Genomic DNA, 65,169 nt, shown 5'->3' with positions numbered 1-65,169 from the left:
CGCACCACGTGGATGAATTGTTGGGGTTCACTGGAGGAGGGCAGAACGTGGGAATGTGACCACAGATGACATTTCAAGGCGTTTTGGTGCCCAGGGAAGCAACAGAACGGGGCTGGGCTGAAGGTGGCGGGGGTAAGAGAGAGCTTTCTTTTGGGGTGGAAACTCCTCCCGCCTGCGTGGCGCAAATGGGCGACCTGGTGTCTCGGGGGGGCGGGGAGAGGGTCACCACGCTGGAGAGGAATGAGGGGTGCCTGCTCGTGGGTCCAGGCGGGGCGGCCGACCCTTTGCCTTTCGGGGTCGGGGGAGGTAGGAGGCCCGAGGGTGGATGTCAGGACAGTGATCCAGGAAGGTGGGGACCCAGCTTGCACTGCAGGTGAAGCTGCAGTCCAGAATTCATTCCAGGCCCGGGTCCCTCGCAGACCCGACGTCTAGGATGCCAGCTGCTCTCCTACGTGACCTCTTCTCGCCAGCAATACCCCAGGCCTCGACCCCGAACCCCAGGCTCCTGTGTCCTGCCGCTCAGCCACATTTCTGTTGGGATGTCTTTAGGGGGCTCCTGGTCCCTGGAAATCTGCTGTCCGTCACAGCCCCTGCCCCCGTCTGCCAGTAGGCAGACCAGGACCCTGGGTTCTCCTGGCCTTCCTCTCATGCCCAAGCAGCTCAGCTGACTCATCAGAATCCGTCGGTCACACCTCCCAACCTTCACCCTGGTCCAAACCATCATCTCTCTCTGGGTTTTCCAATAGCCTCCAAACTGGTTTCCCTGCTTCTTTCCCCGGGCCCTGAGTCTATTTTCAACACAAAATAGTGACTCTCATAAAGCATTATTCAGGGCATGTCCCTCCTCTGCTCAAAATCCTCCAGGGGCTTCACTCACAGCCAAAGCCTGAGAGTGGGGAGGTCACAGAGGCCCAGAGAAGCCTGGCATGTTGGAAATAAGTGCTGTCTTGGTGTAAGTTCACAGGTGTATGCATGTGTCCAAACTCAGCAAAGTGCACACTTCATATATGTGTACTTACACCTCAGTGAAGCTGATCCATTTTTCTGTAAACCTAAAATTGTGCTAAAAAATATACTTTTTTTAAAAAGCAAATTACTAAATGTAACAAAAGAGTACAAAACTAATATTCTAAAAATTATGAAACATCGTTGAAAGAGATTAAAGTGGACCTAAATAAATGGAAAGACACACCACGTTCATGGATGCAAAGACAATATTGTTAAGATGTCAATACTCCCTAAGCTGATCACTCAACGCAATTCATATCAAAGTTGGCATTTTTACAGAAGTTGACAAGCAGATCCTAAAATTCATATGGAAATTCAAGGTACCCAGAATAGCCAAAACAATCTTAAAAAGAGCAAAGTTGGCAGATTTCCATTTCTTGATTTCAGAACTTACTACAAAGCTACAGTAACCAAGACAGTGTGATACTGGCATAAAGGACAAAAATTGACAGAATAGAATTGAGAAATTTCAATCCTAGGTATGGAACCTAGAGAAATGAAAGCAAACATGCATACAAAAACTGGTACACATTGATAGTTGAAATATTCATAATAGCCCCAGAGTGGAAATAACCCAAATGTCAACTAGCAGATGAATGAATAAATAAAAGGTAGTATATCCATAAAATAAAATATCATTTGGCAATAAAAAGGAAGTATTGGTTAATAGATGTTATGTACAACATAGATATACCTTGAAAACATGATGCTATGTGAAGGAAGCCAGTCACAAAAGACCATATATTAGTATTACATGATTCTATTTATATGAAATGTCCATAATAGGCCAATCCATAGATTTAGAAATCAACTTAGTAGTTGCCAGGGGTTGGGGGGTTGGAGGAAATTGGGAGAGACTGCTAATGAACATGGGGTTTCTTTTTTGGGGAGATGAAATGTTCTAAAATTGACTATAGTGAGATTGCACATATTTGTGAACATATTAAAATCTATTGACTTGTACACTTTAAGTGGGTGACTTGCATGGTTTGTGAATTACATCTCAATAAAGCCATTTAAAAAAGAAAATTACAGGCCAGGCTCAGTGGCTCACGCCTATAATCCTGGCACTCTGGGAGACTGAGGCAGGACGATCACTTGAGGTCAGGAGTTCAAGACCAGCCTGAGCAAAAGCGAGACCCTGTCTCTACTAAAAATAGAAAACATTAGCCAGGTGTGGTGGTGCACACCTGTAGTCTCAGCTATTCAGGAGGTTGAGGCAGGAGGATTGCTTGAGCTCAGTAGTTTGAGGTTGCTGTGAATTAGGCTGATGCCACTGCACTCTACCACAGTTACAGAGCGAGATGCTGTCTCAAAAAAAAAAAATTAAGAAACTATAAAATACTTAATGATTAAAAATGAAAGTGCTGTATGTTTATCCCCATGGGAAAAATATTATATAACCAACTCATACCGTAAATATACACATTAGATACACATAAATAACCATCTCACACCATGCACAAAACAGATATCCAACCTAAGGCATGAAACCTTAAAATTCTAGAATATGTTGGGAAGACCCTTTCAGACATCTGCCTAGGAAAAGAATTTTTGAAGAAGACCCCCAAAGCAATCACAGCAACAACAAAGGTAAATAAATGGAATCTGATAAAAATAAAAAGCTTTTGCCCAGCCAAGGAAACTCATTAGAGCGAATAGACAGCCTACAGAATGGGAGAAAATCGTTGCTCTCTACACATCCGATAAACAAGAATCTATCTGGAACTTAAAAAAATCAACAAGAAAAAATCAATCCCATCAATACATGGGCAAAGGAAATGAACAGAAACTTTTCAAAAGAAGACAGAATAATGGCCAGCAAACATATAAAAAATGTTCAACATCTCTAATCATTAGAAAAATGCAAATCTGGCCGGGCGCGGTGGCTCACGCCTGTAATCCTAGCACTCTGGGAGGCCGAGGTGGGCGGATCGTTTGAGCTCAGGAGTTCGAGACCAGCCTGAGCAAGAGCGAGACCCCACCTCTACTAAAAAAAATAGAAAGAAATTATATGGACAGCTAAAAAAAATATATATAGAAAAAATTAGCCGGGCATGGTGGCGCATGCCTGTAGTCCCAGCTCCTCGGGAGGCTGAGACAGGAGGATCGCTTGAGCTCAGGAGTTTGAGGTTGCTGTGAGCTAGGCTGACGCCACGGCACTCACTCTAGCCTGGGCAACAGAGTGAGACTCTGTCTCAAAAAAAAAAAAAAAAAAAAAGAAAAATGCAAATCAAAACCACAATGAGATATCACCTAACCCCAGTGAGATTGGCCTCTATCAAAAAATCCCAAAACAACAAATGCTGGCAAGGATGTGGAGAGAGAGAAACACTCTTACACTGCTGGTGGGACTGCAAATTAGTGCAACCTCTGTGGAAAAGAATTTGGCGGTACCTCAAAGAGCTGAAAATAGGAATCACCATTCAATTCAGCAATAGCATTATTAGGCATCTACTCAAAAGAGCAAAAGACATCCTATAATAAAGACATCTGGCAGAGTGCGGTGGCTCACGCCTGTAATCCTAGCACGCTGGGAGGCCGAGGGTGGATTGCTCGAGGTCAGGAGTTCGAGACCAGCCTGAGCAAGAGCGAGACCCCGTCTCTACTAAAAATAGAAAGAAATTATCTGGCCATCTAAAAATATGTATAGAAAAAATTAGCTGGGCATTGTGGCAAATGCCTGTAGTTCCAGCTACTCGGGAGGCTGAGACTGAAGGATCGCTTAAGCCCAGGAGTTTGAGGTTGCTGTGAGCTAGGCTGACGCCACGGCACTCACTCTAGCCCGGGCAACAAAGCGAGACTCTGTCTCAAAAAAGAAAAAAAGACATCTGCACCCAAATGTTTATGGCAGCACAATTCACTATTGCAAGGATGTGGAAACAACCTAAGTGCCTGTCAATTCATGAGTGGATTATTAAAATTGGTATATGTATACAATGGAATATTACTCAATAATAAGAAACGACAGTGACCTAGCACCTCTTACATTTTCGTGGATAGAGCGTGAGCCCATTATCTGAAGTGAGGTATCACAATATCGGAAGAATAGACTCCACATGTACTCGCCATCAAATTGGCACTGACTGATCAACACTATGGTGCTCACACAGTAGTAATATTCTCGAGGGATTAGGTGGTTGGGGGGGTAAACTCACAACTAATGGACGTGGTGAGCATTGTAGACGGGAAGGGCAAGCCTCTAAACCTCGCTTGGGTGAGGCAAAGACATAAAATGTAACCAAAATGTACCTTCATAATATCCTGAAATAAAAAAACAACCATATCCATCTCAAACACATATGTAAAAAATTGGATACCCTTTCCCCACCATATATACCAAAAAATGAAATGTGCATTTCATACTATATACAAAATATTAGACATCCAACTTATAGCACACATGCATACACATATAAAAATAGATACCCTTTCCCAATATATGCCAAAAAAATTGGGTAACTATTCTATAACATACACACAAAATAGTTATGCCACACAATGCACTAAAAATCAGATACCAATTTCACACCATTAGAGAAAAGAAATTAGACACCTATCTCACACCATACACACAGGCACACACAACCTATGTTCCACCTCAGAACATCCCACTAAAAGATACACCACATCATACCTAAATTAGTTAGATACCTATCTCAAAGTATTAAAACAAATTAGGCCCTACTGGGAGGCAGTTCTCCATTAATATGTTTCTGTATGGTACAGGTCCTCAGAGAAAAGTCATTTACGGCCAAGTTGAGGGTGTTTGTCTAGGAGACACTCTAGGATAGTGAAGCTTAAGAAGTCTCCTACCTTGGAGACATTGGAGTGTAGAAAGGAAAAAGCTGTCCTCCCCTCCCTGGAGAGGGTTTACTTGCATTCCAGGGTAGAGATCAAGTTTCTTTGGAAGGGAGGATGAAGAGGTCACCAGCAGACCTATATGAGACAAAACTTTCCTAACTTGAGGATTCTTCTTCTGAAATGCACCCCACCGCAGGTTCAGGTGTCACCCGCATCACCCCGTAGAGACGGGGCTGAGGAATCAAGACAAGACTGGTAGCTGCCAATCTGCTCCTTTTGCTAAGTGGTAAATGCTTTGTCTCTGAGCCAGGGGTCTTGTGTTTCCTGTGTACGTACACATGTGAACCCATGGCAGGCTAACGTATTAATTTGTGAGTAAAGAAAAACTGCAGACCCTTCACGCTTCTAATTTAATGCATACTCATTTTATGCCTCCACACCCATCTACTACATCTGCCTGTACACAAAAAAATTAGATGTCAATTTTATCCCGTATAGACACAAAAAAACCATTTCACACCATCTATACATACACACGAAAGACAAAGACCCATCTCACACCATTTATATTAATACAAAAAAATTAAATGTCCAACTCATACCACACACACCAAAGACTATATGGCCTTGTATAACACAGCATGAAGACACCGACCTCATACCAGACACATACACAAAACAGATGAACATTAGGCCCTACATAAAAAAATTAGATACCTACCACACAATATGCAAAATATTAGATAATTATTTAAACCCTATACACACAGAAAAACTAATCTCATACCACACACACACACACACACACACACACGATACTACCTCACACCATACACATACAAAAAATTGCTTATTTCACACTAGACACACACACAAATGAGAAAACAAGCTTTTTCGACCACTTAGACTGAATAGGTCCAAGGAGCAGAGACAGACTGGACCAGAGAGTCCTCGGGGGAGGGAGGGGGGAAGGCCAGCAGGTTGGGCTCCTGATACTTGCTGCCACAGCTTGGGCCTTATGTGAGCCCCGTGTGGGAAGGGGAGGTGAGGAGGCCGACACCCGAGGGCTCCCCTCTGGTGGGGCCCGCTGGCACAGGAAACAGTGGCCACAACCTTCCTTTGTTTAGGTAAACACACAGGCTCACATTCCAGGGCAGATCTATAAACTGGTGGACCTTCCCTGTCCATGAGGATGAAGTCACACCGTCATTTCTGAGGCAGCCTGAGAGTCCGGATCCTGGTCCCTGCTGTGGTATCCCGTGCGTGGGCTTTTAGCAGCTGGGACCTCAAGGGAAGTGCAAGGGACAGGTGTGAGTCATCATGTGGGAGAACAGGTGTGCTTCTGGGATCCGGACAAGCAGCCTCCGCACAGGATGCAAGTGATATAGGATGCACGTGAGATGTGGGCCACCTTGTGGAGGAACCCGTCTGGCAGGCCCAGGTGGCGGGGAAGGGCCATGGCAGAAAGGCCATGCGCTGCGTGAGGTTTCTATTTTCATCCAGACCTTGTGCTGGCCAGCCCTAACCTGGGGGGGCGGTATGGGCAGACAGGCTCCTGCCCCCACATCACTGATGCTCTCTGGGAGGAGCAGATAAAACCAAGTAAACGAAAAAACAGGGTGGGCCCTGACCTCTCATTGTAGAAGGTGAGATTTCCTCTCTGGTATCCTTAGAAAAGGTGCCCTGGCCTCACGTTCCAGTCTTGGCAAATCAATCTAGTGGCTTGATTTGAACAAGATACTGTTTAGGGAAGACACATTAGCTGAAAATGCCTCAGTTAATGTTAATTTGGGGTGCTGATAGAAGCCTACATTTGATTCAAAAAAGAGAGAGAAAGACACTGAAACATAGATTTAGCCATAACTGTATGTATAGAAAGTTATTTTACATGTCTTTGAAGATCATTTTCGGCCGGGCACGGTGGCTCACGCCTGTAATCCTAGCACTCTGGGAGGCTGAGGCAGAGGATCGCTTAAGCCCAGGAGTTTGAGGTTGCTGTGAGCTAGACTGACTCCACAGCACTCTAGCCCAGGCAACAGAGCTAGACTCTGTCTCAAAAATAAATAAATAAATAAATAAATAAAGGCCAGGCGTGGTGGCTCACGCCTGTAATCCTAGCACTCTGGGAGGCTGAGGCAGGTGGATCGCTTGAGGCCGGGAGTTCGAGACCAGCCTCAGCAAGAGCAAGACCCCGTCTCTACTAAAAATAGAATGAAATTATTTGGACAGCTAAAAATATGTATAGAAAAAATTAGCCGGGCATGGTGGCGCATGCCTGTGGTCCCAGCTACTCAGGAGGCTGAGGCAGTAGGATTGCTTGAGCCCAGGAGTTTGAGGTTGCTGTGGCTAGGCTGACACCATGGCACTCTAGCTTGGGCAACAGAGTGAGACTCTGTCTCAAAAAAAAAAAAAAAAAAAAAAAGTAAAAAATGAAGATCATTTTCGAAAGCAAGATGCTACGTCCCTTTGTGTGGAGATCACCAAAGGATGTCTTCAAGAGGTGACTGTCCCAAAGGTGGGAAGATGGATTCTGGGCTCAGGATGATTCTCCTGTGGACAGTATATACCTGGATTCAAAACTCAAGCAGCTTAGACGCTTATGTGGAAGATACTCTTGGAGAGTTAAACAAAACTGTTTCTTTAATGTGAGAAGGGAAAAGGTCATTGTTTCCAAAGAATGGACTTTCCATATTACATGACTTTTTAAAAATTAAACTTCTTACTTTGAGTTAATTGTAGATTCACATGTGGTTGTCAGAAATAATTCAGAGTGATCTTTGATCTTACCTCCCTCAAAGGTAACATCTTGCAGAACACAAATGTATTAATATCACATCCCTGGTACAGACATTGCTACAATCCTCCCAATCTCACTCAGGTTTCCTTTTGCTCACACCCATCATTTGTGTGTGTGCATAGCTTCATCCAAGTGTATCACACATGTATGCTTGTGTGTCCACCACCACAGCCAGGATGTGGGCTGTTCCCAGCACCGCAAGGGTCTCTCCTGGTGCCCCTTTCTGGCCACGCCCACCTCCCTGCAGCCCCACACCTGCCTAGTCCCTAAACCCTGGCCACCACTAATCTGTCCTGCGTTCCTGTGATGTTGTCTTTTCAAAGTTTTTACATAAATGGAATCATACAATTGTAGCCTTTTGGGATTGGCTTATTTTCACTCTGAATAACTCATCCAGGTTGTTGCATTAACAGTCCATTCCTGCTGAGTAATGTTCCATGGTGTGGATGTACTGCAGGGCTTGACCATTCCCCACTGAAGGACATCTGGGTTGTTTTCACTTTTTGGCTATCACAAGTAAAGCTGCTATGAACATCTGGGCACAGGTTTTTGGGTAAACATAAGTTTTTATGTCTCTGGGATAAATGCCCAGGAGTACAATTGCTGGGCCATATGATAACTGCATGTTTAGTTTTATAAGAAACTGCCAACCTTTTTTTCTGCAGTGGCTGTAACATTTTATATTCTTACAAGCAATTTCCAGTTACCCACAGCCTTCCCAGTATTTGGTGCTGTCACTGTTTTTTATTTTAGCCATTCTGAAAGGTGTATAGTGGTATCTCACTGTGGTTTTAATTTGCATTTTCCTAATGGCTAAAGACATTGGTCATTCATCATTATTTGCCATTTGTGTATCCTCTTCAGTGAAATGTCTCTTCATATTCTTTTGCCCATTTTCTAATTTTTTTTTTTCTTTTTTTGAGACAGAGTCTGGCTCTTTTGCCCAGGCTAGAGTGCTGTGGCATCAGCCTAGCTCACAGCAACCTCAAACTCCTGGGCTCAAGTAATCCTTCTGCCTCAGCCTCCCGAGTAACTGGGCTACAGGTATATGCCACCATGCCCGGCTAATTTTTTTCTATATGTATTTTTAGCTGTCCAGATAATTTCTTTGTATTTTTAGTAGAGACGGGGTCTCACTCTTTCTCAGGCTGGTCTTGAACTCCTGACCTCGAGTGATCCTCCCACCTCGGCCTCCCAGAGGTCTAGGATTACAGGCGTGAGCAACCGTGCCCGGCCATTTTCTAATTTTTTTAACTGTTGAGTTTTCAGAGCTCTTTATATAGTTTCAATACCAGGCCTTTCTTAGGTATATGGTTTACAAATATTTTTTCTCAATCTGTGTGTACAAAAACCTTTTGATAGGAATTGTAGTAAACCTATAGATCAATTTAGGGAGAACTGACATCCTTACTATGTTGAGTTTTCCAATCCATGAACATTGTATGCCTCTCCATTTATTTAAGTCTTCATTGATTTCTTTCATTAATGTTGTGTCATTTTTAGCATATAAGTCCTGTACATAGTTCACTAAGTTTATATCCCAGCATTTTAACTTTCTTTGAAGTAATTGTAAACCGTATTGTGTCTTCACTTTTGGTCCCCATGTGTTTCTTGTTGGTATATAGAAATGCAATTGATTGTTGTGTGCTGATCTTGCATCCTAAGCCCTCGCTGCAAATGCTGGAACCTCATGGTCAACTTGCTCACACTCAGGTGTGGATGACAGATGGGGCCTGTTGAAATAGATGAACATTTAAGACAAAACATAGGAACAATATTGTGCATGTCAGATAACAGGGATGTGTTTGAGGGACATGTCTCACTGGTGCCTCCACCCAGACAGCCTCCTTGGGTTTCCCCAGAGCAAGCCAGGCACAGCTGTGGGGTCAGGCTGTTCTTACAGATATGCTGGGACACCCCCTTCTCTCTGCCTGCCAGCCCACATGCCTCTCCATCCTAAGCAGAGGGACAGAAGACTGTGCCTACTCCTCTGCCCAGCTGTTTCCCCAGCTGCAAAATGCAGATAACAACCAGGAGAATGTGTTGTGGAGCTGTCTACGAGGCGGGGAGAGTGCGGAGGGCAGACAGGCTCTTCCTGGCCTCCCCTTCCTCCTCTTGGCCAGCAACGCTGACACCCCCCCCAGTCATGCTTCCCCACCCCCAAGTCTGATGACTAGTCTGGATGTGAGGCTCTCTGCAAATCCAGCCTCCTCTTACAGGCTGGCCTCTGCCTCTCCCTGTGGCTTGCTTGGACCTCAGGAATTTGGGGTCCAGAGCCCCTTTCAGGAGACGCAGACTTTTGCTCGGGCAAGTTACTTCAAGTCCCCGTTTCTTGCATCCTGCCCACATGGGCTTGTCCTGTGTGGCTGTGACTCGGCTGGCCCCTGCAAGGGGGAACTTTTGTCCCTGTTTTTGTAGCAGGGACTTCCATCCTAAGGCTGAAGGAGCAGGGTCCCACTTCACCGACGGGTCCTCTTTCCACCTGATGGGTGGGGACCTCCTCCCCCAGCTTTTCTGGGTGGGCGGGGACTGACCCAATTGCCCCACCTCCGCAGGCGGTCCTGGCGCACGCGGGCCACTCCTAAAGTCTGCACCTCGGGGACCGGTCGGTGACTGGTCAGGGCGCGGCGGGCGATGGAGGAGCCGGCTAGGGCCGGGCCAAGGGTGGCCGCGGACGGGCCCGAAGCCTCCAGGGACCGGACGGAGACAGCCGAGGGCGAGCCGGGGGCCGCCGAGACCCCGGCCCTGGGCGCACGGCCGGCCCACCGTGCCTACGCGCGCCGCTGGGTCTTCCTGCTGGTGGTCAGCCTGCTCAGCTGCTCCAACGCCATGGTACGGCCGGGACTGACTAGGGGGTGCTGGGACAGGGGAGCCCGCGACCCGAGCCAGCAGCTCTGTCCTCGGCCGCTCCCAGCCAGCTGGGTTTCGTTTTCATTCAGCTACAGCACAGCGCACAGGTCCGGTCCGAGGTGTGGGCCGCTGGGCAGCAAGGGCGCCCTCTCCAGGCTGAGGCCGGCGGCCTTGGAAAAAGGGGCAAATCAGGGCACGGAGCAGGGCCGGGTGCCTGGGGGGGGTCTGCCAGTCGCTGGGCCCCAGCCCCCCACCCACCTCCTCCCAGACCCTCCCCAGCCTCCCGTGGCTCCAGCCAGAGGTCTAGGATCCCTCTCCCCAACCCATCATACACAGGTGGGCTTGGAGAAGGAACCTTCCTCCATGCTCCCCAGCCCCAGGACAGGTCACCCAACTTGCCCCTGGACAGGCTTCTATAGGCACCAGAGTGGAGAGAGGGCTTGGAGCTGCCCTTGCTGCCCTGGGGCTCTTTGAGGGGCCTCCTGCTCTCTCACATCTTAGGCTGTTATGGCTCTGTCCTGCCACCCGAGCTTCCAGGCTGTGGCTGCCCCCACATCACTCCCAGGCGTGACTCTCCCTCCCTAATGTGTGTGCAGGAACCTGCCTGTGTTTTCTGGCCCTCCTAGGGAACCTCAGGAACTGGTTGGGCAGCATGGGCCACTATGCAATGGGAAGATGCAGTTGGCAGCAGGATTCACAGTGAGGGAGGTGCCATGTCGCTGTGGGACCATCAGGACGCCAGACCTGCTAACAGGGGTGGGGCACGCAGCGTAGGGGGCTTGGGAACTGTGGGCTCTTGCTCTTCTTTTGGAGCCCCTGCAGGCAGGTTCCTGGGGCCGGTTCTCTCCTTCCTTGCTGGGCAGGTGTGGAGAGCCAGCCCAGCTGACACCAGCTGCATCCGCAGCAGGGCCCTGGGCTCTGCTGGCCGCCCAGTGGCCAGGCCAAGCCCTCGCTCCTGCTGTGGGCTGGCTCCCTGGTCCCCTGTCTAGACACTGGGGAAGCCACAGCTGGCTCTGGGTGGTGGTGAGGGTGCAGAGGGTGCTCTTTGGACACTCAAGGGCACTCTACTGCAATTCTGCACCTTCTTATCTATAAGTCTTCATGGAGCAAACAAAACTCTGCCCCCACACTGAGAATTGCTGTGGTCACCACAGGGAGCAGACAGTATCATATTCCCCCAGCCATGTGCCCCTGAGAGCCACAGCTGCTGGTCTGCTGCCAGGGACCAGGGATCCCAAGTGCCGAGAGGGCAGGTGGAGCAGAGCTGGGGATGGCCCCGAGGAGGGATCCAGCACCCTGGATATGGGGGTGGCGAGGCCGGGAGCAGAGGAAGAGAGTTCTTACACATGATGAGTTAGATAGTCGTCCTCCCTCCATGTCTCTGCCCCGTATGGCTATGGCCTCAGCTCTGGGAAGGGACAAGAACTGAGCTGTGAGTGGGCAAGGGATGGGTTTGGCTTAGCAGGGCAGCTTTGTGAACAGACACCTGGCTTGTCTCACTGGGCAAGGCCAGGCAGGAGGGGGGAGGGCCTGGGCGGGGGCTCTTTCTGAGCCTGGAAAATCTGTCCCTTGCACTGTCCTGAGAAAAAAGGAAGAAAAGGCAGCTATTGCCCAAGCTCACTGTCACGTGAGGCTTAGCAGTCAGGCCTCCAGCGTCATTATGTGTGGGGAAGCCGGGGTCCCACTCCTCTGCCAGAGAGGGTGTGCCCTGGAGCGCCTCCATCCTCAGAGTTGGATTAATCATGACCTTTGGTGAGTAGCACATCCTTGCCACTGGTCCTCGGCTACTAGGCACCCCTATCATAAGGCCTGGCGACTCCCCCTTTGACCCTCCCTTCAGGGTGAGCTGATCACCTCCTCTGGGAAGCCCTCCCCACAGCCCCAAGTGTGCTAGTGCTGTTTGCTGTACATCTGTGGGGTGGAGTCGTCCTGGCACCTGATGATGTCGAAGGTCGGAGCGTTGTTGCTCTGGGGACAGTCTCACCTGCCCAAACACTGGGGTTTCCTACAGGGGAGGTTGGTTGGCCGTGGGCAGGGCCGGCATACACTGCAGGTGTTTCCACCTGAGACTCGGTCCTGAGTTTGCAGACAGGCTGGAGGTACCTTTGCCCATCCCCAGAGCAAAGGGCTCCGAGGTCCCTCCCGCCTCTGGACACTGGCGTCAGCTGCCCTGCATGGCTCTGGGCCCCCCACACCTCCGGCCCTTGTCCACCTGGGATCTGCCATGGTGTCTCCACCACCTTCTGGACCTCAAAGTCTCCCAGAATGTGCTCCCCTGCCCGGCCCATCTTGACACACTATGTGTCCTTGTGACCAGGCACCAGGGCCGTACCCTCCCTCACCCTGGCTTCTCCCCCTTCACTTTCCAAGCTCCAGGTCCACGTCCAGGTGACTTCACCCCTCTGATATTCTGGCCTTTCTGTGTCTCCCTGTCCCCAGCCTGTCACTCCCCCCCCTACTTTCCACATAGCACCTCCCGACGGTGCATGCTCCCCCGCCAGCAGTCATCACCTACCTCAGAGGGTCAGGTCGAGTCCTGGCAGGGCTCATAGTCCTGCAGGCTCTGGGCTGCCCCCCAGGCTGGTCCACAGTCAAGGTCCACGATCAGGGAATGGTCTTCAACCCTGCCACCAGTGGGGGTGTCCTTGGGCAGAAAGACCCCATGTCCGTGTTGGGCTGAGTCCCTACGGCCTTTACAGGCCTCCCTCAGGTTGGCCAGCAAAGCTGGGGGCAGCAGGGGGCTGGGGCCAGAGCCTGGTGGGCAGTGTCTGTGGCCCCTGAGGCTGACTCCTGCGTGCTCCCGCAGCTGTGGCTCAGCTTCGCACCTGTCGCCGACACCATCGCTGAGCACTTCTTCCTGTCCACGGAACAGATCAACTGGCTCTCACTGGTCTACCTTGTGGTGTCCATCCCGTTTGGTGTAGTGGCCATCTGGATGCTGGACTCTGTTGGGCTCCGCGGGGCTGTGAGTCAGACCCCACACCACGACTTGCTCTGTCTGAGATGGGGAAGGGTCCCCTGCATTTGGGTGGGAGAACTACTGCCTTCTCCCCAGACCAGGGTCCACCACCTCTACCAGCCAGGCCTCCCAGGCAGAGCAGTCGGGGTGGCAAGGAGGATGGTGGTCTGGGCGCTGGGAGGGCAGGCATCTAGGGACCCAGGGGGGTGCCTGTGCTGGTGGCAGCACTCCTGACCCCATCCCTACAGACCATCTTGGGCGCCTGGCTGAACTTCGCTGGGAGTGTGCTACGCACCCTGCCCTGCGTGGCCGTTGGGACCCTCCACCCATTCGCCTTCTTCATGGGTGGCCAGAGCCTCTGTGCCCTGGCCCAGACCCTGGTCATCTTCTCTCCAGCCAAGCTGGCTGCCTTGTGGTTCCCAGAGCACCAGCGAGCCACGGCCAACATGATCGCAACCATGTGTGAGTCCAGGGGTGAGGCCACCTGGGTCCCCTCTGGCTGTGTGCTCAGATCCTCTGCTGCCCTGGCTCTCAGCTAAGGCAAGGGACTAGCACCAAAAAGGCTCCTGTGGCCTGGACACAGCGAAGCTGATGTGTTTCTCTGTCCATCCAGCAAACCCCCTGGGCATCCTTGTGGCTAATGTGCTGTCACCTGCACTGGTCAAGAAGGGCGAGGACATTCCCATTATGGTGAGAGCTCATGTGGCACCTGTATGTGTATGTGTGTGAACACACAGGCATATTATATTGTGCATGTGTGCTCTGTGTGTGTAGCCATGGACGTGTGTGGTCTGAGCGTGTGTGTGCTGTGCATGTTCTGTGTGCATACACATGTATATGTGTGGTCCATGTGTGCTGTGTGTGGTGTGTATGCATACCTGTGCATGTATGGTATGTGCATGTGTGTGCTTGTGCATATGTATGGTGTGTGTGTGTGTGTCTCTGTGCAAGTGTGATACACATGCTTATGTATGGTACCTGTATAATATGTGTGCTGTGTGTCTGTGCATACCCGTGCATGTGTATGGTATGAGTGTGTGTGCTTGTGCATATGTGTGGTATGTGTGTCTGTGTGCACATACATGGTGGTGTGAGCATGTGTGTGCCTGTGCACATGTGGTGTGTGCATGTGTGTCTGTGTGCAGTGCATGCATACACATGCATATGCATGGTGCATTTGCGCTGTATGTGCATACATGTGCATGTGTGTAGTGCAAGCATGTGTGCACTGTGCATACCTATGCACATATGTGGTGTGTACATGTGTATGCTTGTGCATGTGTGCATGTGTGTGTATACCCATGCATGTGTGGAGTGTGTGTACATACATGCATACCTGTGCACCCACACCTGTCTGTGTGACCCACCTGTCTATGTTAAGATCTGCTTCTTATGTGGGTGTGCAGCAGGCAGTTAGATGCGGAGTCTGGTGCTCGGGGAGGTCGGGCTGACGTTTTCAAGGAGGGAGCCATCCTTGACGGTCTGCGAAAGCCAGGGCTCCTCATGATGCCCCGCAGCAGGTGTGGAGGAAGCAGAGCAGCTCTCACAGGCCCTGGGACCCAGTGGCCACCCCGAGAGTGGGCAGGAGCGACTGGGGAGAGTGTAGAGTGTGCTGCTGGCAGCCCAGAGCAGGGCCGGGGTGCCATGTGGGGCGTGTGTGTCCATGTGGCCTCCTGTGCACATGCATACCCTTTCCCCAGCTGGGCATCTGTGCTATCCCTGCTGGCCTCGCCTGCCTGCTGGCCACCACCTGCCTCTGGGAGAGTGTGCCCCCCACCCCACCCTCCGCCGGGGCTGCCAGCTCCACCTCGGAGAAGTTCCTGGACGGGCTCAAGCTGGTTGGTGCTGTGGGATGGGGCAGGGTGGACCTGGGGTGGGAGCAGGAGGCCGGGGAGGGGCGCCCCCACCCCCACCCCAGTCTGAGCAGCCCCTCCCCTCCAGCTCCTGCGGAACAAGGCCTACATCCTCCTGGCCGTGTGCTTCGGAGGGGGCACTGGGATCTTCTCCAGCCTCATGGCCCTCCTGGAGCAGATCTTCTGCGCGAGCGGCTACTCCAGTGTGAGCCCTGGGCCCTGCCCTAGAGGGGCTCTGCCTCCCACTGCCCGATATGGCTGTAGTGAGGTGGGGGTGGTGGCTCTGGGAGGGGGTGGGGGGTTGGATGGGAAGGTAGGGGCACCAGGATTCCGTGTGTGGACTCTGCGATGCCCCTTCCTATTAATAGCAAGGCCCCAACCCTGCAGGGCTCCAGGGAAGGGCCACCCTCAGTATTTAGGGATGCAGATGGGAGGCCTTGTTCTGCCCATACATCTCCAGGCTGTGCCCTCTGCCCTCTGGCATCAGTGCTGGGTGTGTCTGTATGTACCTGTGCACGTGTGTGGTATGTGTATGTGCATCTGTTTGTACATGTTTGGCTTCTGCCCTCTGCTTTCTGGCATCAGTGCTGGGTGTGGGGTTTAAGGGACATGTTTCTGCCTCTGCCAGGGGCTCAGAGGCATTAAGGACCCATGGGGTGGGGACAGGCCCTTCCCTTTAGCGATTGTTTTGATCCTAGGGCAGGGGGTGGCATGGCATAGGACACCCTCCCCCCGCCCCCCAGCAGGCAGCCAATAGTGCAGCTGTAGCCTGTGTTGTCATGCCTGGGCTTCAGGCACAGCACAGTGACCCTACTGTGAGCCCCTTGGTGACAGTGTTCTGCCTAAGGATGCTAGCCGCCTCTTGGGCCCTTAGCAGTTCCCTACCCCAGTAAATTGCCCCAGCCTCTCCTCTCCTCCTCCAGGAGTTTTCAGGCCTCTGTGGGGCTCTTTTCATCGTGTTTGGAATTCTGGGGGCGCTGGTTCTTGGCATCTACGTCGACCGGACCAAGTGCTTCACCGAGGCCACCAAGATTAGCTTCTGCCTGACCTCTCTGGCCTGCGTGGCCTTTGCCTTGGTGAGAGTGCCCTCAAGCTGGGACCACCGTGCAGGGGTGGGAGACGGTGCCCCAGGCAGAGGGGCTGGGTTGTGAGGCCTTGGACGGGGCAGTGGGCAGCTTGGCTGGAATAGATTTCTGGACCTCTCAGGCCCAGCCCCTGCCAGCTGGGGTGGCCCCTGGGTGGGGTGGGGCTTCCTCTCACCCATGCAACTGAGTCTGCTGCCTGCCCAGGGCCGGTGGATCTGACCAGGCCCCCATCCTCTGCCGTTTGCTGCCCTCAGGTGTCCCAGCTGCAGGGACAAACCTTTGCCCTGGCCGCCATCTGCTCACTGCTTGGGCTCTTTGGCTTCTCGGTAGCGCCCGTGGCCATGGAACTGGCAGTGGAGTGCTCCTTCCCTGTGGGGGAGGGTGCTGCCGCTGGCCTGGTCTTTGTGCTGGGGTGAGTGTCCATCTGCCCCTGCTGCACCCTGGGAGCCCAGAGACCCTCCTCTGTCCCACCTCAGGCTGCCCAGCCCAGGCCCCTTTTCTATGAATCAAGGGACCTGCCTGCTCCGGCAAGGGCTGAGTGATACTAAGCACCTGGGCCAGCCATGGGGGCCCATGCCAGCCAGAGCTGGGCACTGCCCTCGGAGGGACCAGTGGCACAGTGGGTGGCACAGGTGTTGGCCCCTTCTCAGGGTGGCGTCTGGCTCTGGTGGGTGGGCAGTGATGCTGGCAGGGGCTGAGGGCCATGTGTGTCCAGGCAGGTGGAGGGTGTGATTATCATGGTGGCGCTGATGGCGCTGACTGTGCGTCACCGAGAGCCATCATTCTCCACCTGCAAGCATGGCGAGGACCCCCTTGACTGGACAGGTAAGTGCCCCTTTGGGAGCCCCGGGGAGCAGAGGCCAGGCCAAGCCTGCTCAATTGGAATAGCCCTGGAGCCCCCACTCCGTGCCCCGCCTCTCAGCCCCATTGGCTCTCCTCAGTGGGTGGGTGCTGGTGGGGTCAGAGGTCAACAGGCAGAACCCCTGGGGTCAGCATGGTCCGTGAAGCCCAGAGCCCTGACAAATGCCAAATGCCAGTGTGAGTTGTTTTAAGCCAGGTAAAGAGAAAGAGAAACAGAGAGACATGGTGGCAGAGATCTGAGAGTGGAAAGGGCGGGAGAGGGGGGAGAGAGAGACAGAGATAGGGAGAGAGACAGGCAGACACAGAGAGACAGAGGGAAAGAGACAGAGAGATATGGTGGCAGAGATCTGAGAGTGGAAAGACGAGATGGAGGGAGACAGACAGAGAGGGAGACAGAGACAGAGAGGGGAGTAGGGCGGAGATCAGAGGTGGGGGTTGCACACCCATTTCCTGACCCCATGCTGGTGACCTCAGAGCTTACAGCTCTTGGAACCTGGGTCTGCAAACACCCCTTCACCCTTTGGGGTCTGCCGGAGGCTGGGAACAGGGTTTGTTTCCAGGGTTGCTCTGTGGTTTGGTTAGTGGGGTCTGCATGGGTCGGGATCATATCTGCCCATCTGTGGCCACTAGGCTTGGCTGTGCTCTCATGTGGGGAGCTCTGGCTGTGGTGACAGAGCTGTGTGCTGTGTCCCCAGGGTCCCTGCTGCTGCTGGCCGGCCTGTGCACCCTCTTCAGCTGTGTCTTGGTGCTCTTCTTCCACACCCCATACCGGCGCCTGAGGGCCGAGTCTGGCGTGTCCCCCTCTGCCCAGGACATGTGCCCAGGAGCTGAAGACCATGAGTCCAACCCTGAAATCACCCCTTGAGGCTCCCAGCACGGCACTCCAGTCGGTTCTTCTGGCTCTGTCTCCCTCCTTCAGGAGCGGCCAAGGTCTGAGAGACTCTGATCAGGGACATCTTGTGAAGGGGAGGCTGGAGGGGCAGGTGTGGGCCACCTTGGCTGTGCCAGCCACGCCTGAGAGCCCGTCACAGAAACTCAGGGGCTTTGGGGCACCCAGGACACGGCCAGGCAGGGCAGACCCTGTGGCTGCACGGAGAAGAGCTACTGCCCTGCGGACACTGACCGGGCAGGACACCCCAGCAGGCCAGACAGGCACACTGGAGGGCGGCGCAGCAGCCGCGCCGCAGTCGGCCTGGCACGGGAGTTCGGCTGAGGCGCAGCTCAAGGGTGGGGTCCCGGGGACCCCTCATGGCCGAGTCTGGAGTGGACAGGTGAAGGGAGCCCCCTCCGCTGCTAGCCTGGGAGGGCCAGTCCCAGCCCGCGGCCGCGCACACCCCGCACTGCAGGCGGACACTCGCGGGGCCCTCACTCCTTTTCCTCCCCGTGGGTGGTCACGCAGCTCAGCACCCTGTAGTCGAGGTTGCCCGCTGCGTCGACGGTGGCGAACTGGAACATCTGGTCGCCCTGCGAGCGGTGCGCGAGTCAAGCTGCGATTACAACCCATCGCTACACCGCGGCCGCTCTGGTCTGGCTTCTGGTCTGACTTCTGCACGGGGGTGGGGATGGGCGCCGGGCGGGGGATGGGCCAGAGGGGCGGAGCCTAGGGGAGGGGAGGGGCGGAGCCTAGCGGAGGAGAGGGGCGGGGCGGGGCAGAGACGAACGCATCGCCTGGGCTCTCTGCCTGACCTGAGCCCATAGTCCGTCCGCCATTCCCAAGCTGGTCAGCGGTGCCCAGGTGACCAGCACCGTGGGGAGGGCTATGTGAGGTGTGCGGTGAATAGGGTCCTAGCAGGTGGGAGAGCTGTGGTCGCACCGCTGGCGCGGGGCGTGCGGGATGGGGGTTGGGGGATGGGACAGCATTGTGAGCCCTGCCCCTCAGGCCAGGACAGATGGCACTGGCCGCTGGGTGGCCTCCAGCCGCTGACCTAACCCCTCTGAGCGGTTCCGTCTCTCAAATGGGCACTTGAAGGAGCGCAGTGCTGCGGCCTCTGGGGCCAGCGCTTCCCCTGGCTGACCGGGGAGCCCTGCTTGAGAGAGGGCTGTGGGGGAAGGGGGCGGGGGCTGTGGCCGAACCTCATCTGCGGTCATCTTGTCAGCCTGGGACATCAGCAGACGTTTGATGCTGAGGAGAAGGAGGTGAAGGAGCCCAGTTAAGCTTTGAGAAAAGGGGTGGGTCGGGGGCTGGCAGGAGGGGTGACCCATGGGGGATGGGTGCTGCAGAGACCAGAGGGTGGGGCCCACGTGCTGCATCGGCACCCTTCCCCGCAGGCGTGGCACCTCTGAGGTCACCACTCAGATGTCATCACTCCTGGGGGTTTGCCTGGGGACATCTGATGGCGAGGAAGACTAAGGGAGAACAGAGGCAGTGCCTGTACACCAGAATATCCCCTTTCCCCAGCTCTGGGCACCAGGCAACTCTCCATAAAAGGGGCTAAAGGCAGAGCACAGGTTAGAGGAACAATGGCCACCTGGGGTGCCTGGTGCCTGTGCAGGTTGGTCTCCACTTAGTTATTCCAAGGACTCAGCACATGGGACAGCCACTCAAGGCCCTGCAGCTGGTCAGAGGTGGGGGTGGGGTGGGGGGGGCTTGGTGTCCAGGTGGCCGACAGTCCCTCGCTGGGGCAGTGTCCCTAGTGGGGGAGGCCATCAGGGAGCCCTTGGAGACTCCAACGTACTGCCCAAAGCCTGGCACTCACTATTCCTTGTTGATGCTGCCTTTGCCCTTGGGGTCGAGCATCTTGAAGGCATTTAGAATGGTCTCCTCAGCTTCCGTACCTGCCCACAAAGAGGCCTTGAGCCCTAGGCATTTGGGCTCCCAGTCCTGCTCCAGGCTGCCAAGGACAAACAGGGAAGGAGGGAGACCAGCTCTGTTCCCAGGGCTCCAAGCCTCGGTCCACATGGCACCTTCAGCCTGGAAGTCCCCAGGGTTAGCCCAGGCCTGAGTTGGGGGCAAGTGCTCCGTGAGGAGGGACCAAGCCCTCACCAGCTGGGCCAGCAGCAGGTGTAGGGCAGGGAGTGAGTGTCCGAGCACACATACTCTGGGGTGGCTGACAGGGGCCCTACCAAACTGGGTCCCAGAATGCCAGGTCCTGGGGCTTCCCATCAAGAGATCAGAAATTGCGGACATTCATGTGAAATGGATTTCTAAGTGTCAGGAGCCCCACCCAAGGAGGAGGGGGCTGGCCCCAGGCACTCACCGCTCAGTTTCTCCCCAAACAGGTTCAGGAACATGGTGAAGTTGATGGGCCCTGAGGCCTCCTTAAGCATGTCATCCAGCTAGTCATCCTTGACATTGATCTTGCCTATGGCAGGCACGGGGCAGGTGTGCCACTGGGGAGGACCCACTCTGCCCCACTGGTCCTTGCTGATATGTCTGCTGTTCCACTGGCAGGCAGGCAGGTGGCCCCAGAGCAGTGACAAAGGAGGGGGGACAGGAGGTGCTCGGCCAGGCCTGTCGGGGTGCAGGCTGGGGTGTGTCAGCCTCACCCCAAACCCTGAGCCTTGGAGACTAGTGTCGAGGGCAAGAGCAGAGGAGGCACAGACCTTTGGAAACACTGTGATCTGCCATTGTTATGAGGGAAGGTGGGTCACTTATGACCCCCTCACCCAGGTGGAAACCAGTTCCCAGCTCCCAGGGCAGGACCTCAGGCCAGAGGCAGCTGCTGGGGACAGGATGACCCTGGTGAGGAATGGCGGCTGGGCATGGCTGTGCAGCGCTCGGGGTCTGCTCGGCAGAGGAGGGGGTGTCTCATACCCTCCCTGGAGCCCCCTGCCCCACAGCCCACCCTGGGTTTTCATGCTTGGGCTGTGCCACCCACCCTGTCTCACCCTGGGATGCTGTCTGGTAGCTCTGACCAAACCAGGCAGCTGCAGCCACCCCCACACAGCCTGTGGGGATATGGGGTCAGCCTTTGAGGCCAATGCCCTGGGTCCACTCGAGGAGGAAGGGTGAGGGTGTCCAGGTGGACGTTCCCCACTTGCCTCCTCTGTGGGCTGTGATGCGTTCTGCCCCGGCACCTACCCAGGGACTCATAGGTGTCCTTCAGGTCCTCCTTGTCAGTGAAGCCATCTCGGTTTTGATCCATGAGCGTGAACGCCTGGGGACCAAGGCCAGGTCTCTGTGCTGCAGCCGGCCAGCCCCACCCCTGCCCTCAGCCCCCAGCTCCTCAGCCCCGGGGTGAAGACAGGCTCCCATTCCTACTGGCTCTGGAGTGAGGCCCACATGGGGTCTTCCCAGCACAAGCTTCTGGGAAAAGGGGTTCCTAGTGAAAGAGGAAGTCTCACCTCCTTGAGCTCCTGGATCTGAGTTTGCTCGAAGTTGGAGAAGACATTGGACGATGCCCTCTGGGCACGAAGGGCCCCGCCTTCCTTCTTCTTGGTCTTTCTGCTGGCCTGAGATGAGAGAACCGAGGCTGAGAGTCCCTAGGCTGGCTGGGGGAAGCTTCTGGGGCACCCTGAGTTTTGGGAGACTGAACTCAGAGGAGGGCCCTTGGGGCTGGAGTGGCCGGGCAGCTGGGGAGCATGCCCGCCCCAAGCCCGGGTGCCTGGGGGGCAGTTGCAGGTGTCTGGCGTGGGCATAGGGAGTCGGGGAAGGGCAGTGGTTCCCAGAGGCCCTGAAAGAACACAATGGGCTCAGCTCAGGGCCCTGCAGGAGCCAGCTTAGCCTTGAGGGCTCGAGGGGCAGATGGACTCCGTCGGTGGGCTTGTTATGGGCAGTGGGCTTCCATGATGGCCAGGACCCTCCATCCTGCCCCAGACTGTCACCATGGCAGCATGGGGCATGACCTTCCCACCCTCCACACATCCATGCCCACACATGCACACTCATGTGCATGTTCACACACGCACGCACGCACGCTCATGTAAGTGTGCACACACATTTAAACACACTTGTGCACGTACACACGCCCCTGCCCCAGTGCCTGCCTGGCCACCCTCACCATGCCTGGGCTGCCTGATGCGATGCCTCTGTGCTCCTCCCCGCCCAGGTCCAGCCCATCTTAAGCTCCTGTCTGGTTCCCCAGGACAGCTCAGACTTCAGCTGCCACTCCCTACAAGGACAGGCTTAAGGCCACCCAGGGGACTGGACAACTGCAGAGTGAGCTTCAGCAACCTGGTGGTGACTCAGTCACGCTCACCCTGCCCCACCCAGGAAAGCCGCAAGTCTCTCACCACCCCGACCAAGAAGGCCACTTGCACACACTCTTGGCTGAGGAGCTGAGGGCCTGCTGGGGTACCCTGAGCCCTGGCAGGGCTACAGGAACTGCAGGGGCCAGAGGAAGGGGCACCTTTTCCAGGTTTGCACAAAGTTGCTGTGAGTGGCCCCGGTGACTGGTCAGCAAGCCTTTGCATAACACATTCTGTGTGTCAGCAGTTTCTGTGGCACTGTCCTCACCTCCCTGCCTCAGTAGCAGACAACAGTCAGCCCACAACCCTGGCCATGGGACCCCCCCCCCAATTCTGGCCTCACGGCTAGAAGCCCCTGGCCTGGCCCATGGAACATGATATTTATTGGCTTGGCAGAGCCAGCCAGTCTGCCCTGGCCCAGGGCCCAGGTCTTCCTACTACACCATAGCCTTGTGGGCAGAGTCTGGGGAAGGGACCTGGCCTGGGGGCCATTTGGTAGTGCCAGATGTCAGAGACCACCTCAGAGTCAGAATCCAGATGCCCTGGTCCGGGGTGGGTCTGCAGGCCAAACAGGACTAAGGAGGAGGCCTGCAGGTTGAGCAACATGGGCAGGTGGGACCCGAAGCCTGGAGAACAAACCCTCAGAGCCTCCTAGGCCTGTGGCAGGGAGGGGTTGGGGGGGGGGCAGCGGAAAGCAGGACACAGGGCAGCCACAGCCATTGGTGCTGCAGTGGGCGAGGGGTGGGAGCGAGCGTGTGTAGCCACTAGAGCTGGGGGGCCCCGTGGGGCACATGTCTGAACCATGTCGAGTTTGCCAAAGCTAGAAAGACAGAGGTGCCATTGGAGTGTCCACTGCAGCAGAGGTCTCTGGTCGCAGATAGTTTCCCCTAGGTGTCACCTCATGCAATCCCCAGGGTCAGTGGATCTTCAGAAGGCGCTGACACCCTGAAGTCGAGGACCCTGGAGAGGCTTGACCTGCCTGGGAGGGATGTGGGGGAGGCTGCCAGAGGGAAGAATGCGTGACCAGATGTGGGAAATGGGGCAGGGTTAGGGAACGAAGGGCAAGGATCTGAGTGGGACCCTTAGTGGCACTGGTGGGCCACTGGGATTGCCACACTGAGATCTGCACTCAGAGGGCCCCTACAGCTGCCAGGAATGCGAACAGAGCCCCCGGGAGGCTCCCTGCCACTGGAGTCTGAGCATAGCACTAAAGATAGCAGCAGAGCCTGGGAGAGTATTGGGATTCTGCACCGACAGCTGACCCCAACAGGTGCAGAGGCCTCAGCAGGTGGCCCCAGTGTCCCGAGCCAGGTGGGACCCTCCCCCACAAACTCTTAGGAAGGCCCCTGAGCCACAGTAGGTTTCCACCACCTTTAGGGGCGCTCCCCGGGTGAGCGTGAATGTGTGTGGCCTCTGCTGGTCCCCTGTCCTGCCTCCCCTGGAAGCTGCAGTTATACCCCGACACTTTGGCCCCACCATAGGCCCTAGAGACACTTATTTTTGATTCTGGAAGCAGAAGTTGCTGAGGAGTCTGGTTTATTTTAAAATGCAGTGAAGGAAAAACCTGGTGTCACCTGAGGGCATCTGCCCAGCTGCTCAAAGGCAAGAACGGGAGGAAGGGGTGCCCAGCTCCCACGGCTGCCAAGGTGTGCTTTGTGCCCTGTGGGATCGGTGTGGCCAACACTTCCTGGGGGGGGGGGGAGGGGACAGCATGCTCCTGGCTGCCTGAGGACAAGGTTCAGGCAAGAAGACCTCACGCAGGAGTCTTCAGGGGCTCCAGGTCATCCTCACAGGGGGTAGAGAAAACAGTGGGGTGGCCTTATAGCATTGGCCTGGTCTCCCCAGCCCAGGAAACAGTGCAGATGAATTCTCATTTCCTAGCTGGTGGACCCAAGGCCTAGATTCCAGAGTAAGCCAGGAGAGGGTGCAGGCTCTGCCCAGGTGACTAGAGGGCAGCTCATACCTCCCTGGGTGCCCAGGCTGGCTGGGCTCATTGGTCCTCTCCCCCTCAGGATTGTGAGCACCTGCCATATGTCCTGGAGTTTTCAATGTTGCATTTTATTCACTGAAGATTCACAGTTAAGTTCTCTTTGTTGGCTAGGCACAGTGGCTCGTGCCTGCAAATCTAGCACTTTGGGAGGCCAAGGTGGGAGGATCGCTTAAGGCCAGGAGTTGGAAACTAGCCTAGGCAACACAGCAAGACCCCGTCTCTACAAAATATATATTAAAAAATGAGCCAGGTTTGGTGGTAAGTGCCTGTAGTTCCAGCTACAAGGGAAGCTGAAGGATTGCTTGAGCCCAGGAGTTGGAGGCTGCAATGAGCCATGATCAAGCCACTGCACTCCAGGCTGGGTGATAGAGGAGACTCTGTCCCTTAGGAAAAAAGTTCTCTTTGTAAACACATGGATGTGATGGTGAATAAGGGTGGGCCTCTCCCCATCCCAGCAGAGGATATTAGTGGAGCCCCAAGCCTCGGTTCCCGAGGAGTTTCTGCCCTGAGCAGTGGAGGGCGAGGAGGTTGGAGCACAGGCAGCCGCAGGGAGGTACTGAGGCACTACTGCTTTGTTGAGGCAAAGGGAGCTGATGGCAGGAGGGGGGCCCAGAACCCCAGAAGAGTGGTGCTCCCATGTAGGCTCCAGGCCTGCTTTCCATGGGAATGGTGTGTCAGCACAGTGGCATAGCTGGGAGGCTGTGGACACCGCTGGTCCCATTTTTGGGCTGCCCTCGCCAAGGCTGACCACGGGGCTGTAGGACACAGGTAGCTATTGTGAGGTGGGCAGAAGCCAGCAGAGACTGGTGTGGGAGCTGAGTGTTCCCCAGGCCTGGGTTGAGGTGGGCCTTGGAGCGTGGGACTGTGGGATCCTGAGGGCTTGAGTTAGAGGGACGAAGGGAACAGCATGTGTTAGGGGTGGTCTTCCCAAGACTCCAGCCCCTCCTCTGGATGGGAGTGATGAGGGCTCCCAGGGTAAGGAAGCTCTAGCCTTGCTATGGGGCCAGAGCCTGGGACTCAGTGACCGGTGATCTGAAGGCAGGGTGGTCGCACGAGGAGGGCACCGAAGCGCCATGCTCTTCCTGGCCGGTCTGAGGGAGCCCACTGTAAGGTTTTTGGGTGGTGGGCGCCAGAGAAAGAAAGACGAGCAGAGTTGAAAGGGGTAAGCAACGAGGCTTTATTTGAGTGCTCCTGGGCAAGGGTAATGGGTCCCAAGAGAGGGTCCCGGGAGAGAGGGGCCCGAGAAGTCACGCCGCCCTTAAGTTTTGAGTAGGCTTATATATGTTTTTAGAGTTAGGGGATGGGGGTTTCTTTGGCGCCAAGAGTTTCAGTGTGAAGAGTCGGGAATTCTTAGGGCAAGTATTGAGAAATAGGAGGGGCTGGTGGTATGTGTGGACTCCAGGACCGGAGACCCTTATCAGGGCAACCATCCAGGTGTGGTTATTCTTTAATTTAGCTGGGCCTAGCAGGCATTGTTTTCGGCAGGTCTCCTGGGCTGCTTCTTTTTTTCATTAGGGAGGGGAGGGGTGCCCGCCACCAGCCTTACACCCACCTGTGCTAGGCTCACTCGGTACCAGGGACCTGGCTCCCGGCCCAGCACTGCCCTCGGAGGCTGCGTGCCCAGGGGCTGGGACGAACCTGGGGGCCGGCCCGGAGCCACCCTCTACCTGAGAGCTCCAGGGCTTGGAGGGTATTCTCCCAGGCAGGAGGGTAGAGCCGACTTGACTGGACCCACGCCCGAGCCCTCCCTGGGAAAGAAGCCCACCCACGCCGCCCGGCTCAAGACTCTGCAGCACAAGGCCACAGCGCGTGCGCAGCCGCTCGCGACCGCACGCCCGGCTCTTGTGCGCGTGCGCGCATGTGACGTAATCCACCGAACGTGGCGCACCGTCACCCTCCAGCTACCAGGGGGCGCCGCCGGAGCGCTTTGGCTGCCACGGCGCGTGCGCCCCTCCGGAGCGCATTTGCTTCCCGGCTTTCCCGGCCCTTGGGGCGTCCTCTTCAACCCTTGAGTTGTGCTTCCGGTGCGAAGATCAGGGCCAAGATGGTGCCGCCGGTGCAGGTCTCTCCGCTCATCAAGGTGAACCAGGCTTCATGGCCGCCGCCCGGTGCTCAGAGCCCTCGCGTCCTGCCCCGCCCGTCCCGCAACACCCGCCCCGCGAATCCCGGCCCCTGCCCCGCGCCCCGCGCCCCCGCCCCGGTCCTCCCGCCCAGCGTCCCCGGCCGCGCTGACTGCCCTCTCCCACTGCTCTCTCCTGCAGTTCGGCCGCTACTCTGCCCTGTTTCTCGGCGTGGCCTACGGAGCCACACGCTACAGTAAGTGACGGTGGGGCCAGGGCCGGGGGCTGCTCGGCTTCCCTGTGGGACTCCCAGTGCCGTTTAGTAAATCCCAGCGCAGAAAGGGGACAGGGGCGGGTGCGAGGCTGCAGGACACATCCTCCATCCTAGACCTGCAGAGGCGCTAGCGGACTTGGCCCCCCGGGCGCAGCCACAGCGCAGACGTAGGGTTGACTTGAGATCGGCTTACCGACAGTGCAGGCTCCTGAGGCCCGGGCGCCTGGTTCTTGATGAAAGCTGGTACCGAGCGGGTGTTGGAGTGCTGAGATCTGACGGGAGGCAAGTGGACCTCCGAGGGTTGGCAGAGGACCTAGGGAGCAAGTGCGTGAGGGGTGGGCTGCAGGGACCCTGTAGCTTCTGGATTGAGCTCTTTTTGGGATCAGGATCAGGCCTTGGTCTGCATTGAGGTAAAGGAGAGTAGACAGCAGGTGTATCTGGTTCACAGCATCGCTGAAGACACCTTGACCTGTGGACTCAGTTCCTTTTATGCCGCGTTTTCAGTGAATTGAACACCCTCCCAACAGGTTACCTAAAACCCCGGGCAGAAGAGGAGAGGAGGATAGCAGCAGAGGAAAAAAAGAAGCAGGATGAGCTGAATCGGATTGCCAGAGAACTGGCAGAAGGTACTTGTGTCACTGGTTCTTGATTGTCCCCTCCCAAGTTTTCAGGAAAAATAGCTGATCTCCAAGTGAGCCCTCTATTTGAGGGTGGGGCTGCCTCTCCTTTTGTCTAGCAGTGGCCCAGTGTGAAGAAGAGTGCTTGGGTTCTCCTTTGTGGAGGAGGGGGCGGAACGGGTCTTGGTGATAGTCTTTGTTGAGGCCCAGGCCACGCTGCCCATGTGAAGCCACTTTACCCCCACTTAGAGGCCATGAGATGAACACACTTTCCCCCTGATGGCCTCAGCAGAGGCAGGTCCAGGTGTGCAGGGTTAAGGAGACAAACAAGGACAGTTTAAGTAGGGCATGGCTGAGTTCTGCTAGAGTTAGATATTGGATCATTTAACGCCTGGAAATCTGAAGTCCTTTCCAGCTGCCTAAGAGTGTAATAATGTGTGTACTTTCTTTCTAACTTTCAGCCCAAGAGGACAGCATATTAAAGTGAGAAGTCTGTGCCAGCCTGCTTTTCTCCAGAGCAGCAGTGGATGAATAAAGCTTCCTATGTTGTGTGATTCTCTGGCTCCCTCTCATCTACTGGCGTCAGTTGTCTTAATTTACTGGACTCAAATTCGGCAGTTGTATTCTGTCTTCGCAGTTTGTTTGGGGTGGAGGATGGGGAGAGGGTTTCAAAAGAACTAATTGGCATTACCAGTCACAGACCCAAAATGTATCGCACAAACAGTAAGAAGTGCAGAAACCCATTGCTTGTTCTGTGTGGGGCATCTAGCAGGCCAGACCCCTGGGTGGGCTTTGGCCCTCTGCTCCCTCCTCACAGATCCTCCCTTTGATCACAGGAGGTGGCCAGGTCAGACTTAAGACTGAAATCCAGGGATGTGGCCTCCTGTGGATGAGGCCAAGTGCTGCTTGAGCTGTTCAGAGAGGCTGGGCCTGTGTTACCTGGCCTTCCAGCGCCTGCTGGCTGTGAGCCTGTCAGCCCCTTGGTCTGGTGGTTTGGAATGGAAAAGGTGATGCTGCTATGAATACTTCCCAGCTATATGCCTTGAGCAAATTTCTAGGCTTTGAGCCCCAGTTCTTTTTTTAAAATGAGTTCGTTTGCCTATGGGAAGAGAAAATGAGAAGCCCTACAAGTGTTTTAAAGCCTTGTGCTTGGTTAGGGTGAAGTTTGAGTGAGGGAGGTGACATGTGCCTCCCGAGCTCGGTGGGGTGGTATCCAGAGGGGCTGTCTGCTGTTGGGTCCTTCTGAGAACCCCTAGGAGCCCCCAGTCACAGGCTCTTGTTACCAGGGGTCACTGACCAGTGAGATGAAAATTAAACTGGCTCTTCCTTCCAGTGGGCCGCCCCTGCTCAGTGTCAGGAGCTCTCATCACGAGTTGAAAATCTTTAATTGCTACCGAACAATACCCATTTCAAATGTGAGTCCTGTGATGTCCCATTGGGCCTCCTGCCTCTGCCCTTCACTCTAGGCTTACCAGTATTAAGTCGCTGGGGCGCATGGTTGCTGCTGTAAGGAAAGCTGCTGCTAGAAGGAGAACCTGGGCCCATCGCCAGGTGCTGCCATCGAGGCCCACCCCAACCTCCCTGTGAGGAAGGGAGCACTCCACGTGGCGCTTGGTACAGATCGTTTCTGCTCAGACTGCTCCAGTCGGATGGCTGCTCTGCTGGTGGCCATGACCTTTCTGGCAGAATTTCCCAACGGGTCAAATACAATTGTTCTCTGCTGTAATTCCACCACATAAAAAGTGGGCATGTTGTTTTCTCTTTATTTTAAATCTCTGGTCTTGTGTTTTTTCCTAAACCAGATGGGAAACAGCATCTCTGAACCTATCTGTCTACCTATGTACACATATATACACGTGCAGTTGTGAATGTTCCACTCAGTGATTTTAGACACAGTTCACAGACCTTTTCAGAGCTCTCCTGGTGGTAACTACTACATATCAAAAAAATGGATGAGTAATGTAGCCTACACTGTAAATCATTCATAGTTGGCTTTATAAAAACACAAACCTTAACAAACCCCCAAAATATCCAAAGTTATCTTCAGTCATTTTCTTGGGCTTCCTAACCTCTTGTACCGAACTGCCACAGGCAGGGCCTGAGTCCTAGTGTATGAGTGGAGTGTGGGAGCCGTCGGGTCCCCACGGGACTGGTGCTCACAGGATGCAGCAGGTTGAAGACTTGGGTGCTGGGCCACCATTGCAAATTTCTGTGCCCACTGCAAGAGAGAACAAGACTGAGAGTGAGAACCGTGCACTGGCTGCACCAGCCCAGTGTCTTCCCCTCTCCTCCCCGTGTCCTCTGCTAGCCCCTGTAGGAGAAAGGACAGAGCCTGGGTCTGTGATCAGAGCAAGCCGATTAGCCGGGGCTGAGCCTGCCTTAGTGCGTTAGCCCTGTTGACACTGTGCCGGGATTACTCAGTCCTGGCCTCCCACAGCCCTGGCCGCCTTGTTTACGGTGTTCTGTCGATAGTGTAGGATTGCAAGGAATAATAAGCAAAACCCCAGAGCTAGGTGGTCAAGCACAGGCCACACCACGGCCACGATGTCACTGGGGTTCTAATTTGGGGGTACACTGACTTGTTAGTTGACAACTGAGTCCCGTTCCCATAATGTAGGATGAGGAGGTAAGTGCTCTGGACACCGTATAGGACTTTTTAAAATCATACCTTGCCTATTTTCTGGTGTGGTTTTTTTTTTTTGTTTTTTGTTTTTTTTTTTTTTGGTTTTAGGTTTGTTTTGTTTCTGAGGGTGGCATGGGAGGAGGGTAGCTTTCTGAGTTACTGCATGGTGGGAGAAGTGAGCTGTTAAGAGGTCAGTGGGCTTTCCTGTTGTAGAGGAAAGAACACAGGTGCATCCTTAGGAGAAACGTGAGTTCCCTGGCCAGGAGCGCGAGGAAATCCTTCACTCTGGGTCTGTTAACCCGGTGGAGGCGGCATGCCCTTTCCGTGGGATGGGGCCTCCCCACCACGGCTCCTGCAGTGGGAACCTGAGTGGGCCAGCGACAGGGCTGTCTGAAATCTGTCTGTCCTGTGATTCTCTGCCTCTTCACATGCCACCCGGGAGGTCCACCGGTGCTAGACCTTTCTTGGTGGGCTGCTCCTCCTCCTTCTTCTTCTCCTCCAGGGCCTTCACTTTGGCCTCGTACTCGTCGGCCAGCGCCTTCCACTCCTTCCTGTTGTTCTGCAGCCGTTCAAACATGGGCAAAATCTCTTCGTGGAAACGGGAAAACTCCTGGAGGGAAAGAAGTTGCTTTCCCTTCCCGTCCTCACCACCCTGCCTCGCTCGCCCGTGGGGACCAGCAGGCAGGAGGGAGAGCCACCAAGAGGCAAAGCCCTAAAAAGGGACAAGGGCTCAGGGTTTGTGTTCCCGATGTTAGAACGTGGGGCTTTAGGGTGTGAACGCTCACGATGCGGACAGTGTTGGCAGGGAGGAGATCCAAGAACAGAGTAGAAAATGCCGCCTGCAGGGGCCGAGGGGCAGGATGGAGGGAGGGGTGGTGAACGCGGGCGGAAGAACACGGGTGCACGGGCAGGCCCTGCGGCCCTCTTCCGTCTCTCACACACAAGCACACGTCAACGAGCACACGTGGACACGGTGCGGATGGAGTTGGGGAAGGCAATGGGGGGTGGTGCCCTGTGTAGGGGCTGTGACTTGTGGCCACTTCTGGATCAAATGTTCTGGTCCCACCTTCCCCCAGAGGGGCACAGCCCAGTCAGGGACAACTTCACGGAAAACCAGCTAACGTCCTCACAGTGTGGGGCTGTCACCACAGAGCACACCCAGAGAGATGCAGCTCTTGTGGGGCCAGGGTGTCATGGGACATCACACAGGGGGCTCTGCAGTTGGACCCCTGCCTCAGTATGTCCCCCCAGCTCCTGCTCTGTGTCCTTGTGGGGCCATATGGCAGACCAACATGGAACACCTCCGTGCCACGCACCTTGTACACGAATGTGCACACGAAGTCGATGAAGCCAACCTGCAGCTTGGGGAGCTCGGCTGCCTTGTTCCTGTCCATCATAGGCTGTAGGGGAAGCAGAGGAGGGTCACAAGCCCCTCAGCCCCTGGGGACCTCGCCTAGCCCCCAACTCCACAGCTCTGATCAATTCGCTCCCAGAGACACAAAAAGAGCAGAGCCCAAGGTTGGAGACAGAGACTGGCCCAGGCAGCCAATCCTGCCTGACAGACACTGGCCCTTGGAAGCTAAAAGCCAAGATGACCCCCGTGGCCAGCTGTCGGTGGTGGCTTCTCTGCACATCCCTTGTTGGCTCTAGTCAGTCCAGCCTTGGAGCCCCGGTGGGCAGCAGCCCTTGCCCACGGTGCTGGCGTTGTCTCCTGAGCTGCGTTGCTGACTTGAAGACCCCGGCGTGGTCCAGCTCACCGTGGCGTGGGCCCTGCATGCCCTGCCAGGGGCCTGCCTGGAGCAGAGCTTGGTCCAGCTGGGCTTACCGGCAGAGCCACCTGGACCCACAGAGGGGCCCTGGCTCTTCCAGTTTCGATGACTCTCATCTCTGCTCGGGCATCACCCCAGCCCTGCTTTTTCCATAGCTTTACCCAGGTCCTGAGCCCCTAAACTCATGTTGCACGGCCTCACAAAGTGAGATTAAGACTCAGGACCCCAGAAGCCCCGGAGTCCCGGCTGCCACTGAGCCAGGCCAGAAGCTCCTGAGGACCATGATAGGGTCTAATCTCCTTGTTGGGGTGGGAGGTTCTGGAAGCAGCACTCACAATGGGCTGCTGATCCAAGACTGTCCTTTCCAAGTCACCTTGTTCCCAGAACTCAGCGGCCACCAGAAGAGCGACCTGGAGGGCACACAAAGGCAGTCATCAGTGGGCTCTGCGCTGGTCGGAAGGCTCTGGGCCTCATCTTCTCTGCCCCAGACTCTGGGGTCCCACCACTCAGGGCTTTGGGCCGCTCTTGCGCACAGGGGCAGGGGGGCAATTCCCATGTTGCCTCCCCGGCCAGGCCTGGAGGCAGCCCTCAGTGTTACTTGTAAGCCCCCGCCTGGGCTGCCCCCGATGTAGCCCCTCAAGGCTCTGAGGAGGCGTTAATTCCGGGTCAGTGTGGCCTGTGTGAGCACTAACCTTGCTCTGGACTTCCCAGGGCTTGGTGATGGCAGACAGGTCACAGGCTGTCATCATCATGGCCCTGCAGACAGACAGACCCAGTCACCAGTATTCACTGGACACCTTCTGAGTGCAGGTAGTTTTATATATTTTCTTATATGTAAGACAAGCCTGAGACAAGCCTGGGCAGACCTTAGCTCCAAATCAACATTTTTTTGGTGAAGTAGATGAAGAAATGGAAGCTCAGGAAATAAAGTGAATGATAGCTGAAGGCCCCAAACCAAGATGGCCTGTCTGCCCCTGAAGTCCTGCACTTTCTCCCCTGAAAATGGGGAGCGAATAGGGTGGGGTGTTTGTTTCAAGGCATCAGTAGGCTACTGAGAGATGTGCTGTTCTAGTGCCAGAGATCTGGGGGCTGGGGTCTTCTAGCTTGTCTGGGGAAAGGGTCTCAGGATCAAACAGCTGACGGGCGGGTGGGGCTCGTGCTCTGCAGGGGCTGAGCCCTGACACTCACATGACAATCTCCTTCCGCGTTGTCTCCAGGGACAGGTACTCCACCCAGCTCTTCTTGTCCTCATAGTTCTTGGACTCATCCACAATCTTCTGGAACATCGTCCTTTTCCTGAACCCAAAGAACAAGGGAGGGCGCAGATGGGAGCAAGTGGAGGGCACCCTCCCCGCTCCCCTGCAGGAGAGGCTGGAGGCTGGAATCCAGGCCCCTCTGCACCAGGATCGGGCCCCTTCCCTGGCTGTGCTGCCTGAGCCTCAGCCCCGGACTCCCCCGCCCGCCCCCTAGAGGCTCCCTATTCTGGCCCCTACGCCCTCGGGAAGGGTGCCCACTTGAAATAGAGCGCCAGGTCTGTTGCGATGATGGCGATGTCCATGAGGTGGATCACGTGCTCGTGCTGACGCCGGTTCAGGTTCTGGTAGATGTTCAAGCTCTGCAAGAGGCCGCTTGGTCAGTTGCAGGGCTGTTCCCAGGGCCATCGGGGTCCCCAACAGTCATCTCAGGCCACCAAGACCCAGCCCCTCCCACTCCTGGGTGGCCTGTCTGTCCTTTCCAGCCCGGGCCCTTGGGCCCTTTTCAGGTCGATCCTGTTCCTCTGCAGCCAGGACGGCCCTGCCAGCACCTCCCTCGGGGTGTCCACCCCTCTCCCAGCAGCTTCTACCTTGGGTCATCACTCTGGACCCAGGTGGCCGCACAGACCACAGCCCGGGGTGGGGAGGGAGGGGTGGGTGGTGTCCTGGTTCCTTGGGAACCACCCTGCTCAGCCACCCCTTTCTCAAAATCCGGCCACCCCATTGAGGCCTCTGCCCCCCACCAGGCAGTCCCGGACCCCTGCCTCCTCGGACCCCACCCCACCCCATGATGGGGATGTTTCCAAACTCGGCTCTAGCCCTGGGGCTCCTCACACAGCCCACTGGTGTTCTCCTGCTGCCAGAGCTGGGCCCACCCCCTCTAGCTTCAGCCCCAGGTCAGAACACCGGCTCCAAACACTGGCTCTTCAGGACACAGCCGCATGGTACCCAAGAGCAAGATGCAAACCTCCTCTGAGAGCAGGAACTTCCCAAACTCCAGGTGGTGCCGTTCCAAAATTGAAGAGCCATGGAGCTTGGCTAAGGGATTCTGGGACCTGTTACAGATTTCATTAAAAAAGAAATGAATGGTTAGAAGAACATCGGAGAGGTGGTGGGGGTGAGGGGCCAATGCTGGGTGCCCTGCTGGGGTGGGGGCACCCCTTGGTCCCCAGGGACTGCAGCTCCTATAGCAGGCCCCACTTTCTGCATCACAGCTACTGGGGTGCTCAGATTCATGCCAAGGGTGTGGAGGTGATCTATCGCTAGTTCACGTGCCGCCCGCGTGCCCCAGCGCGGAGCCTACTTCATCTGGTACAGGTTGTTGGTGCCACGGTGGTCGATGTCATGGCACAGACCGGCTGTCACCATGGCGAAGGCCTCCAGGTCCGTGTAGTAGCTCTTCAGCTTGCCCGTCTGTGGAGACAGGACCTCCCATGCCCATGTGCCCTGGCTCCAGTGGGGGGCAGGGGTGGGGGTTGGGGTGCTGGGCCTGAGTCTTCTCCCCTCCCCCCGGGTGCCCTCCGCCTGTGGCCAGGCTGGCGTGTACAGTCGGCGGGTGTTGGCCTCCTCCAATCCCTCTTCCCTTGAAGGGCCTGTCTCTTGCTCTCGGGGCACGTGGGGCACTACCGTGGCACCAGGAGGGGCTGCACAACCCTGGTCATTCAGGAGGCCTGACAGGGAGACCCTTCTGAAGTAACGGCCACGCACCATGAGCAACGTGAACATCGTCTGGGCCACGTTGAAGCCATGGCGCCAGTTGTGGTAGGTGATTCTCCGGTACCCTTTGCTGATAGAGAACAGGAACCGCACCAGGACCTGAGGGAGCCGAGAGGACACATGGGCCCTGGCACCAGGTGGAAGTCCCACCAAAGCCTCATGTGCTTTGAGTCCCATGCTTTGAGTCCATCATCCCCATGCCCTGTCTCCTAGGCCCCCATGACCTTCCCTGCCCCCCACCCCGTTTACCACTGGCCCTTTTTGGCCTTCGTGGTGGGGAGTGCCATGTCAGGCACCTGTGAGGTGGAGCTGGGCAGGACAGAATCCCATCACCCACCCAGCAGTCCATCCACCAATACATCCTTCCTTCCATTCATCATTCTATCCATTCACCCATCCATTCATTCATCAATTCACCCTCTCACCCATCCATCACCTATACATCTAATCACCCACTCACCCATCCATCACCCATCTGTCTAACCATCCACTCATCCACCCACTCATCTCTCCATCCATCCATCCACCCATCCATTCATTCATCAATTCACCCTCTCACCCATCCATCACCCATACATCCATATAACCAATCACTTACTCATCTACTCATCCATTCATCCACCCATCCACTAACCCATTCATCCATCCACCATCCATCCGTCCATTCCATCTATCTATCCGCCTGCCCACCCATCCACTTTTCCTTCCTTCCTTCCATCCACTCATTCATCTGTCTGTTCATCTAACCATGCACTCCTCCATCTCATTGTTTATTTTAGGCATACTTGCTGCACGTATTTTACCTGTTCTATGATGAACATGTCTGCCCCCCAAACTTCATGTGGGACCCTGGGGACCCCAACACGACCCCCTCACCTCCTGCCTGGGGGATCCAGAACCCCCTACCACATCCCCATCCCCAAATCCTGGGGAATTTAGGACCCCGCCTATGTCCCTCTGTCACGTCACCCACCTCCTGGGGGATCTGGAACTTGCGGACCACGCCCAGCTCGTAGTACATCTGGATGCCACATTTGACCAACTCCAGTTCTGTGCACTCCAGGTCAGAGAAGTGGAACTCATAGATGTCAAACTTGCTGGGTCCCGGCAGCTCTTCCTTCTGTGGGGAGAGACCTTGGGTTCAGGGAGGCAGGCCCATGGCAGCCCTCACTTGTTCTTCCACCTTTCTCTTCTCTGAAGCCCCTGTCCAGCTGCAGATGCCTGGGCATCTCTGCTGGCATCTGTCCTCCCAGTTGCTCCAGCCTGGAGCCCAGGATCCTCACATCCCTGCCAGTTCAGGCCATCCTCCCCTCTCCTCCCACTCTGTGGCCTAACAGTGAGGACTGTGCCCAGCTAGGTAGACAGAGTAATGGTGGGGAGACAAACAAGCAAACACAAAGGGATGTACCTAAAAAGAGATGCAGACACATGTGGATACACAACCACACCTGTGAACACACAGGCATACCCATGGATACACAGGCACATGTGTGCAGACTCACATCATGTAGACACATGCACACAGCCGCACAGTAATACAGATGAGTGACTTTCAGAACCTGCCAAGCTCATTCACTCGCTCAAAGGCCTCTTATGGAGGACTGACGGCCCATGAATGACTCTGGCTAAATCGTACAGGCAGGCGCAGGGTGCTGGAGACACCGTGTCACTGCCAAGGTACCAAGTGATGGTCTCTGGGAGACGCATAAGCACACATTCACAGGCACCATGTGCACACACACATGCACACACACACACACACACACACACTGGGTGTTGTGGGCTCCTGGCCATGCCTGTAGCAGGGATGACATGCATGGACATGTAGTTCAAGCCATGCCCACAGAAACTAAGCACAGGTGGTTCTGGGAAAGCACAGAAGCAACAGGTGGACACGGAGGTACACACAGCAGTGCAGACGTTGAGTTACGTTGTCAGTCGGACAAACACACTCAGAGACACGCTGGGTGAGACTGAAAGCCAGGATGATGTGGACACACACACGAGGCATGTACACACATGTGAATGCACACGCAGACAGCAGCCAACACCACAAGATGACGCTGTGTGTGCCAAGCACCTCTGAGCTCAGAGAAAGGAGAACTGTCCCCTCCCACCTCAGGGGTGGCCAGTCTCCCTGTGAGGGGTGGGAGCGGGACCCTCACCAAGATTGACCCTAGCTCGTCCTCATCGCAGTCAGCAGGCTCCTTCCCCAGGCGCTCCCTGGTTGGCTAACAGAGAGGAAAGATGTGTCCTGAGGCAGCCACAGCGTCACCTCTGCCCTCGTGTGTAGGACGGAGTGACGTCTGCGTACTAACGGGCAGCTTTTCCCTTGCCAAGGCCCAGGTGGTCTCTGGTTCCAGAGATAATGGTAATGTGTGTGTGGCAGCTCACGTTCCTGTGCGCTCCCGTGTTCTGGGCCCTGTTCTAAGCCACCCACATGTATGACTGATGGAATCTCCCAGGACGGACCAGGAAGCTGAGGAGACTGGGGCACGGGGAGGGCACCCTGGGCTGGGCAGTCAGGGTGGGCCCCAGGGTGTGTCCTGGCCCCGGGGAGCCCACCTCCCTGCTGCAGGAGGGGCAGTACCAGGATGGCCTGGATTTCGTCCTTGTCGCATTTCACATGGTAGAGAACCATGTCCTGCGCGATGTCCTTGCGGTTCTCCAGCTTGTTCATCTTGTCGTAGGTGTCGGTGTTCATCACCGACCAGCCCAAGAACTGAGTCAGGGACTGGGAGAGAGGGAGCAGCGTCGTCCACCCCAGCACACCTGGGGCGCACCTCCTGTCCACTGTGCCCCGCAGCTCCTGAGCAGGCCCCCAGGTGCCACCAGGGAGCTTCTGCTTCCAGGAATAGGCCCCACCAGCCCTTCCTGCCCCCACTCTCCCTGGCCTTGTGCTGGGCCGGGTCCAGATGCATGGTGAAGCCCCACACAGCCAGCGTCCCACACACGTCACCTCCAAAGCCGCATCTGGTAACAGGAGTTTACCTCCATGAGGACTTCGTCCTGTTCGTCAAAGGGTTTCCCATCTTTCCTGTTGTAAAACGTTGCGACCCCCACGATCTCCTCCTTCTTGTTGACGATGGGCATGGACAGCACGTTCTTGATGACCCAGCCCGAGTCGTCCAGGGCTCCCTCCTGCAAGGTGGCGTCCAGAGCTGAGCACCCCCTGAGACTGGCCCTGGCCCCCCAGGAGTGTGAGTCTCTTTTATTCTGCCTCCAACTGTGAGGATTGGGTCACTGCTCCTGTCTCTCCACTCCCTCCTTGTGTGTGAACTCATGTCCATGGTTTTTGTGTCGTGGTTTTCCCACTAGAGGAGGTGGAGGATATTTTCCCACCAGGCCTGCGAGGGCCGCGGTCCCACAGGAGCTCCCTCTCAGGAGGGTCCTGTGCTTGGTTGAATGCTCTGCTGTGGTGCTCTTAGAGTTCTTAGTAATTGCTCAAGAAGGGGCCACATATTTTCATTTTGCATTGGGTGCTGAAAATTGTGTAGTTGATCCTATCTTCCGTCCCCGTGATACTAGGCCTTGCCAGTGGAAAGTGGACAGTGCGCCAACAGCAAACCATGTTTCCACCAGTCCATTTCGTTTGACTGTCCTCCTCCCCCAGGAATGAGCCTTTGCCGGCCATGTGGCGCCAGATGAAGGCATGTGTAGTAGACTCGAACCCTCAATGGGGCCCTGCCTGGCCCAGCTGAGCCCGGCCCACATCAACTGAGACCAGCCGAGATTAGCCAAGACCAGCTGAGCCCAGCCAAGATCAGCCAGGATCACCTGGGTGCAGCAAAGATCACCCGAACGCAGCTGAGCTCAGTGAAGCTCAGCCAAGACCCTCTGAGCCCCGCTGACCTGCAGACCTATGAGCATGAAACATGTGCTTCTCATTGTCACTGAGACTTCGAGGTTGTTTATGCTGCAAAAACTAATTCAGTTCATCATTTCTGCACCAAAATATCTTCTTGTCCAAGTAAAATACAGTTTCTATCAAGGAATGGACAGGTACCTGAAATTGGAACATTTCATCAGCGGAGGCATTCATGATGTTACAAATCTGAAAAAGGATCAGAAAAACGACTTCGCCTCAAGCAGCTGAAGGTATAATGTGATTCTATAATGGACTCTCCATCCCAGTCTCACTTGCAAGGGGTGAAGTTCGAAGCTGGCAAAGCGCAGCAGCTGAGGGCTGGCCGCGGCACAGGGAGACAGGCAGGGAGGGGGACTGCGGGAGAGGAGGGGGAGGCACCAGGCCAGAGCAGGGCCGCAGCCCAGACAGCATGGGACTCACAAAGCCACTTTCTGCCACGTAGGTCGGAAGGCCGCTGGCCAGGGCCCAGTGGTCGGCCGGTGGAGTGCTGCGGGGAGAGCAGAGGGTCAGAGGACCAGCGCTCAGGTTGTCAGACACACACGTGCAGACCTGGCACAGTGTGTGAGCCCTGACATTTGTTCCTTCCTCTGGGCTCCAGGTGGGAGCAGGAGCCATGGAGGTGGCGAGCACTTGAGCAGGGCCTGAGGTTTGGCGATGTCTGGGCTTCGTCATCTCCCAGTGCTCTGCCGTGCCAGGGCCCTCACTCTGCAGGAGCCCTCGCCCCCTCCTGGGGACCCCAAGGCTGCAGCTGCCTCCTGGGACTCACACAGTCACCTGTCCTGCAGTCCTGGCCCTGACTTGCATTCCAGCCTGGCACTTGGGTCCCAGTGCTGTCTGGGGCCTAGGGCCGGGGTCCTGACAGGCTTGTGGGGTCATGGCCCCACGGCCACACATCTGCACAGTTGGAGGGGCTGACCACTTTGCCCAGTCTGTCTAGGCTGGGGTCCTGCCCTGACCTCGGGACTGGACACCCCTCCTCTCCCAGCCCCACAGGGGGTGCAATGCCAGGCCTCCCCGCTAGAGGCTCCACTTGTCTGGGTGGGGCTAGATGAGCCAAGGCAAGACCCTGAAGGCCTCCAAGTTCAATTGCTGCCGATGGGGCCACTGGCCGGTGCACCTGGACCTTGGCCATCCACTCTGGAGGTCCCCAGTGCCTCAGCTCACTCCTCCCTCCCCACTGTCTCCCAGAACAGCGAGTCAGCCTCCTGCTCCAGGACACCCACAGGGCAGGGAGCAGCCCAGGCCAGCCGGGCAGTGCTGACCCCACTGTGGTCCTGAAGCCACGCCTGGGGCTGAGGGTGTCCCTCCTGCGGGGACGCCCATTGTGAAGCCCTGGCACTTACGGAATGACTTTGATGTCTTCCTTGCCGTGGAGGATGTAGTCAATGACTTTGTAGAAGACGATTTCCTAGAAACACACACATTGGTTCTGGGGCTCCCAGCCACGCAAGGGATCCCAGGTGCCCTGCTCCCCACAAACACACAGTTACACACGATCACACACTCACATGTAATTACACACGTGCACAACAGATGTATCCACCATGCATGTTTTACAAGCACACACACATGCACTCACACACGTGCACATTATGGGCACACATGCTGGTACCCATGGGGCATGCTTCGTGCACTCTGATTTGGACCCATCCCCCTCTGGGTCCCACATAACCCCATGCTCAAACTGGGCCTGTACTCCTGCACACATGTGCACACGTGCACACATGCATGTTCACAAGCTCCCGCATGGGGAGATGTTATGATGATCGTGGATGGGGCACCAGGAGCCCGGGCAAGCAGAACATTTGCTGGCAACCTTGTTTGGGGGCCACCCTCTCCCACCCTGGAGCCAGAGCCAGGGAGCCACGGTGTGCAGCTGGCCTAGCCGGCCACCAAGACTTACGCGGCCGTCGGGCGTGCGTGGGCCTGAGTACGGCTGGGATTCTCCCATCAGCACAGGCCACACATCAAAGAATTCCTGGGCAGAGGAGAAGAGAGTGAGGTGGTCAGGGCAGGCACCGAGCCTGGTGGGCAGGAGGGCCCCTGAAAGCCCCCGGCCTCACCTTCTCTTTGGTCATGTCCAGGAGGCCCACCGAGTATCGGTCGCAGTTCAGATAGGCCCGCACGGTGTAGAAGGCCTTGTGGAATTGCCTCTCGATGTCTGTCAGCTCCTCAAACACCTTGTTGGCTGACCACAGCAGCACCTGGAGGGGGTGGCACACCTGTGAGCCTGTGGCCACACTTACGTGCCCACACCTGCCTGACCACACCTGGGAGGGAGCGACAAACGCTGTGCCCCAGGGTTTCCTCTGAGCGCACGACAACCTACTTCCTGACCCAGGGGACCTGGGCATGTGTGGGACAATGAGGCCTCCAGGCTTTGGCTGCATCCCTGCCACTCACGGCCAGTGCTGGCCTCGTGCTTGGGTAGCTCGAGTAGAAATCAATTGCTTTGAACGCCAAGACCTGGCCAGAGATTCCTCCGACTGGCTGTCGGGTGACAGCTTGTGATAAGCTGTGGCTTGTGGATATGAATCCATTATTTTCTGGACTTCAGGCTCTCTGCGGCTTCAGCAAAAAGAGTCTGAGAGTGATGATTTGGTGGCATGCCCATGGGGTCCTGGACAGACCCTGCCTGAACAGCAAACATCCCTCCCCATGGGCCCCTGGTGGTGGGTCAGCGCTGCTGCCAGGCTCGGACTAGCCCCTTGGCCCACACCCCCAGCCTGGGCCACACTTCTCTGTTTCCTCAGTCCCGCCCAACACAGGCCCCACTGTTGCCAGGTGTCTCCCGCCTGCCTGGGGCCAGCCCCTCCTCTCACAGGCAGGGATGGCTCCTGGAGCCTCAACTTCCCCTAGACCTCCCCGCAGGAGGCAGCCCCTCCCTGGGTGCGCCCTGCCCTCCCGCTGGTGCTGCAGCCGCCCCACCCGAGCGTGATGACTTGGCCTCTGGCTCCCTCTCTCCACCCCCAGGAGACATCAATGCCAGGATGAATCCCAACACGCCCAGACTCCCTGCATCTTCATCTTCACATCGGCAGACCCTGGCTGGGCATCTCCACCCTCGGACACTCGGGGCCTGCAACGCTGGGCTCTGGACTGCCAGGGCCCCCTGTGTCTCCAACACTCAGCCCTGCCCCCTCCCACACTGGGCCTCCGTACAGCCCCACCCTTCACTGCCTGGCTAGCGTGCCCAGCCTCCAAAGCGACCCTCCGCTGCCTTCCCTCCATCCTGCCCAGCATTCTGCCACCAGCAACCTCCAGAATGAAAGGAACACGAATTCCTACACCATCAACAGGCAACTGATAGAAAGATCCAAAAGCCACCTGACACCAAATCCACGTGGCACACACCACGCCCACCATGCAGGTAGGAGGCAGCACAGAGGAGGTGCTGTGGCCACGTCTACTTTCCTGTGTGGTGCTCCTGCTTGGAGGGTGCCCATGGCCAGTCTCTCCTGCTGCCCAAGGCCATGGGAATCTGTAGCTTTTTTCTGCAATGATTTTATTTACTTTTATTTGATAAAAAGGTGTGTATTTATGGAGTACAGTGTGATGTTTTGATCTGTGTTTACAGTGTGGAAAGATTCAGTAAAGCTAATTAACTTATCTATCACCTATTTTTTTTGTGGCAAGAATGTTGAAAATCTACTCTTAAGGCTGGTCCGAAGGTAGTGAGTTATCTCACTTGATTGTTCACGGTCAGTTACAGGTTGAACTCCTTGTTCTACTACTTTCCCCCCTCCTCACTACTGCACGTGACTAGTCTTAAAAAAAAAAAAAAAGAAAGAAAGAAAAGCTACTCTTTTAGCAATTTTGAAGTATACAACACAGTCATCCCCGATGTCCTGGGGGATTGGCTCCAGGACCCTAGGGACACCAAAATTTGTGGATGCTCAAGTCCCTGATATAAAATGGTGTGTCTGCGTATGACCTCCCATGCACTTTACTATTTATTTATTTTTTGAGACAGAGTCTCACTCTGTTGCCTGGGCTAGAGTACCATGGCATCAGCCTAGCTCACAGCAACCTCAAACTCCTGGGCTCAAGCGATCCTCCTGCTTCAGCCTCCCGAGTAGCTGGGACTACAGGCATGCGCCACCATGCCCAGTTAATTTTTTTATATAAATATTTTTAGTTGTCCAGCTAATTTCTTTCTATTTTTCAGTAGAGACGGGGTCTACGCTCTTGCTCAGGCTGGTCTCGAACTCCTGAGCTCAAGCGATCTCGGCCTCCCAGAGAGCTAGGATTACAGGCATGAGCCACCACGCTTGGCCCCTTCCACGCACTTTAAATCACTTCCAGAGTGCTTATACCTGCTGCAATGTAAGTGCTACATGAATAGTTGTTATATCTTGTAAAATTTGCATTTTTTTTTTAGACAGAATCTCACCTATTGCTTGGGCTGGAGTGCAGTGGTGTCATCATAGCTCACTGCAGCCTCCATCTCCTGCCTCCGGCGACCCTCCTGTCTTAGTAGCTGGGACTACAGTCACGCGCCACCACACCCGGCTAATTTTTCTATTTTTTTGTAGAGATGGGGGTCTCACCAGTCTTGCTCAGGCTGATCTCTAATTTGCATTTTTAAAATTATTGTATTGCTATTTTTATATTTTTTTCCAAATATTTTCCACCTGTGGTTGGTTGAATCTCAGAAGTGGAGCCCATGACGCATGGCCACTGCCCGTCATGGACAGTGGTCACCACGCAGAGCTGCCCTCCGGGTGGAGACCCTCCTGCTCCCCCAGCCTTGGTCACTCTTAGGTTGGTAGCGGGCGTGTAGCCCCCTCCCCTGCTGCAAACCCCTCTGCCCTAAACAGTGAGTCAGCTCCACTTTTCTGTTTGAACAAACACCTGGCCTCACCAAGCCCAGCCGCATCCTGTGACTGGCAGCACACCCAGCCCCCACGCTGTCTACCCGACCCTAGAGACACCCTGCTTACTGAGAACTTGATAATCCACTTCAACAAGCACCTAAAAAGCAAGCCCCCTCCGCTTATGCCCCTCACCGCATATAAATACCCTTGCCTCAGTCCCAGACGACTGCGACTTCCGACTTCCCGAGTCCCTGGAGCGCTCTGCTTTCTCCCAGGGCCGGAACCTCACTTGGGATCCGTTACCCTCACCCTGGAGCACTCCAATAAACCTCCTTACTTAACCCTTTCAACTCTGCTCGTCTTTCTTTTTCTGGTGCCGACCATCCAAAAACCTTACAGTCACCACCCTTCTACTCTCTTTCTGTGAGAGCAAGGCTCTCAGAGTCCGCCCTGAGTGAGGGTCTGCGGATTTGTCTCTCTCATCTCCCTGTGTGCTACACAGTCTGGGCTACACATCTGAGTCATCTGAGCATGTTGGTCCCCAAGACCTGTCCCGAGGTAGAGGGACAAAGTGAGGAGGGGAGAGGGCTTTGTGTCTCAGGAAAGACCTCACCTTCTCCATCCCCTGCCCCAGCCAGAACATCTGCTGTCACCGCCTGCCCCGACCCACACCAGCTACCACCGCTGCTAACACACTCATTTCCCGTAGCCAAGCACCGTATCCAAGGTGGTCTAACTCCAGGTGGCCCCACCCCAAGGCCTCTGTGCTTTCCTTCTTGTTTGTGTTTTTAACTTTCCCAGCGTTGTCTGGTACACACACGGCAATCAGCTGGAGTGCAGGCATCTCAGGGGTGCAGCTGGATGGATTTTTACGCACTGCCACATTGGGATTAGGGCGTCCCCTTTGCCCCTAGTAAAGCCCACCTGCCCCGACCCCAGCCCGCTTTGCAGCTTCAGTACGTGGCGGGCCACACGCAGTGTGCAGCATCCTGCCTCGCCACCCGGGCTGTGACTCTCTGCTGTCTGCTCCTCCCACCCGCCTGTTTGTGGGCGCTGGAGCTGCTTCTGTCTCGACTGTCAGGACTCACGGTGTCTGGGCAGTTCTGGGCAGGGGGCCTTGCCCCACACTTCGGCCTTCCAGAGCCTTCTCCTTGCCTGCGGCAGGTAGCTCCAGCTTCTTCCTGGGCAGCCCCCGACACCAACTCCAGACCAAGGGGCGCCCCCTAACGCATCCAGTGGTGGCTCATTGCCCGAGGGAGGGAAGTAGGCCATGAGCCGGGTACCTGGAGGCCTCCTGCCTCAGGGAGTGGCCGAGGGGGACGGGGCCCAGCAGGGAAGAGACGCTGGCAGCTCAGACCCTTATGTGAAATCCCTCCACTTTAAGTGATGGAAACTAGTGAAATCAAATGTTAGTACAGGGTGGGGCGAGGGACACGTGCGCTCCTGCAATCACCCAGCCTCGTGCCCCCGTCAGAGAGCTGTGACCCCTCCTGGCCTGGGCCTGCGCCCACCAGCCCAGCATGCCCAGCGCTGCCACATGCCACGTCAGCAAAGCACTGGGTGATTGAGTGACCTGGGCTTCTGGTCGGCCTGAAAACTGTGGTTTTGCCCTTCGTGGATTGATTAGGCGAGTTCTGGTTAATGCTTCAAGGTGAACCCAGGGTTACGGAGTTGGCCCCAGTGGACTTGGAGACCAGGGGCGTTCGGAGGACAGAAGTGGAAGGGGAGCATGGGAAGTGCTCATTACTTACAGGACAGGGGGCAGACAGTACCACAGGAAGGCAAGGCCGGCCGCCCCTGCACAGGGGAGAAGGACCCCAAGTCTCTGCCCCAACCCAGGGAGCCCTGGGCTGACAGCCACGCTGCGGGGAGCGTCCCTGCCTGAGGCTCTCGTGGATCCACCGGGGAAGAGCCTTCCTGGCCGTGGTCAGCACGACTGCCCCGGGCTGAGCACCTGTTGGGCCCTGGAGTGGAGGACAACACCTGGTGCCCCTTGGGGACCCAGCCACTCGAGGGCCCAACACTGGGCCATCTCCCTGCCACAGCCCCACCCACAGGGTCCTGTTTCTGGGACGTTTCTGCACTGGCCCCACGGTGACGGCCTCTAAATCTAGAGTGTGTCCCAGTGTCAGCGCCGAGGCCACACTTCGCTGCATGCGCCCGAGAGCTGGTTGTTGAATTTGCAGGAATTCTGATGGCTGGTTGTTAAACATAGCTGTCATTAAAATTAAATCATGTAAATCTATAAATTACAACATTATGTTGAAAACAAAGGTAATGAGTACCCAGACCCACTGCTGTCTCATAATTCCACTGCAGTTCACCATCTTCCGTGCTCTCGTGGCCTTGAGGGGGGCGACTGCCACGTCACAGCATTTGTTCCCCAGCTCCGAGCCTAGCACCCCGGGGGCTGCAGTGATGGAAGATGGCTGCACCAGCCAGGCCCCCTCGCACTGCCCCGGCGCCGGCTCTGGCAGCCCCTCCTTCCGGCCTCCTGACTTCTGCACATTTCCATTTGCTCGTGTAGCAAAAGTGTGAGCCCTTCTGACAGTGAAGGCCCCACCCCCTTCCCACACCTGTCCTGGGGTGGGCGCGAGTCCTCCCACCTTTACAAGGAGCCACCGGGACCCAGACACGGCCAGCCTGGAGGTGGGCAGGCCACAGTCCTGTGCCAACAGGGCCTTCATCCAGCTTTTGGTGCCACTCAGATGGCCGGGCAGCGGGAGGAAGCGCTCACTGACCTGAGCAGGCCACCGGTGTGATAGGTCAGAGAGAAATTCTAACGTCCTGGGGCCAAACCTATGGTTTCCTCGTTGCTTCTCTTGGGTTGGACAGAAGTGGGCGAGATGCTTCCCGGAAAGGCATTGGCAGGCGCCGGCTGGGCAGGGTGCTCAAGACGGCAGCAGGTGAGGAGCCTGCGTCACTGCTGAGGTTTTGAGGGTGGAGGAGGGGGGACCACCTTCATTGCAGCGGCTCCAGGAAGAGGGTCAGAAAGCCCAGGTGTCAGGCAGGCCGTGGGAGCTAAGCTTTGCTCGTTACAGATGTTTCTTTTCAAAAAGAGCTATGAGGCAGCCCGTGCTTTGTGCAAATTAGGTTTCTTAAAAACGCAGTTCAGAGCTTAAGGCCTCAGAAACAGCCTTTTCCTAGGACTAGGTGACGGGTGGAAAATCGGAAGTGCCGAGTGCAGACATGAGCTTCTGAACTCCCACTTGTGAGGTCGCAGCCTGACAGCCTGGAACGTGCCTCTCCAGGTGGGCTGTGTTTCCCAGTGTGGGCAATTCGCCTCCTGCTGGGTGCAGGTGGGACTCGAGTGCCGCTCTTACCCCCCAGTTTCTGGAGGGGCGTGTGGGGAGAAGGGCAGGCAGGGCAGGGGTGGGTGGGGGCTTGGTGACAGAGGCTGAGAAGGAGCCTTGGGGTGTCTGGGGGCTCCGGAAGGGGACCCTAGGGCAGCAGCAGTCTGGTGCCCGAGGAGGCCAGGGTGGTGGTGGGGAGGTGGGAGCCCCTAAGGCCAGGCATTGACAAGACCTGCTTTAACAGTGTGGGCCTGATCGCTGAGCTGGCGTGGGCCAAGGGGCATAGGAAGACAGGGACCCCCAAGACAGTACCCAGGGGCCACTACCAAGAAGGCAGAAGGGTGTGGCAGCTGGGAGGGGCCAGGATGTCAGTGGTAGGGACTAACCCATCCTGGGGGAGCATGGCCCTGGTGAGACCCCTGGGGGGAACGAGTATATAGGGTCCCCAGAAGATGCATCCAGACCTGCTGCCCATGGCCTGTGGCTGGGGTCTGCGGGTTGATTTGGATTTGGGCTGTGTTAGGAGGCCCGGTGGGATGAGGCTCTCCCCACTCCTGGGAGAAAAGGGGCTGCAGAGAAGGGGGCTGCTGAGAGCCAACCTGGGAGCGGGCCGGACCCCTGGGGCAGAGGCCCTGCCTAGCTGTGAGGCCACCACCTGGAGGCTGCCGGCCAGCTGGGTCCTCCTGCCTGGGTGTGAGGCCCACTTGGACATGTGCACTCTAACTTCTGGTGCTTCTGGGCTCAGACAGTGGCCCTGCGCTGGGCTGTATCTGCCATGTCACCCCAAAGGAAGCAGTGTCCTGCTTCTCTGCAGAGATCAGGGAGCCTCAGGTGCCCCTGGCACATTCACCCCTGGGAGAACCTGGAACCTGGAGCCTCCCTGCAGCTCCTTACAGGGCAAAGGCTCAGAAATGTTTGCAACTACTTTTAAAGTTATCAGAATACAGACTGAGAATCGACGGCTTTTCCTAGACCTGGCATTCAAAACACAATTATCACTTGAATTGTTATCATAAATGAAATACTTATGTACGAATCTAATAAAATACGTATAGAACCTATATACAAAAATGATAAAACTGATGAAAGAAAATCAAAGATCTAAGAAGGAGATTCTATATGCTTAGGATTGGCACACTCATTGTTTTTGAGATGGCAATTCTTCCCGACTTGATCTACAGATTTAATATAGTCCCAATTCAAATACCAGTATGGTATTTTGTGGAAATTGACAAACTGATTCTAAATTTCGTACAGAAAGGCAACAAATCCAGAATAGCCAGCACAATACTGCAGAGGAAAAGCAAGGTTGGAGAACTGACATTTCTAACTTCAAGATTTACTAGAAAGCTACAGGGATCAAGACAGTACGGTATTAGTGAAAAAACAAACACGTGTATCAGTGGAACATAGCAGAGAGCCCAGAAATAGACCCACACTGATATAGTCAACTGGCCTTTGACAAAAGAGCAGGAGTCATGCAGTAGAGGAAAGATAGTCTTTCAACAAAGGGTGCTCAAGCAATTGGACTTCCACAAGCAAAAACATGAATCCAGATAGAGATCTTTCACCTTTCACAAAATGAATTGTACACCTAATGGAAAACACACAACTAGAAAACTTCTGGAAGATAACATAAGAGAAAATCTAGGAGACCTTGGGTTTAGTACAATCTAAGTACAAACTAAGTATAATCCATGAAGGAAAAAAAATGATAAGTTGAATTTCATTAAAATTTAAAACTTCTGTTTTGCAAAATGCACCGTTCCGAGAATAAAAAGATAAGCCATACCCTAGGAGAAAATATTTGCAAAACACCCTAGTGAATTTTTGCAATTTTAGGTTGCCTCAGCATCCACTGTGAATACGACTTTAACTTTCTCATACCCCCAGCAGTCCTCAGTCACCCTTGCGAGTTTGCAGTTCTATGCTACACCCTAATGGCCCGAGCTGGCTGCAGAGATAAAAATTTAGAGGCATCTCTTGTGTCTAGCAGACTGGGCTCCCTGGACTATTCAGGCACTTGCCCTTGAACTTAAAGTGACCAAACCCCTATTCCCTTGTGTACACTGCTAGTTGCCTCCCGATTTTGCAGTCTCTCTCCCCGTCCCACCTCTCTCTCTCTGCCTGGCTCTTCACTCCAGCCCCTGTGACCTGGGACAGATGGAGGATGCCTTCTCATCTCATGGTGCCCTCCCTGCCAGGATCTGCAGGTAATAAATCTTGGAACCTGTTTCCTACTGTGCTGGTGTATTGAAATTGCACCTTCCACGTGAAGACCCAGGGGCTGCCTCAGGCCAAGTTCCCCTTGGGACGCCAGTGGGGACATAGGCCGGGCTCTCAGCACCACAGCGATTCTCAGGCAGGCACAACTGGACACGGGTCAGCCGAGAGCCACAGGGACACCCTCCAGTGTAAGCAAGCTCCCCAGGCAGGGGCCCCCTGGTCTTGGGGGTGGGACAGCCAGGCAGCAGGCCACCTGCCAGGTAAGTGAAGTCCCCCAAGGCAGGCACACTGGGAACACAGCATCCAGCCCCCTTCATGTCCTGTTGGAGTGGGGCTGCCAGCCACTGTGGCACTAGAACCCCAATTTACATGAGGTGGGTCTCAAAACAAACACAAAGGACTTGTATCGAAAATATACAAAATACTCTTTAAGCTAAACAATAAGAAAACAAAAAAACAAATTTTAAAAAGGGCAAAAGATCTGAAAAGACACCCTTTAGAGAATAAGATGCACAGACATCAAACAAGCACATGAAAGGATGCTCAACTGCATTTGTCATCGGGGACTGTAAATCAGAGCAATAATGCAATACCACTGCACACCGACTAGACTGGCTAAAATTCAAATAGCTGACAGCAGCAAATGCTGGTAGCGCATCAGGAACTCTCGTTCACCGCTGGGGGAACCAAAATGGCACAGTCACTCTTTGGCAGTTTCTCATAGCGTCGAACATAGTCACGCCACATAACCCAGCAACCGTGCTCCTTGGCGTTTACCCAGTCGAGCTAAAAACACGTTCACACGAAAACCTGCACATGGACATTTATAGCAGCTTTATTCATAATTTCCCCAAGCTGGAAGCTACCAAGATGTCTTTTAGTAGGTAAGGGGATAAACAAACTGTGATACATTCCTACAATGGGACCTTATTCGGCAATAAAAAGAAACAAATGAGCAAGCCACAAAAACACATGGAGGAAACATAACTGCATATTACTAAGTGAAACGGGTCAATCTGAAAAGGCTGTACACTATGTGACTCCAACCATATGACTGTCTGGAAAATGCACAACTGTAGACACAGTAGAAAGATCAGTGGTTGCCAGGGTTTGGGTGAGGGTGAGGAGGGCTGAACAGGTGGGATACAGGGGATTTAGGGCATTGGTGCTGTTCTTTATGATCTGTGATGGGGGATGCATGTCATTATGCATTTGTCAAGACCTATAGAACTTTACAGCACAGAGTGAATCTTAATGTATGTACAAAAATCATTTAGTAGGTTGGGGGATCCAAGAAAGATGCAGACTGTGATAAGATAATCTTACTGCGTTACAAATGTCTGGGATGGCCTCACTGAAGGGGTTGGGGAAAGAGTTGGCCTGAGTGATTTTGGAAATGAGTGGCACCTCTAAGAAGGCAAAAGGAATTGTTCATTAACACTGAACTCTACTTAATAAAGTTACTTTCCATGGGGGTAGGTTAGCAATTCTGACTCTATGATACATGCACACCGAAATTAAACAAGTAGGTGAACGGATGGCAATGGCTCCCGGGTGTCTCACTGTTGACGTGGGAATTCACATATCAGAGCGACCATGTGGTAGTGGACTAGGGTTGGAGACGTCAGTCAGACGCATGCTTTACTTAACACAGACACAGAAGTTGCCTGCAGGAATATTTATAGGCATGTGTATGGACAAGGGCTAGACACACATCTCTCCTGGCTCTGTCAGCTGAGAGCGCCTAGAAGCAGTGACCCCCCAGCAGCATGAGCACGTCCAGCACCCTGATCTTGGCTTCTAACACCACTCTCCATAAAAGGTCCTGGGCTCCTCAGAGAAAGGCCCATTCTAGGGCCAGGTAGGAAATATACAAATGAGCTTGGAGCACCTTGTATTTCCAGAAAGTAAGGAAGTTTAAAACCAAACTAAAACAAAACAAAGCCCTGCAATGATGGGAGTACGTTAAGGGGCACAGGACCCAAATGAAAGAGTTCCCAGTGGCAAAAGCCGAGACCATTTGCCCAAGACAAAATAGTACTGGATCATACCCTAACCTAAAGCATAAAATAAATGCCCATGAGTTCCCACTGACATAAGTAAATGATAGGATGAATTAATAATGGGAGAGAAGAGAGAAATCTCTTGTGTAGAAGAATTCCACATAAACTACATAGCTATACCGCCCTACAGGAGGGTGGGCATTGCTGAAACGGGGGCTGTGCACGGTGCCTCCCTCCCTGAGTGCGGCGTGGCAAGGGCCATGGGGTGCGGCTGCGTGAGGGAGAGACCTCACAGGCACAACTCAGTTGGGAAAACAGGTTCACACCATAGTCATGCGGTCATAGGGGCCTCTCATGTCATTCCATTAAATGGCACTTTACCTCTGTGATCTTATTCCGAAAACCCATAACCACATAAGTATAAGAAAACATCAGAAAACTTCCAATAGAGGGGAATCATGCGCTACGCCCAAACAGTGTTTCTCAAAACTGTCCTGGTCATCAAAAACAAGGAAACTCTACGAAACTGTCACAGCCAAGAGGAGCCCAGGGAGATGTGACGAGGAAACGTGTGAGATCCTGGTTGGGATCTTGGGACAGAAAAGGACTTCAAGGAAAAACTAAGGCAATCTGAAAGAAGTGTGGACTTTAGGGAAAAATAATATATCAGTATTGGTTCATTAATTAAAGTTGCTAATAATGAGGGTGGCTGTGCGCCTGCGTGGGGAGGGGGCGTGTGCAAACTCTGCTTTGTATGTGCAATTGTTTCTGTAAATCTAAAACTGGCCTAAAACATTCTTTTAAAAAGTAACATGGAAAATTTATATGAAATGTCCAGAACAGGCAAGTCTATAGAGACAGAAAGCAGATTCGTGGTTGTCTGAGCTGGGGGGAGGTGGAAGTGACTGCTAGTGGGCGAGAGCTTCTCTTTGGGCTGATGAGAATGTCCTAAAAGTGATTGTGGTGTTGGCTGCACAACCCTGTGAACGTATCACAAATCATGGAATTGTTCACGACGGGGCAGAAACCAAATCTGGGGTCTGAGGAACGGCACAGTTTGTGTGACCAGCTCCGGGCCCTGATATGGCAGGAGGGGTTGAGAGAGGATCTTCCCTTTTGAAGTAAAAACACAATAAGCAGATTTGTAAAAGGCAGGGAACTGGCTGACATCGAGGGAATGGTTGTCCATGTCAAAAAGAGGCTGCCTGTGTGTGCACACCTGGAGGAGGGAGGCAGCGAGGGACCTGGGGGGGCAGGGGCAGGTCACATGAGCACATGGGTGGGGGAGGGGAGATGGAGAAGCCCCACTCCTGAGACCAGAGAGCAGAAGGACGGATGCACCTGCAAGGGTGTGTGGTGTGAGTGTGGTATGTCGTACGTGTGTAATGTGCGTGTCTGTAGTGCATTTGGTGTGCAAATGTGTTTGCTGCATGCATAGTGTTTGGATGGTGTGTGCATGGTGAATGGCTTGTTTGTGGAGTGTGTGGTGTGAGTGCAGTGTGCAGTGTCTGTGATGTGTCTAATGTATGTGCTGTGTGTAGAGTGTGATGTGTGCGGTATGTGATGTGTGGTGTGTGGTGTGTGTGGCATGTGTGCTCTGTGGTGTATGATAGTGTACATGTGGTGTGTGTGATGTGTGCTGTGTGGTATGTGGTGTGTGGAGTGTGTGTGTATGGTTTGTGGTGTGTGGGGTGCATGTGGTGTGTGGGGAATGTGGGGCATGTGTGGCGTGTGTGGAGTGTGGGGTGTGTGCTATGTGAGGTGTGTATGGTGTGTGTGTTTTGTGTGTTGTGGGATGTGTAGTGTGTGTGGTGTCTGTGGGGTGTGCTGTATGTAATATGTGTTCTGTGTGGCATCTGGCATGTGTACTGTGTGTGGAGTGTGGGGTGTGTGCTATGTGAGGTGTGTATGGTGTGTGTGGTGTGTGTGGTGTGTGTGTTGTGGGATGTGTAGTGTGTGTGGTGTCTGCAGGGTGTGCTGTATGTAATATGTGTTCTGTGTGGCATCTGGCATGTGTAGTGTGTGTGGTATGTGGTGTATGTGGTGTGTGTGGCATGTGTGGTGCGTGTGGAGTGTGAGGTGTGCTGTGTGTGTAGTGTGTGCTGTGTGTGTTCTCTGTGGTGTCAGATGTGTGTTGTGTGTTGTATGTAGTGTTTTGTGTATGGTATGTGATGTGTATGGTGTGTAGTGTGTGTTGTGTGGTATGTGATGTGTGTTGTGTGTGGTATGTGGTGTGTTGTGTGTAGTATGAGGTGTGTGTGGTTTGTGCTGTGTGTGTGGTGTGTGGTGTCAGGTGTGTGTGTTGTGTGTGTTGTGTTGTGTGTGGTGTGTTGCATGTGTGGTGTGAGGTGTGTTGTGTGTAGGGTGTGTGGTGTCAGGTGTGTGTGGTGTGTGTGGTATGTGATGTGTGTAGTGTGTTGCATGGTGTGAGGTGTGCTGTGTGTGTGGTGTGTGTGGTGCATGTAGTTTGTGGTATGTTGCATGTGTGGTGTGAGGTGTGTTGTGTGTGTGGTGTGTAGTGTCAGGTGTGTGGTGTGTGTGGTGTGTGGTGTATGTGGTGTGTGTAGTGTGAGGTGTGTTGTATTTGTTGTGTGTGGTGTCAGGTGTGTGTGGTGTATTGTATGTGTCATGTGAGGTGTATTATACGTCTTGTGTGTGGTGTCAGGTGTATGTAGTGTGTGGTGTGTGGTATGTGGTGTGTATGTAGTGTGAGGTGTGTTGTATATGTTGTGTGTGGTGTGAGTTATGTGGTGCATGTAGTGTGTGGTGTGTGGTGTCAGGTGTGTGTGGTGTATGTAGTGTGTGGTGTGTGTACTGTGAGGTGTGTGTGGTGTGTGCTATGTGGTGGGTGGTGTATGTTGTGTGTGGCAGTGTGGGGTGTGTTGTATATGTTGTGTGTGGTGTGAGTTGTGTGGTGTATGTAGTGTGTGGTGTGTGTAGTGTGAGGTGTGTGTGGTGTGTGGTGTCAGTTATGTGTGCTGTGTGGTGGGTGGTGTGTGTTGTGTGTGAGGTGTGTGTGGTGTGTGGTGTCAGTTATATGTGGTGTGTGTGGTGTGTGGTGGGTGGTGTGTGTTGTGTGTGAGGTGTGTGTGGTGTGTGGTGTCAGGTGTGTGTGGTGTGTGGTGGGTGGTGTGTGTTGTGTGTGAGGTGTGTGTGGTGTGTGGTGTCAGTTATGTGTGCTGTGTGCTGTGTGGTGGGTGGTGTGTGTTGTGTGTGGCAGTGTGGGGTGCAGGAGGGGAGGATGCCGAGGGTGACCAGCAGAAGGCTGGGGCCTGCCGGTGCCCCTGGGGTCCCCCCTCACTCCTGGCGTCCTGTGAAGGTTCCTGCGGCCCCGCCCTGGCAGCGCCTTCTCCCCCCAGGGCCCTGGACCAGCCCCTGGGCCTCCTGCCCCTCCCTCAGGTCACCCACCCGCATGGAAAGCAGATGGTCTTGCCCACAGCGTGACCTGTCCATCAGCCCTGCCTGGCCACGCATGGCTCCTGCCCCACCCTCCAGGCCACACTTCTCAGTCCCACTGGCTGCTGGCTGTCAGTTCCTCCCAGCCGGCAGCCCCTGTCACGCTCTGCCTCTCTCTGGAGTGTGGACAGCCCCAGTGTCCTCCTGCACAGGTCACACCATGAGCGCCAGGACGCCAGCCTTGTCTCTCCCTGGGCTGCGGACGCCAGCCCCAGCACTGGCCTGTGGGGGACACGCTCTGGCACTGGGCCGTGGTGTCTGCCTGGTGGGTTTTATCGCAGGGGCCCCTTGGTGGTTGCCAGAGCCTGCCTGGCCTGCCCCTCTCGCAGCCCTGGGGTCAGGAGGTGGCCCTCAAACTCAGCCTTGCTCTGCAGACGCTGAGAGAACAGCAGCCTCTCGCCATGGTTAACGGGTTTGCAGCCGGTGACCAGGGCTGGGCGGCCAAACAGAAGGTGGGGAGCACTGGCCTCGCTGGCCTTTTCTGAGGCTCAGCCCAGCGGTCACCTTGTGGACGGCCTTCCCTGCCCAGGCCAGGGCTCTCGACGGCTGCCCGCCACTGTTTCTACAGGGCTCCCGTGGGCCAGGGACCACCTGCCTTGGAGGCCACCTTCAGTGTGCTTCCCCACACGCCATGGCACACCTGACCCCATGGAGCCACCCAGGGCCAGACAGGGAGCTCAGCCTGCTCAGCACCAGATCTGTCCACGTGTTCATTTATAATCACACCAGACCCTTTCACGACGGGGTGAGGCCGTTTCCGAGAAGGGGAGGGGCCTTTCTGCGTTTGTGGCGCCTCACACCACCCTGGCCAGGGGGCACGTGGGGCAGACAGGTCTAGGCGCTGCAGAATTGCTTGACCTGCAGCTCAGCACAACCGCGAAAGCCACAAGACCCTCCTCTCCCTGGAGCAGCGCCCCGTCCCCCAGGACCTGCCCATGTGAGCACAATACCACCTGTGACCACCTGTCTTTGGACAGGCAGAGAAATGGGACAGAGGGAACCTCGACCCACTTGGTCAGAGGCATGCTCAGAGGTGAACGTCACCTCCGCTCACGAGCCAGGAGGGCGGGAAGGCTGGGGTCTGGAGGACCAGCCCCGGCCGGACCGTGCACGCAGGTACCTGGCCTCGGCGAGTCTCGCAGTTGTGGAGGTAGCTCAAGTGATAGATCTTCAGGTTTAATGTGGCAAAATTCAGGTACTTCAAGAAAACCTGAAATAGAAATTATAGCAACAGGAGTTAAAGTTCCAGTTTTCAGATGGGTGTCCAGGTGTGCGTTTGCAGAAGAGACGCAGGCTCACCCTGAGGCTGCCCGGGGGAGGAGCCATGCAGGCGTGTACTCGCACACACAGGCTCAAGCGTGCAGGGTGGGCACATGTGCTCGCACACAGATGTGCAGCAGGGACAGGGCAGTGCCCAGGTGAGCACACAGAGCCAAGCTGAGGACACACACACACACACACACAGGCATATGCGGGCAGACGTGTGTGAAGACACGGACAAAGGGGGTGCACAGAGGCCGGGAGCAATGGCTCACGCCTGTAACCCTAGCACTCTGGGAGGCCAAGGTGGGAGGATCGCTTGAGCTCAGGAGTTCGAGACCAGCCTGAGCAAGAGCGAGACCCCGTCTCTACTAAAAATAGAAGTATTAGCCAGGCATGGTGGTGGCACCTATAGTCCCAGCTACTCGGGAGGCTGAGGCAGGGGGATTGCTTGAGCCCAGGAGTTTGAGGATGCTGTGAGCTAGGCTGATGCCACAGCACTCTAGCCCCGGCGACAGAGTGAGATTGTGTCTCAAAAATAAAGGGGTACACGGAGACGCGCGGACGCCTCCCTGACACTCACATCTTCATCTTCGCTTGTGAAGCACGGGCCATCGAGCTTGTTCACAGCCATGATCACGGCCACAACATCTTTGCCATTCATGATGGGCATGGCCAGGATATTCTTTGTCACGTAGTCAGTGAGCTCGTCAGCAAAAGGGCTGAAGTGGGGACACTGTTGCAAGAGAGGAAGAGAGGCTGTCACCCTGTGGATCTAGAGCCCCACGCACTCCCAGGGTGGCCGCTAAGCTCTGTGGAGGCCATGCCCATTTCAGTGCCCAGACGCGAGGTGGCCTTGCCTCAGGCATGGGGACAGGGGAGCGCTCCAGCCTGGCTCCCCCACCTCTGGGCGGATGACCCCAGCTCTCCGCCCAGCAGACCTGCGGGGTGTCACCCACACCTGCCTGCCCTCCTGCTGGGCCGGCCTTCTGGACGCCTCTTGAGTACGTCCCACTCGCCCCATCCCCAAAGCCTCTAGTCCAGGCCACGCGCTCCTGCTTCAGCCCCTCCAGGCTGGCACCCCCCACGCTCTTCTCCGAAAGAAAACTATCGGTGGCTTGTTCGTGGGACACTTTAATAAAGACATGTGTGCATGTGAGTTGGGGGTCAGAGTCCCAGCCGCCTGGGGCCTGTCCACAGCTCTCGGGCCTCCCCGGCCCCTGCTGCCAGGGGGCTGCTCCATGGGGACCCCTGCCCACCACGGGACTGTCTTCGCACCCTTGGTGAGAGCTTTGCCTACCATGGCCCCAGGGTGCCCCTGGCCCTCCCTCCCCCAGAGGGCCCCCCTGTCCTGGGCCTTAGGTTCTGCCCCACAGGGGAGGTGGGGCTGGGCTTTGCCTCAGCCCTGAGGTGCCATGTATTTGGAAGACAAGGCACCTCCAGGTGACCAGGATTCTGTCCTTTGAAGAGTGGGACCCTGGCCTCGTCCTCCTGCTTCCTGGGTTCTGACATTTATTTACATGAGGTCAAAGTGCCCTGGTGCAGGGACCAAGGCGGATGGCTCTGGAGTCAGCCCAGCCGGGCTGGGGGCTGTGTGACCTCCAGAGAGCCCTGGATGGCTCCCCACCCCGCTCCCCGCCAGTCACAGGCGAAAGTGCCAGCTGAATGAGGGACTCGTGTCATCATCACCACCTGTGGGTACAGGGACTCTTCCCGGGGCTCTCAGGACTGGGGGGTCCTGTGGGGACACAGGGTTGACTCCCTTGGTGCCCCGCCCAACGCCCGGCCCACCAGGCAAACCAGAGAAGCTCCACACCAGCTTCCAGCCTCCCTGGCAGCGAGGGCGGCCGGGCCACGGTTTGGGCCCATGGGAGGTTGGAGGAAGCCTGCTAGGACGAGGAGACGCTGTGATTTCTCACGAGCGGGCGCATGAGGCCGGTGCCAAGCTCCCCTCAGCTCTCCCTCCCAGACTCTTGGAGATGCAGCTGCCATCTGCAGCCACGTGCTGCCCGGCACTGCAGGCAAATCCATGTTTGAATGATGGAGCAGGAAGACACAGGTGTGTCCTGGTGGTGGCGGCAGCATGGAGCAGTGGCACCAACATCCTGGTACAGGAGGACACTGAAGCCCTCGCTGGCGAAGCCACTGCCACCAGGTTCCTGCTAGCTGGAGCTGAACCAATGGGTGCTCCCCAAGGGAGGGAATTGTCTTGGCACCCTGGTCCCCTGAGCCTAGCACACGTATTCCTCACTGCTTTAGGGTGGCCGTTGGACATGTGGCCATCCGGACAGTCTGCCTCCCCCGTGAGCCATCGGTGCCAATGTGTGTGTGGTCCCTGTCACGTTCCAGATCCCCTCCTGCCATGGCCTCCTTCCCTCTGCCCGGCACCCATCATCTCAGCCCGACCCTTACCAACGTCACCGGCTCCCCTGCCTGGGTCCTCCCATGGTGAGTGGTCTTAGCACCACACCTGGACGTACGCCAGTGTTTCTGGAAAGAGCACAATACGACCCTCAAGTGGTAGCTACCACGTGGGTCCACTCGACGTGACCCTTGGTGGCACTGCACGGGCACACAGGCCGTAGCCGGAAGTGCAGCCTCACTTCTCTCTCCCGCTGCTCTGCCGGTTTCTTCCCTGATCTCAGCCATCACCCTGTCCCCTTTCCCCACTCCACATACCTTCGCAGCTCCTGTTTCACAAGGAAATTGTGTAACAGACACAGGCCTCCCCTGCCTGCCTCTGGTGGCCCACCCCCCACTCAGGAGGCTGACACAGCCACCCCCTCGTCATTTAAGTACACTCAGGACTGTCTTTAAAATGCTCGCACTGCCCGTCATCCGCTGTCCTCCCTCCTGCGGGGGCCTTGCCACGCCCAGGCCCAGCCGTCCTGGCCTTGCCTCCGAGTCCGATGGGCCCATCTTGGCTCTCCCGGCCGAGGTCAGCCACAGGGGCCACGCTTGCCCTTCACTGGGTGACCCTGGGCCCCACTGCTCCCAACACCCCCCCACCACGCCAGACACCCCCTGGGCCCAGTGCCGGGACCGCAGCCTTTGGGTATGTCGTCGGACCCACACAGCCCGAGAGCAAGGTGGACAGAGCCTCAGACAGGGCTGGGCAGGCAGCCGGGATCCGGGCGTGGCCACCTGGCAGGCTCTGGCTGGAAGCTCTGCCCCTCTGGTTCTGCAAGTGGTCACTCCTCACTCCTCCCTCCCTGCGCCCTGTCAGGCCTCCGAGAGTGGCACTCCCAGCCCGACAGCTCCCTGGGAGTGTTGGTGCCAAATTCTGGCTTGCATGCTGCCCCCTCAGCTTCCCTGGAGACCACGGGGAATGTTTATGCCCCGATAAAGAGACAGCGGGGTCCCATGTGAAAACATCCTGCCCGACCTTACGCACTGTGTCCAGTCTCATGTCATTCGCTCATTGCCAAAGTCTCTCCGGCTCTGGTGGCTCCGCTGCTCATGCATGGACGGGCACTTGGGGTCACCATCCTGGACTAGTTTGGCCAGTGCAGCCTCCTGGCTTCAGCTGCTCCCTCCCTGCTGTCCTCAGCCTATGAGTGCCTCCCACCCCTTCGCTCAGCCCTTAACCCTGACCCTGACCCTAACGCTGACCTCAGCCCAGCCCTTTGCTCCCTGTGAAGACAGCCCGAAAACTCCTCAGGCCACAGGGACCGCTGCCCTCTGCATTCCCGCTGGCTCCGGGCTGCCCCGCCCTTTCTGGGGTGCAGGGACAGAATGTGCACCCTTAGTAAAGGGCTCCAGCCTCTGCTCGGGCCTCTTCAGGCTCTGCCCTCTACTCCGCCGTCCAGCCGGGCTTCTCTGCTTCCCTGGAGCTCCCTGGTCAGAGTGAGTGGGACCGACTCCCATGGGGCTTGGCACTGCCCGGACCCCCAGAGGCCAGCGAGTGGGAGCAGAGCCCGGGACAGCTGGCTCCGTCCTTGGCAGCTCCCCAGGACAGGCCTCTGGGGGAAAGGGGCCTGCGGCCTGGCCTGACACCTCACACCAGGAGACAGACGCTCGCATCTCTAGGAGGGGCTGTCACCAGGGGCTTCGGGCTCCTTCCCTGTACTCAGAGTCTACCTGTGCCCAGGGTCTGGTTTAACCACCGCAGCTTTGCTGTGAGGGAGACATTGTCTTCCCAGTGTGGGTGGGGAGACAGGGCTCAGGTGGGTGAGAGACTCCCGGTGTGGCATGTGGCCCAGGGGTGGCGGGTGCCTGCCTTTCCTGCTGGGCTGAGGGTCCCGCACCAGGAACATGCACTCTTCAGAGGTGGTCCCCACTGCCCAGGCTCTCTCGGAGGCACTCGCTGCCTGAGTCCCCTCTGTAAAGCAGGATGTGACCCAGAAGTCCACCCTGACAATGCCCAGTGTGTCGGGTGCACTGAAAGGAAATTTGCACTTTTGCTGGTTTTGACCTTGGTCTCTGTCCCTCTAGTCTGAGATAAATAAGTCCCAGCACAGCCTGGGGAATTTCCCAGACACAGAGGGAGGTAGACCCGTGCCCTGCCCCGGGGAAGAGCCCCAGCTTGCTGGGTGGGAGGTGGCCTTGGAGGAGGTCAGTCCAGAGGCAGGTGCAGCTGAGGCACCTGGAGGGACCGAGGGCTTGGGCCCCGCAGCCTGAGGCCTCACAGCAGGTGCGGGAGCCTGAGAGCTGCCAGCCCAGGCTGGGACCAGCAGGCATCAGCCAGGGATGGAGGCCTGGGGGCCAGAAGGACCCACCAGGCTCAGGGTAGGCTGAGGATGAGGAATTGCCATGGGGACTGCATGTAGGAGGAAGGAGGGAAGAAAGGAGGGAAGGAAGGAGGGAGAGAAGGAAGAAGGGATGGAAGGAGGGAGGGAAGCAAGGAGGGAGGAAAGGAAGGAGGGAAGGAAGGGGGGGAGGAAGGAAGCGGGGGAGGGGGGAAGAAAGGAGGGAAGGAGGGAGGGAGGGAGGGAGGGAGGCAGTTAATGTCCCAGCCCAGGCCCCACCACTGCTAATCTCTTGTCGGGCTGCTCATTCATGGTCTTGATGGTCCTGATATTCCATGTGGCACATGGGTGACCCATTTCTTACACCGGAAGTGGAGATGAAGCTAACCCTGCAGATTACTATATTTGGGTCGCTGCAGGCGGCTTGTTTACTGCAGAGACTTGTAAGAGGATTATAGCTGGGGCTGCTGGTGTCCAGGGATGAGGGCGGCCTCTGGGGGCTGGTCTGGGGGTGGTGGACCCGGGTCCCTTGTGGGTCCTCAGAGGCCCCTTGCCCAGGCCCCTGGCCTTCCCAGAGTCTCCTGCCTCTGCACCCGCAGGAGCCCAGTGGACACCTCGCACTCAGCTGCTCTTCCCGCCCACCCGGCACCTCTGTGCCAGCTGCTCCAGCAGCTTGCATGGACGCGCTGCTCCTTGTCACCACCAGTAACCCATGGCGAGTCTGTTCTGATCTCTCTTCACTCTGTGCCCCGCTCTCCAGCCCGCCCTGGGCCGGCTCCTCCTCCTGGACCCCCCGGTCTGCCCTCCCCCAGCGGCCAGCAAGACCTCCGATGCGTGGAGCTGCTTCTGCCATGGTGGGAGCTTGGGGTTCTGGGGTCTCCTGATGCCCCGCCCTGCTGGGCGCCAGCACCAGCCGTGGCTCTGACCCTTCTTCCCGAATTTCCCGGCCCCTGAACTTTGGTCCCCAGGAAGACCAGGGCCCCCAGGACAGGGCTCCCCAGTCGCCCCCACCTGGGCCACCTTCCTGGAAGCCGTGGGTCCTCTCACAGTCCATGTGGACCCCGTGGGCACTGTGGCGGCCCCAGCCACGGGACCCAGATGCAGAAATGGGGGACCGAGGTTTGAGCCTGAGACCCTCAGCCTCGAGTCTCATGAACTCAGCAGCCCCGAGCCAGCTTGAGGATGCTGCCCCGCCCCTCTGAGCTCACCTGGAACTTGACAGACAAGCGGGGGCTCTAGGACGTGCTCCTCTCAGTGTGGGGACAAGGGCCCGTGAGGCCTGATCCCCTGAGCTGACCCTTAGACACTCAGGATGGCACCGGAGACGCATCGCCCGCGAGACCCTCCCGGGCTGCGCAACCCACCTCTGCCACGTCCTGGACGTTCACCATCTTCTTGGTCTGGGCGACGTGGCCGACGACCCCGATGTCCAGAGGGAAGACGATCTCGGAGTCGGGGGGCACCAGGCACTCCTCCAGGACGCTGCCCGGCTGCACGCTGAAGAGCCGCGTGGCCAGCTCGGCTACGCCGTTGCGCTGGCGGTACATGAAGAGGCTGCAGCGGTCTGCGCGCAGGATGGTGCAGAGCCGCCGCAGGATCTTGAAGACCACCCGCTCCATGTTGATGCTCTCCTGCATGTCCTGCACCAGCTCGAACAGCGCCGCACTCTCCTCCACCTGGCACAGCTCCCGAAGGCTGCCGCAGTCCGTGGGGCGCCCGTTGTCGCAGGCCGCAGCCACATTCTCAGGGCTGAGCTTCTTCCCAAAGTACTGGTGGGCGAAGTCGGGGTTCTCGTCCAGGAAGCTCTGCACCTGCTCCTCTCTGAGGCTCATGGCGACCCTGCTGTCTGCTCCGAGAAGCCGCTGCTCCCGTGCACATGGGCTCCCAGAAAACACTGTCCTCAGCAAAGTCTTTCTTAGTGACGATTAGGGAGCCCTGTGGGCGCAGCGCTGACTCACACTGGCAGGGCCCTGCCCCTCCCTCCCCTCAGACCTGAGACCTCCCACCTCCTCGGGAGACTCAGACACCAGGAAGGGACTGGGGGGCCACAGGTGGGAGGGCTGCGGCCCATCTCAGGGGTCATGGCGGGGGGTCAGGTGTTTGGCTTCCCGTGGAACAGGTCCTGAGGCCTAATCCCCGAGGGAGGGAGGTGATCCCACAGGACCACTGTGCTTGGGGAGCCGCCTGAGGTTCGGGTTGGTCCGATGGGCAGGTCCTCCTGGGTGCCCAAACCTGGGCTCAGATGCGCTGAGTGGGGAGGGGTGGGGGGCACAGTCCTGGCCCCAGGAGATACAGCTCACTCCCGAGGTGGTGAGAGGGAGGCCAGGCCAGTCACACTGGTGCTCAGGGGCCCCGAGCCCAGACAGGGGTGTCCCTGGACCTGCAGGAGGCAGGGGGTGGAGTGTGGAGGAGGAAGGAAGGGGCTGGCACCGAGGGTGGCCATTCCACACAAACCTTCCCCAGCCCGGACTCAGAAGTCATCCAGATAACTCCCACGTCTGTCTCCTCGGCTTGTACTTCCTATGGGGACTCCGGCTGGGATACCCTTTGGAGTGGTGTCACTCAGAGGCCATGCAGTTGTCGCTGGCAGAAAGACCGGAACTGAGGGCCGCCTGGCTGCACAGCCCGGACCCTCCTCTCTGCTGTCACCAGCAACAAGCCCCTGGGCCTGCCTGCTCTGCCCTGGGACCCTCCCTGGCTCCTGGGCCAGCCCCTCCCAGACCAAAGTGGTGAAGGTGACGTGTCCCAGAGACACCTTGCAGGTGGCGGCATTTCTGACTTCCTTGAATATAGGGCACTTTTATTTACGTCGCTGGGTCCTTTCCGTGCATGGCGTGCATACTGCACTGGTGAGGAGACCTGGCAGATCCTTCCTGACCCGTGTGCCCAGATGGCAGCAGGCGCCTCCAGCAGAGGGCCGTGGCCATCTGCCTTGGGTGTCGTACAAATAGCTTCTTTGTGAGTCACAGTGTGGAAAAGAAAGTTTGAATTAGAACCGGAGGAGTCCACCCCGGTGGGTCTGACTCACCTAACGCAAAGGGCACCTGTGTCCGTGTGTGCCGCGGGCTGGACGGCAGGCAGGTGGGGGTGGCAGCTGGTCACCCTGTCCCAGTGCCTGGCCCTGTCCTCAGTGATGAAGGCAGATGTTTTAGTTGGAAGGATACCCAGGCCTTTCTCAGCTGAGGACCAGGAGTCACACGCCAGGGCTCTTGAGCAAGGGGAACGACCTGAGATTTCTTTGAACAGTTTTCATTTTTTCTCTGCCTATCTCGTCACTGGACTTTTAACCAGGATGCAAGATTTGTGTGTGGTTCTGACTTTTACTGCATTTAGCCAGTCAAAATGTGTGTGTATGTGTGTATGGATGTGCATCTACATGAGCGTGCTTGGTGTGCAAGTGCACACGTGTGGGTGTGAGTTCGTGTGCACGCACATGTGTGCATGGTGCACACAGAGCCAGGGTACACCTCTCGTGCTTGGAGTTTCCTTAGCACAAGTGCCGGCTCCAGGGAAGCTTCCACGCGGACGCTGGGCTGGTGCTGCTGCAGCTGTCCCGACCGGGCAGCGGATCTGACTGGCTGCAGCTGCGCCATCCACAATGGGCCCAGCTGGCTGAGAGCAGAGCATGCCCTTGTGCCGTGATGTCCCTGCCTCCGTTAGTCACGCAGCAGCTTCTTTTCGGGGATCTGCTCAGAGGCCTTCCCCTTTTCCTAAAAATAGTGAGTTCTGCCTGAGGGGGAGCAGTGGGGGACGCGGGGAGGGCAGGTGCTGCGGCGGGCGCTGTGGTCCTCTGCTTTGCACCCAGTCCCAGAGCGGCTCCCAGACCTGGCATCCGGTCTCCCGGGCTCTCGGTGCTGAGCCCAAAGCATGCCTGGGTGTGAGGGAGATGCCAACCGTGGGGCCTGGGGGCTGGGGCTTTGGGGAGATGCTTCCTGAGTCCTCAGTTTGCACCCCCACACCTCAGTTCCTCCTGACCCCAGCCTGGGCCCCCATCCTCCTGCGCTGGGCCGTGCTCCCCTCGCTGTCAGAGAGCATCCACTCCTCTCTCTAGCCCCGCTCCCCTCCCCAGGGGCCTCCTTGTCCACAGAGCTGAGCCGCTGGCTTGTGGTGGGCGGGGGGCACGGTGGCCCCAGGCTCCGAGGCACCACCTGTCCTGAGAGCACAGACTGGCCGGAGGCTCTGCTAGGGGAGTGGATGGGGTGAGGAGGGGTGCTGGGATGAGGGTTTGGGGTGCCAGTGGGGACAAGGGTCGGCATAGGAGGGACCCCGCTGTCTGCTCCCCCACATACCCCTCACCCTGACACGAGTGCACTCACCCAGCCTCCACCTGTGGCACCTGCATGGCTTGCCCGTGCCTTTCCCTGCCCCTGGGGCCCACAGTGCTCGCAGGTGTGGAGGATCGGGGTGGCAGGGAGTCAACACCCCCTGGAGGAGTCCTAAGCCCATGACTGATGGCAGCTGTGTGTAAATGCCCCTGCTTCCTTACCTGCAGAGGTAGCTGCCCAGCGACACACTCTGCACCAGTTCTGTGCCTTCCCCACCTCACTTCCCTGCACACCTACTGATGATGCCTGGGGCCGCTGACGGGGTGGACGCGACAGTCAGAAGGATATGCCTCTGAGTTATACCTGTGAGACACACCTGTGAGATACATCTGTGAGCTATACCTGTGAGACACACCTGTGAGACACATCTGTGAGGAGCACTTGTGAGTTATACCTGTGAGGCATATCTGTGAGACACCCTTGTAAGGCACCCCTGTGGTCAAGGGGCTGTGGGACTCACCAGGTGACTTCCCCACAGATGCACCTGGGAGTTTTTGAGGAGAACTGGGACTGCTCCTTCACTAGATGAACTTTGCCTCATCATAATGTGGAATTTAAAAATTAGCAAGAACATCCTGGGAGTCATT

General features: G+C 56.1%; 3 protein-coding genes across 5 annotated transcripts; 1 reads left to right on the top strand and 2 right to left on the bottom strand.

The window, feature by feature from the left end:
- The first annotated feature begins 10,243 nt into the window (after positions 1-10,243).
- SLC49A3 (solute carrier family 49 member 3) lies at positions 10,244-18,133 on the top strand. Its single transcript, XM_069495688.1, has 10 exons — positions 10,244-10,441; positions 13,266-13,424; positions 13,667-13,880; positions 14,032-14,108; positions 15,119-15,260; positions 15,346-15,476; positions 16,195-16,347; positions 16,611-16,768; positions 17,072-17,181; positions 17,913-18,133. Exons 1-10 carry the CDS (start codon positions 10,244-10,246, stop codon positions 18,080-18,082), a joined length of 1,512 nt encoding a protein of 503 aa, XP_069351789.1. The 3' UTR covers positions 18,083-18,133.
- A 449-nt stretch (positions 18,134-18,582) lies between these two features.
- On the bottom strand, positions 18,583-21,302 carry MYL5 (myosin light chain 5). Its single transcript, XM_069495689.1, is given in 5 exon segments — positions 18,583-18,681; positions 19,291-19,339; positions 19,914-19,992; positions 20,415-20,519; positions 21,239-21,302. Coding segments are annotated over 5 exon segments (396 nt in total).
- An 8,007-nt stretch (positions 21,303-29,309) lies between these two features.
- PDE6B (phosphodiesterase 6B) lies at positions 29,310-62,145 on the bottom strand. Of its 3 annotated transcripts, XM_069495498.1 has the most exons (22): positions 61,622-62,145; positions 56,153-56,305; positions 55,430-55,519; positions 40,578-40,718; positions 40,418-40,492; positions 39,858-39,922; positions 38,935-39,001; positions 38,653-38,700; positions 37,638-37,787; positions 37,237-37,380; positions 36,812-36,877; positions 35,620-35,766; positions 34,638-34,745; positions 34,234-34,343; positions 33,898-33,985; positions 33,192-33,292; positions 32,866-32,973; positions 32,370-32,433; positions 32,013-32,087; positions 31,225-31,308; positions 30,368-30,518; positions 29,310-29,503 (listed from the first exon to the last, which is right to left on the bottom strand). In XM_069495498.1, exons 1-22 carry the CDS (start codon positions 62,087-62,089, stop codon positions 29,442-29,444), a joined length of 2,565 nt encoding a protein of 854 aa, XP_069351599.1. In that variant the 5' UTR covers positions 62,090-62,145; the 3' UTR covers positions 29,310-29,441. The 3 variants fall into 3 exon arrangements, with proteins under 3 accessions (XP_069351599.1, XP_069351600.1, XP_069351602.1); XM_069495499.1 differs by lacking the exons at positions 55,430-55,519; positions 56,153-56,305; positions 61,622-62,145 and having other exon boundaries at positions 30,433-30,518; XM_069495501.1 differs by lacking the exons at positions 38,653-38,700; positions 38,935-39,001; positions 55,430-55,519; positions 56,153-56,305; positions 61,622-62,145 and having other exon boundaries at positions 30,433-30,518.
- Positions 62,146-65,169: the final 3,024 nt, after the last annotated feature.

The sequence above is a fragment of the Eulemur rufifrons genome, chromosome 20 (genome assembly GCF_041146395.1).
Source record: "Eulemur rufifrons isolate Redbay chromosome 20, OSU_ERuf_1, whole genome shotgun sequence".
Taxonomy (NCBI): domain Eukaryota; kingdom Metazoa; phylum Chordata; class Mammalia; order Primates; family Lemuridae; genus Eulemur; species Eulemur rufifrons.
This window is presented reverse-complemented; position numbering and strand designations above follow the sequence as displayed.

Coding starts and splice junctions, on each gene's coding strand:
- SLC49A3 (XM_069495688.1), top strand. CDS start 10,244: ATGGAGGAGCCGGCTAGGGCCGGGCCAAGGGTGGCCGCGGACGGGCCC. Junction 15,261..15,345: donor GGACGGGCTCAAGCTGGTTG/GTGCTGTGGGAT, acceptor CAGTCTGAGCAG/CCCCTCCCCTCCAGCTCCTG. Junction 15,477..16,194: donor GCGCGAGCGGCTACTCCAGT/GTGAGCCCTGGG, acceptor CTCCTCCTCCAG/GAGTTTTCAGGCCTCTGTGG.
- PDE6B (XM_069495498.1), bottom strand. CDS start 62,089: ATGAGCCTCAGAGAGGAGCAGGTGCAGAGCTTCCTGGACGAGAACCCC. Junction 36,878..37,236: donor ACGAAATCCAGGCCATCCTG/GTACTGCCCCTC, acceptor CCTCTCTGTTAG/CCAACCAGGGAGCGCCTGGG. Junction 32,434..32,865: donor ACGCGGAAGGAGATTGTCAT/GTGAGTGTCAGG, acceptor GTCTGTCTGCAG/GGCCATGATGATGACAGCCT.